This window comes from Pleurodeles waltl, chromosome 5 (assembly GCF_031143425.1).
Source record: "Pleurodeles waltl isolate 20211129_DDA chromosome 5, aPleWal1.hap1.20221129, whole genome shotgun sequence".
Classification (NCBI taxonomy): Eukaryota; Metazoa; Chordata; class Amphibia; order Caudata; family Salamandridae; genus Pleurodeles; species Pleurodeles waltl.
In genome coordinates this window covers 1,339,634,332-1,339,706,420 of record NC_090444.1, presented here as the reverse complement: position 1 = coordinate 1,339,706,420, position 72,089 = coordinate 1,339,634,332, and the positions used below count along the sequence as shown (strand labels likewise).

Here is a 72,089-nt window from a genome sequence, read left to right as displayed (position 1 = left end):
CATCCTACGACAGACCCAGGACCTGCTGGCCTTCAGAAGACTCCTCAAGACCTGGCTCTTCGACCAGTAGCACCCCCCCTCCCCAGCGCCTTGAGACCCTCGCGGGAATGTAGCGCGCTTTACAAATGCAGTGATTGATTGATCTTGTGTTGAGGGTGATGTGGCATAGACCCAGAGAGAAAACGTAATGTTTGCCCACCGAGTTGCACTAGTTTTTCTGTACCACCAAGACAAGATTCTGACCCCCTGGGCAGTAGTGCGAAAACTCCCAGGAGTGAGTACAATGGCCTAAATGGGAAGGAGGTCACACCTCCCTTGCCCACAGTAAGGCTATTGAAGTGGCATATCAAGGCGGTGAGCTCCAAAGGGCGCATTGCCTCTGATATGCAAACAAGCTGTCCCCCAGTGGAGGACAGAGCATCCTTCCTGCAACCAGGCACATTTGCACCCAGGTAGGCTGGAAAATGAGTTAGTCAAGAAGCATACACTCCAGAAGGCTAGTCACACCTCTTAGGTGGGCAGCCTGATCTGTACAGCCGAGAAAGGTTTCTGCCATCTTGAAAAGTGGCAAAATATACGGTTCTGTTTAGAAAAGGTGGCACAAACCAATGGATGTGGTCATTTCAGAGGTAGATTAGCCTCAGGCTAGTATCCCATTGGCTACTTGCATCCACACCCTTAACGCCCCTAAAACTAGGATATAAGGGGCTCCTCTAGCACCAGAACCTTAGATCCGTAGCAACTTGTAAAGAAAGGACAATAGAAGGCCCACACTGATGGCAACCAGAATCTGTACTAGCAAAAGGTGTGATACCTTGAACCTGCAGCAACTTTGCTGGAACTGCTCGGCTGCTGCTTGTCCTGGGCCAAAGACTGCTTCCCTCAGCAAGAGGAAACCCCTTTGAGAGTAAAAGGCAAAGCCACAGTCCCTTGGAATAGTAGCACTAGTCCCCTGCCCACCGCAGGTAGAAAGCACCTACTGAAACTGAAGAAGCGCTGCCATTTGGCCCTTCGAGGGATCGCCCAAAAACAGGTGGCCCACTGCATTGCATGAAGTGTAGTCTAGCTCTCCTCCAAGTTTCAGCTGGCTAGCATCTTCCACTGGACCCCAGGAAGGGGACATAGCTTCTCCGTCACCTTACCACTGCCTAGGCTTCCACCTTTATTCAATGCTGAAACTCGAGGACACACTGCAACACCTTCCTCCAACGTCACCTGTGGCTCTGTTGTCAAGTTTTTGCAACTGCTTCATCACCTACACTGTCTTAGTGTTAAAACCAGCAACCTCAGCTCCCATTCAGCACCAAGGATAGCCAAGCACACCTCTGCACCTGAGACGCCCAAGCTAGGTGAAGTTGTTCTGCCTGATGAATCCTGGTCCAGGGGCCCACACAAGCTTAACACCCAGTGGCATCCCACAAACTCGACCTGCAAGGGACAGTGTCACAGGTATAATTTTTCAGCAGCGTCAGCTCTCACGTTCAGCACCTAGAACAGCCAGGACAGCTATGCACCAGGACCGCACAAGCCAGCTAAAATTGATCTGTCTGTCTCAGCTTGGTCCTGGTACCTGCATAACTTTAACTACCAGTGGGATCTTCTGATCTCACCCCGCAAGTGACCGACTGTAACTAGTGATTTTTCCCATTAACCGCAGTGGTAAAGTTTTACCGCTTGTAAATGTACGTATTTTATTTTCACTCTGAAATCAATAATTCCAGTTTTACATAGCTGACTTACTTTGTTTTGGTGTTTAAAGTTCTATAAAAATCTACTTTATTTTTATAAACTGGTGTCGGATTTTTTTCAAGTTGTGTCAATTACTTATCGTTATGTTGATACTCTGAAATGCTTAACAGATGTTCCTCTAGTAAAGCTTGATTGCTCTTTGCCACACTACCACGACTGAGCTAAGGATTTATTATTGTGAATCCAAAGGACCATCTTTGGGGTATTGTGAGAGTACTACAAAGTGAAGCCTAACTAGCATCACCTCATAATACTCCTCTTTCCAACAGAAGTTATTTTGTACCATAGATACAGCCAGGAACATTTTCTTTTCTTCTTTAATCTTTAAAGTCTCTAGTTATAGTCAATGTGTAACATACAGTCAATGTATCAATTTCTTTGCCAGGTGCTTGTTATAACTTATTGAATATTATTAAGCTCTGGACACAATATCTCAGGATGCTTGGTCTTTGATTGCCCAAAGAAGGGGTAACAGCTTCTGGTAGCCACCATGTCCTTGCATAGAAGATTTTATGTTAAAAGAACAGTTGTAAGGGCTGCAGAGTGCAGGATTAAAAAGCCTGAAGGCACAAAACCTAAACGTGCACTCCAATTTGTAATCATGTAGATGGTACAAAATCAGCACCCAAAATGAAGAAAAAAAAGGGGTTCAAGAAAGGACAGTTACCAGCGTACCTCAAAGGGACAGGACTGAAGTACCCACACAAACTGGAGCACAAAGGGACAAAACTAAAAGCTTATAGGTGAAGATACCTCTGAGAAAGACTCTGATTACATTGCAAAGCAGTGCAGGAAGGGTAAGGAAGTCTAACTTCTGTCCCACTCTTTTGCAATTTGCAAGACTGTAATAAGGGCCCTCATAAAGAGTTTTATCTTTCCGTTTTACTTTTGGCCAACATGGGTGATCCTTGTGCACCTGATGCTTTTCTTTATGAGCTGTGGTAGTAATTCTCTTCCTTGAAACAGTGATCCATTGTTAGGTAAGAATCCTGAGGAATGGCTTGTCTAATAAACACCTTCTCAAGTTGCAGGAGCTAGTAGTCAGTTGTTGTGAATGATACAATGGTCCCCAATACCTACTGGCCATTCACCACCGAGCAGAAATCAACCTTTGACCTCTTTCCCAGTTACACATTGGATTGAGCTTTTAGTCTACTTGGCCTAAGATGCAGGAGGGCATTCCTTTTGACTGTCCATTGGTGTTCCTTATGTGCTAACTCAATTAGGATCATAAACAGCTTATTCTTTAGTCGTAGAGCATCATCTCATTTGGAGAGTTCAGATAAAGCTTTTGGCAATGTACTAATCGGTTATGACATGGAGAAATCACTGAAATTGCCTTAGATGCCCCTTGTGCCCTCACAAATTGATTGTAGTTTCCACGTCTCAGAGATGAAATTAATGCCTTTTGCTTGGACAGAATGGCCTCTGTAATGGTCAACACCATGGCCTCAAAAGCTGAGGTCTTTCACCTTCTCAGAGCAACATGGCAGTATGCCATGTAGTGGCCTTCCATGCTAACATTGTGTGCCAACATGGTACCTTTGTGATACGCCATTATTATCATTACAGCCTCCATTACCCTAATTTGTGAAGCCTTCCACTCAGTGGTGTGCAACAAATTCAGAGTGCAAGAAAGAAGCAGTTACAGGGCTGCTGCACAGTTAAATGTGCTTGTGGACTGTAATGCAATGTTGCATCACCCAAGGGAACGAGATTTAGAAAAGCTCATGATACGACCTGATTTTAATTACATGTAAATAATTGTATTTTATTTCTCAGGTGTGCAAACTGCCTGTTCTATTGTTTGAGGTAGATGGGTTAGGGGGATGAGTCTAGCCTTTGATTTCTCATGTTGCATGCAGCTGAAAATGTGGAGGTTGCCAGTGGGCTCTGAATGAGTTGCCTTTAAGAATGTAAATGGCTGGGCACTTCAACAGGACTTCACAGAAGAGATCAGGGCCGTAGACTAAACATATAGTTGAGACTTGTTTTTCTAGGAAGAACCGAATCACAGGTCACAAAACAAGATAGGGTAATAGTGTTGCTTTACTAGGGAAGATGTTGAATTAATTTCTGTATGCAGCTGGAGAACCTTGTACTGCATGTCCTACAGCTAAGTGTGCTGTCACTTTGCCAGTTAACATTTATATGCCCTTCTCCAGTGATGGAGCTCTTATTATATCCGTCCTTTTTTCATATGTGCACTTGATTTACAGTTAATCTTTACAATTTTTCCTGTACCCTTAAGGGACAACACAGCACTTTACAGAGAATGTTTTTTTGTTTTATCAGAAGTATTTGGTGCCATGAATAGGTGTGTAGGGTGCAGCTGAAATTAGCTTAGAAAAGCCTATATGCCATTCAGAGGGAAATATAATAAGGGCAGCAGTATGTAGGACGCTGGCTCTCTATATAGTGCACTAAAATGAAGAACACTGTGCAGAGAGTCGAGTGGATTCCCAAAGGTTTGCAGAGGCAGAAATAGATAGGTCTAGTGCTCTTTTTGCTGGAAGTGTAGGCGAGCAGTTAGGCTTATCCAGGAGTCATGTTAAGCATTTGTTGTAACTCACAGAGGCAATGAATGAGACACACACTCAAAGAATAAATCTGAGATCAGTTTTGAAAAATAACAGATGCTTTTATACAAGCTTTGAACCAAAGAACTTCATTATAAGGGTTGCAACTTTCAGATTAAAAGTACTTTGCTTTTTCAAAAATTGCCAGTGCAATTTTTGAAGTCTTTAATGTTAACCTATGGGAGGAAAACAAGAATGCAGTTTCACAGGTAAGTACACAATTTACAATCCCAGTCTTCAGGGTTTTAGACTAGCACCAGGCAAGGTTCAGACTGGTACCAAGAGTGCTCCTACAGTGGCACGGGGTGGCCGGGTGCAGAAGTCAAAGTCTGAGTCGGTTCCTGATGTTAATCTATAGACGTTTGGGGGGAATGAAGACATGCTGCTCCCAGGTAAGTACAAGCAGTGTCAGAGATTGGCCTCCAATGATTGAGGCAAGACCCAGGAGTGCCACAAGGCAGCACCAAACTTACACCCTCAGCGGCACATGGGCGGCCATGTGCAGAGTGCCAACACAGTGTCAGGTGCCCAAACCCATCCAACAGAGACAAAGGGGATCCGCTGAAGCACTGCTTAAAGGTGAGTAAAGTGGGGTCAAGGGTTGATCTCTTGGTGTTGAGGCAAGTACAAGGGGAGCCACAAGGCAGCACCAAACTTCCACCCTCAGAGACATGGGGCGGGCGGGTGCAGAGTGCCAACACAGCTTCGGGCACCGAATGTTATTCAATGGAAGAGATGACTTTCAGAAATGGACTGCAGGCTCTGGCCAGGAGGCTGGGAGAGGTCAACCCACAGCTGCCCAGGTAAGTTGCGATACCAGGGGTCGTATGGTTGTAGGGACACCATCAGGTTCTCCAAGGCCCAGGGGGGTGCAGGGGTGTGTTTTGGCATCAGAAACAGCTTACCAGGCAGGTCGTGGTCAGGGGGAGCCATTGGATTTAAGCTGCAGGCATTGCTGTGAAGTCCGTCAAGGGTCTGCCCATGGTAGACTCTTCATCAGAAGCACTGGGGAACTTTCACTATACTGGAGGGCCACTTGGACTCAGGTTGGGGGTGTTGGGTGCAGAAGTGGTCCCAGGCAGTGGTTTTGCGGTTCCTCAGGTAGACTTCTTCTTTGGAGATGGTTTCTTTTGGACAGTTCCACTGTCCATGTGAGTTCTTGTTCTTTATTGAAGGCAGGCAGTCCTCCAAAGGCTTTGGAAGTCACTGGGCTGCAAGACAAGTCATCTTCTTGTACAGGTTCCTTGAAGGCTGCAGACAGGCCGGTAGTGTTGGGACCAAATCAGTCAATGTCTTCAGCCTTCTCTGCTGGTGCGACTTCTTGCTTTCCGGCTCTTCTTAGGTTGACAGGAATCTTATTCTAGAGTTAAGGGGTGCCACCTAAATAATGACTTTAGGGGCGTTCCAGGGAGTGCCAGGTGGTAGCCAATGGGCTACTCACCTTTAGGGTGATGACACCTTTCCTATGTCCACTTCCTTTGGGAAGTGGGCATAGCCCTTACCCTATTGGCCTAATTCCTTCCATGCAAGATGGAGGAATTTGAAAATTAGTGTCCACTTCAGCTCGTCCACCCTGGGGTGGGACTGGCATGGAGTAGGCACTCCTCCTAATTTACCTAATTCACCCTCAGTCCTGCACCAAAAGTGGGGTCAGGAACTGGGGGTTGGCCTCCTGCACCATTTGGAGAGGCCTGGGTTGCATTTCAATGGTGTCAAGGGCTCCGAAGATCCCGCCCTGGAATGTCCATCCTGCCTGGGGGTGGAGGCCTTTGTTATAAGCCCTCCAGAGCACTGGCTCTCACCTCAGGGGGGCAGAATTCTATCTGAGGTGGCTGTACTAGTTTTGACCAGTCAGGTCCCACACTAGGAGTTGGTAGGTTTTTCAGAGGGCACCTCTAAGGTGCCCTCCGAGTGCATGTATTAATAAATCCATTCCTTGATACAGTGACGGTTTATTAATACAAGATGTTTGATATCAAACATCCCCATTAACAGTGAAGCCATCAAGTAGCTAGGGAACTTGTAATGACCAGTGTCCAGCACATGTACTTAAAATGTCTTCTCTGTTCACTTACTATGTCTGAGAATTGACAAAGACAGAGAAGAGGCATAGCTGCTCATGCAGGTATACCCTCACATGTAATATACTGTAATGCACCCTGCCTTTAGGGCTGGGAGGCCTGTTAGAGGGGTCACTTACATATATGCATGCAGTGCAAAGTGGACAGGGCATACAGGCTGTGTGCTATGTCATGTTTTCATTTTGATTCTGCATCAAGACACGTAGCCTACGAAAGCATCACTGTGTGCACTTAGTGAGGGGGTCCTTAGGGGTGGCACAATTCATGCTGCAGCCCTCAGGGGCCTTACTTTAGTACCCCATGGCCTACATACCAGGGGTAGTGCAGTTTTAGGGAAAGGGGTCTGGCACTGGGGATCTGTTTAGCAGGGACCCAGTGACCTTTCAGTTGCAATTGCACCAGAAACCAGGCAAAAGGTGTGTTTGTGTGTGTGGGGGGGTGTCACCATGTGTCAATAGAGGCACCTCCAACATAGTACAATTTCAAACACAGAGAAATTAATTACTTTGCTACTGATCGATTATTTGATCAAATTGCAAATCAAGAAAAAGCACGAAGGTCTCCACATTACCATGTCAGGAACTTAACCGATGGATAACATCTAATTTATTGCTAAAGTTCAATGATAAAGGATACATTCAATCATTACTATTTACTTGTGATTGGTGTAACCCAAAGCTTAACCACTTAAAACTACAACATAAGGCATTCTTTTTTTATTGATTCAAATCATCTTTTCTTAAATGGATTCCCCTTTCGCCTGTTTTTTACACGTACAACTGTTTCTTGAGTCCAAAGACCGTCCCCACTGAATGAGGGGCTATTTCCCTTACACGTTCTCCTTATTCTACAGTCCAGTACATTTGACATCCCCAAACACTAGTCCATGCACAGATTAGTCAATCTTCATGATACATGGCACTAGTCCATGCACAGATTAGTCAATCTTCATGATACTTGGCAACTATCTTCTCAGGATAAGAAGAAAATAGCCTTGTTACAATTATAGAAGCTGATACCTCCAAACCAAAATGCAGCAATATGAGGCACATGATTTGAGTGCCTTGATTTCAGTACAACCAACAGTGGGCCATGAGTTTGCTGCAACATACTTGAATATGGAGTGACACATGGTTTCATTCTCCACAATTTCTCCTATCGATCCTTTATAAATCATCTTTAAATAATTAGGGGCATATTTGTGAGAGGCTTGCACCACCGTTGTATCACTTTTAGGGCCACATGTACGAATAGTTGGAATTGCGATTTCCTAGTTGCGATTCCATGTGAATCGCAATTAGGGAATCGCAATTCCAAATGTAAGAAACACCATTGAGTTTCTTTTGCGATTCCTGGTGGGTCGCAAATGACCTGCCTCATTAATATTAATGAGGTAGGTAGCAATTTGCGACCCACTGGGAATAGTAAAAATCACAGGGATGGTTGCCTGGTGGTGTCAGCAGGCCACCATGTCTGTGTCTGCGAATCGGCCCATTTGGAACTAGAAAAATGCTTTGTACATGTGGCCCTTAGTAATACAATGGTGGCACAAACTTTTCAAACATATCTATGAGGCCACGCAAAGCCACCTTGCCTGGCTTTGTATGGCCTCATAGATATGGAGTAAGGCAAGGCAGCGCAAGTCACTGTATTGCCTTATTCTGCTTTAGGGAGGTGCTCCATGGGTGTTGCAGTGGGTGTTCACATGCAACACCCATGTATTTTGGTGCATTCTCAGATTTACAAGGCCATGTAAACCCGGAGATGTGTGAAAACCTTACGTCTCTCCAGGGGAGGCACAACAAGGAGAAATATCTTTATTTCTCATTGTTTTCTCCTCTTTCTATGTGTGCTGCACTGTGAAGCACACATAGGAAGAGAAAAGGCCTCCCAGGATTACCTTCCTGCACAAAACAACCTACATGCAAAGCAGGGTGCAAGGGTGCCACTATTGGTGCTAGTCAGCCAAAACGGTGACAGCACAGTGGGAAAGGACAGGCATGTTGTGTACAGCATATATAAAACACATTCCTGCCATTTCTATTTGACACAGGGTAGTGCAGCACAGTGACCTGCTGTGCTACCTTGTGTCAAAAAAACATAAATCTGAGCCTCAATATTTTCCAGTGTCATCTCCAAGATCGCATACAATGTGGTTGTGGAATTTTTCATGATTGCAAGGAGATTACTGAGCTCGGTTTGTGTCAATCAGGGCTGTTGTTCATTGGTGTCATGGGGCTTAACCTTTTCTAATGGACCAAAGACTGAGCACTGAATATACTGTTGTAGATCTTGAACCTAAGAGAAGCAAAGTGAACAGTCTAAGGTTGACTCAGGGAGGTGGAATGAGAACTTGATAGAGCGTTCAGCTTAATAGAATATTCAACAACAATTATTAAATTGATGTGCAGCCAGTACTTTAGAATAAGAAATGAAAAATCAAATACTGTAGATAATCACCAGGGATACTGCAAGTGGTATACTGTTTGCAATTAGTAACAACTGTAATTTCTGGGAACAATCTAAACTGTTTCCTAGTGACATATCTTAATGTGTTAATGCTCATTGGTCCTCAGCCTACTATGGAGGTTGTCTTTGGGGAGTTCCTGCATCTCAGATCACCCTAGTTCCAGGTATTTGTCTTATAGTACTTCAAAATGGTAATTTCTCCCCCACCATTTGGGAGTACAATACCTTTCCGGCCTTCTGTTGTCATTTGGGCAGTACCCACCTGCATATGATTAGCCTTTCAAGCCTAGTCAGTGTGAAAGAGGCTGTGTGGCGGCTGTGCCGCTCACAATCTGGTGAGTCTTGCTTTGTAGGTTCCTACTCAAGCCCAAACAGCAATACACCACCAAAACACATTCTGGAGCCCACTTCAGATGCAGCAAGGAGTCAATCGATAGCTTGGTCTCGGGATCGGGGTCATACCCTCTCCAGGCACATTTTAGTGTGGAGCAAATACTGATCGCAGACTTAGGTAGTTCAGCATTGCACACTTACAGGTACTAGCTCTTGGCAGTGGAATCATCCACCATGCACTCTGTGGTTCTTCAGGAGCTACCCAAGTTCTCAGGCATTTGTGTGACACAGCATACACTGCAGTGATACTTGGGCCACCAGGACCTAACCCATCATTGTGATGGGTGCAGGTCATCACTGAATCACAGTGGCCCTCACAGTTTGTCGACTCCTCAGTCCCTCCATTGCCCTCTTCTAGACAGGTCTTCCTCAAGCAGGGTGAACTCCATGCCTATCTGAAGTAGTAAGCCAACTCTTTCCTTGAAGGCAGTTTCCACTGCAGGCTGTTGAACATTCCCAAGTTCTTGTCCCAAATATGGCTATGAAGTTGGCAGTGGATTCTCCAGACCTAGAGCAAAAAGAATTCCTCAGTTGCCACTGGTGTGGGCCCATGAATTCTGGAAGAGAAATCTAGGCACATTGGCTGAAAGTTTCTTCTCCATGTTTGTATTCAAGTTGAAGGCAGGGTGTGGAGATCTTAGTATTCAATGTAGTATCTCCTTTAAGAACTTTAGAATGCGATGAGGTAGCAAGCTGAGGTCAGGAATGGAATGATGGGGGGAGAAGGATCTTAAGAGGAGAGAGAAAAGGATGTGCCTATGATTGCTGAAGGTGTTATGATCTTTCAACTATAATAAAGAAAAACTGTGAAACGAAGAGGAGTTCTGTGGAGTGAACTTTACACAGGGTTATGCATTCCAGCCTATAGCTCCGAGAAATTAACAGGGTGGCTTTGCCCTTTTACTATTCCTACTGAGACTGGTCCAGCTAAAGTGTTTGTCATAAGGTGTGAGCAGGATGGTGTAGTGGAGCTCCAGGAAAACCCTACTATAAAGGCACAAAGGCAAGGTGCACTGCCACACTTACCTACCTGTTAATGTGGGGTGGTCATCTTACAGAGAGTAGTGAGCCAGGAAAGGGCAGGGACAATAGCTTTGAAGAGGCCTTCACTATCCTTTCTTAAACACTTCTCAGTCGGAATGGCTACAAAGAATGTCTGGAATGTTCAGAGGGAGCTCTGTAATTCACACTTGTTGTCTGGGCTCTCTTTTCCAGGCCTCCATCCTAGGTGCCACTAGAATGTAGGAAATATAGAAAGACTCCTAGTGTGACTAAGTCCACCTGTGCCACACATGCATCTAACATGCACCCTCTACACCCACAATACCACACCCATATGTGACTTCCATGTCCTATATAGATGGATGAGGTTCCTTCTTGCAAGGCACTAGGCAAACAAATTTAAAAACACAGGAGATGCAGGTAAGCCACTCATAATGTGACTGATAAAATGTATACTCCTCGACTAGAATTGAGTCACTGATTACACTGTCAGTCCTCTACTGTCCAATGAGCTGACAGTAAACATGTGCCTCCAATGGAGGGTTCATCTGCTATCCCGTCCTGAACAGAGGGCACAGTTCTGGGTCTAAAAGTCTGTAAAGGTTCCTTCAACCCATGCACAGGAGTTTTGTGTGCTGAAGCAGCAGTAAAAAAACAGCAGCTTGTTACAGTGAATTAGAGGCAGGGGTGCGTGCACTTAAGAGCCAAGCAGGGGGCCTTTCTTTAGACAAACAGTGACTTTTGAAGGCTCATGTTTTGCCAATTAGATTGACTCAGTGAACTTTAAAATGCACCATTTGAAGGGGGTAATCTTGACCTGGACCCAAAATTACTGCAGGTCTTTGGAGCCCATGCTTTGCCTGCTGTACAACCCAAGATGCTATGGTACCTCCACCTTTGATGTGGAATGAGAGTGAGGCAAGCTCTTTCACTGGCACTGAAAGTGGAGAAGTGGCTCTACTTAGACCTGCTGTGTTGGTCTGATTCCTGCCAAGTTTGTTAGAGGCACTATGGTCACCACAATATCTAGTTAGCCTGATCGCGGCTATGTCTTGAGCTGTATCGCTGAGTGGAACTTAAGGATGACTGAAAAGGCACCAACATTATTGGAACTGGACATGCATGGAGTCGCAGGTGACTTTAAATGCTGCAGTGACTCAGAGCAATGGCTTACCGAGGCATTGAGAGGGACAGCCTGGAGTGGCAAGTCAGAGAAGTGAATTTTTTTCACTAAGTCTGGAGAGCCACCACCAACATCGACAGGCACCTCTTAAGGGTCGGAATACCTCTTCCGCTAGATTCTTGGAAATACATTTTGGTTGCTCTAAGGGGTGTCTGTAGCACCGTGACCTTCATAACTTTTGTGCTGAGTTGATTGCTGGTTTCCGTACCTTGCCATTGTTGGGAGGAGGAAAGGAAAGGATAACTTTTTTCTTCTTGGTGTTTGGTGATGAAGGGTGGTAGGAAGCAGATTAATAAGGAAAATGTGGAGGCTGTACAATTAGCAGTAGGAGAGCATACTGTTCTCTATTCCATTTTCATGCTGCTAACTGATCTGAGTGACAAAATTACAGAGGTGGCACCCATCACTAGAACGTTGGAAGGAAAGCTAGAAAAGTACCTTGGGTCATGTTAGAAATGGGGTCTTTGGTTGGCAGTCAGGTTACCCCCTGTCCAAGCAAGGACCCTCACTCTAGTCAGGGTAAGTCACACATAATCCAAATTATCCTGTGCCCACCCTCTAGTAGCTTGGCACTGAGCAGTCAGGGTTAACTTAGAAGGCAATGTGTAAAGTATTTGTGCAATAAATCATACAATAACACAGTACAGCACCACAAAAATACACCACACAGTGTTTAGAAAAATATATAATATTTATCTGCATATTTGCAGGTCAAAACGATCAAAGATGCAATAAGTAAACGTAGAGATATCACTGAAAAGTGATATAAAGTGGCTTAAGTCCTTTAAAAACAAACAAAGTCTCTTTTTAGCACAAAGTACCTGGTTTGCGTGAAAAATCTCTGCAACGGGTCGTTCCGGTTCGGCGGAGGCTGGCTGTGCGTAGTTTTTAGCAAGCTGTGTGTCAAATTTTCGCCGCACAAGGAGTCCAGTTGCAAGAGAGAAGTCTTTTTGCTCCTGAGACTTCAGGGAACAGCCCTTGGAGAGCACTTCTTCACCACAGCCAGGGAGCAGCAAGGCAGCAGGGCAACAGCAAGGCAGCAGTCCTTCACAGAAAGCAGTCAGGTGAGTCCTTTGGGCAGCCGGGCAGTTCTTCCTGGCAGGATGCAGGTTCTTGTTACAAGTTTCTTCTCCAGGAAGTGTCTGAGGTGGTAGGGCAGAGGCCCTGTTTTTATACCCAAAATGTGCCTTTGAAGTGGGGGAGACTTTCAAAGAGTGGCTTAGAAGTGCACCAGGTCCCCTTTCAGTTCAATCCTGTCTGCCAGGGTCCCAGTAGGGGGTGTGGCAGTCCTTTGTGTGAGAGCAGGCCCTCACCCCTCCCAGTCCACGAACACCCATTCAAAATGCAGATGTATGCAAGTGAGGCTGAGTATCCTGTGTTTGGGGTGTGTCTGAGTGAATGCACAAGGAGCTGTCAACTAAACCCAGCCAGACGTGGATTGTAAGGCACAGAAAGATTAAGTGCAGAGAAATGCTCACTTTCTAAAAGTGGCATTTCTAAAATAGTAATATTAAATCCAGGTTCACCAGTCAGCAGGATTTTGTATTACCACTCTGGCCATACTAAATATGACCTTCCTACTCCTTTCATATCAGCAGCTACCACTCCAACAATGTATGAGGGCAGCCCCAATGTTAGCCTATGAAGGGAGCAGGCCTCACAGTACTGTAAAAACGAATTTAGGAGTTTTACACAACCAGGAAATGTAAACTACACAGGTACATGTTCTGCCTTTTACACACACAGCTCCCTGCCCTAGGGTTTACTTAGGGCACACCTTAGGGGTGACATATGTAGAAAAAGGGGAGTTTTAGGCTTGGCTAGTACTTTTAAATGCCATGTCGAATTGGCAATGAAACTGCACACACAGGCCTTGCAATGGCAGGCCTGAGACAAGGCTAAAGGGCTACTTAAGTGGGTGGCACAATCAGTGCTGCAGGCCCACTAGTAGCATTTAATCTACAAGCCCTGGGCACATATAGCGGGTCATTCCGACCCTGGCGGTCGGTGGCCGCCAGGGCCACCGACCACGGGAGCACCGCCAACAGGCTGGCGGTGCTCCTACGAGCATTCTGACCGCGGCGGTTTAGCCGCGGTCAGACGCGGAAAGCCAGCGGTCTCCCGCTGACTTTCCGCCGCTCGTAGGAATCCTCCATGGCTGCGGAGCGCGCTCCGCAGCCATGGAGGATTCCGACTCCCCCTCCCGCCATCCAGTTCCTGGCGGTCCTCCCGCCGGGAACCGGATGGCGGGAGGGGGAGTCACGGGGCCCCTGGGGGCCCCTGCCGTGCCCATGCCTATGGCATGGGCACGGCAGGGGCCCCCGTAAGAGGGCCCCTAAAAGTATTTCAGTGTCTGCAAAGCAGACACTGAAATACGCGACGGGTGCAACTGCACCCGTCGCACCTTCCCACTCCGCCGGCTCTATTACGAGCCGGCGTCATCGTGGGAAGGGAGTTTTCCCCTGGGCTGGCGGGCGGTCTTGCGAAGACCGCCCGCCAGCCCAGGGGAAAACTCGGAATACCCTCCGCGGTCTTTCGACCGCGGAGCGGTATTTCGGAGGGGGGAAGTCTGGCGGGCGGCCTCCGCCGCCCGTCAGACTCAGAATTAGGCCCATAGTGCCTTCTACAAGGGACTTATAAGCAAATTAAATAGTCCAATTGGGTATGATCCAATGTTACCATGTTTAAAGGGAGAGAGCATATGCACTTTAGCACTGGTTAGCAGTGGTAAAGTGTGCAGAGTCTAAAAACCAGCAAAAACAGTGTCCAAAAAGTGGAGGGAGGCAGGCAAAATGTTAGGGGTGACCACCCTAAGGCTGTCAGGTCTAACATGTGTCCCCCCCAGCTGAAAGTGGGGAGAGCTACCCAACCTCCTGGGAGCTCTCATCGCTAAGGCAGAAGTATCTGGAGAGACCATCAGCGTTGGCGTGGTGAATCCCCGGGAGATGCTCCACCGTAAAGTCCATCCCCTGTAGGGAAATGGACCACCTTAAGAGTTTTGGATTCTCACCCCTCATCTGATGAGTCATCTGAGGGGCCTGTGGTCTGTCTGAATCTGGAAGTGAGTCCCAAACAGGAAGGGTCTTAACTTCTTCAATGCCCAGACCACAGCAAATGCTTCTCTCTCAATAGTACCCCACTTCTGTTCCTGTGGTAATAGCCTTCTGCTAATAAAGGCTACTGGTTTGTCTGAGTCCTCCTCATTTAGCTGTGCTAGAACAGCCCCTATGCCATGCTCTGAAGCGTCTGTCTGCACAATAAATTCCTGGGAGTAGTCAGGGGCCTTGAGCACGGGGGCCGTGCACATGGCTTCCTTCAGAGAATCAAAGGCTTTCTGATAAGCCTCTGTCCATTTCACCAACCTAGGCTGTTTCTTGGAAGTGAGTTCTGTCAAGGGTGACACAATGGTACCATAGCCCTTGACGAATCTGCGGTAGTATCCAGTGAGGCCTAAGAAGGCTCTCACTTCAGTTTGTGTTCTAGGTGGTTGCCAGGCCTTGATAGTTTCAATCTGGGCCTGGAGTGGTGGCACCTTGCCACCACCTACTAGGTGTCCCAAGTATACCACAGAACCCTGCCCAATCTGTCACTTACTAGCCTTGATGGTGAGGCCTGCCTGCTGCAGAGCCTGAAGCACCTCCTTGAGGTGGAGCAGGTGTTCCTCCCAGCTGGAACTGTAAACAGCTATGTCGTTGAGGTAGGCTGCACAGTAGGCATCCTTGCCAACTAGGACCCCGTTAACCAACCGTTGGAAGGTAGCGGGGGCATTTTTCAACCCAAATGGCATCACTCAGAACTGGTAATGGCCATCAGGTGTGGAAAATGCTGATCTCTCTTTAGCCCCCTCAGTCAGGGCGATCTGCCAGTACCCTGAAGTAAGATCAAACATACTCAGGAACTTGGCAGCGCCTAGTCTGTCAACGAGCTCATCAGCTCGGGGGATGGGGTGAGCATCAGTCCATGTGACTGAGTTGAGACCCCGGTAGTCCACTCAGAACCTGAGTTCTGGCTTCGCACTGGGGGCAGCAGCCTTAGGGACCAGCACCACAGGGCTGGCCCAGGGACTACTGGATTTCTCAATAACCCCTAAAGTCAAAATCTTGGAGACCTCCTCCTTGATGCTGGCCTTCACCTTATCCGATAACCTGTAAATGTTGTTCTTTACAGGGGGACTGTCACCTGTGTCAATGTCATGAACACATAAGTGGGTCAGTCCAGGAGTAAGGGAGAACAGGGAAGAGAACTGCTCCAACAGCTCATAGCAGTATCCTCTCTGATTCAGAGTCAGGGAGTCAAAGAGAATGACACCATCCACTGACCCATCACCTTCTTTGGCAGAGAGGAGGTCAGGGAGAGGTTCACTCTCCTCTTCCATGCCCTCATCTGTGACCAGGAGCATACTGATCTCAGACCTCTCAAAGTGAGGTTTGAGCCGATTGTGATGGAGGACCCTTAGGGGGTGCCTAGGGTTCTTAAGGTCCACTAGGTAAGTGGCCTCCCCTTTACGCTCCTTGATCTCAAAGGGGCCAGTCCAACGGTCCTGTAGAGCCCTGGGCTCTTCTGGCTCTATGACCCAAACCTTGTCTCCAGGTGAGAACTCAACCAGAGTGGTCTTCCGGTCATATCACTCCTTCATCACCTCTTGACTGGCCTCGAGGTTACTCTTGGCCTGCTTCCAGAAGCGTTGGGTTTGGTTGCGGAGGGCCAGCATGTAGCTGACCACATTCTGGGGAGGTGTCTTGGGAGCTTTCTCCCAGCCCTCTTTAACAATGCTTAGAGGTCCCTTGACAGGGTGACCATAGAGAAGTTCAAAGGGGCTGAACCCCACTGCTTTCTAGGGCACCTCCCTGTAAGCAAACAACAGGCATGGTAAGAGGACGTCCCACTTACGCCTCATGGCTTCAGTCAGGCCATTAATCATGCCCTTCCGGGTCTTGTTGAATCTCTCAACAAGCCCATTGGATTGAGGATGATAAGGGGTGGTAAACCGGTAGGTCACCCCACACTCATCCCACATGGACTTCATGTATGCAGACATGAAGTGTGTGCCCCTGTCAGACACAACTTCCTTAGGGAATCCCACACGGGTAAATATTCTCAACAGGGCTCTGGTCACCACCGGTGCAGTCACTGTTCTCAGAGGGATTGCCTCTGGATATCGGGAGGCATGGTCCACCAAAACCAGGATAAACTGGTTGCCTAAGGCAGTTTTGGGGTCCAAGGGACAAACAATGTCAATGCCCACCCATTCAAAGGGGGTGCCAACGACGGGGAGTGGGAGCAGGGGAGCCTTAAGCTTTTTCCCTGTCTTCCCACTAGCCTGGCAGGTGGGGCAAGCTCTGCAGAAATTATCTGAGGCTAACCTCATTCTGGGCCAATGAAAGTGGGTGACAAGCCTGTTAAAGATCTTGTCCTGGCCCAGATGTCCTGCCAGGGGAATGTCGTGAGCCAGACCCAGTAGGAAGGCCCGGTAACACTGGGGGACCACCAGCACACGTGCTGCCCCAGGACCTGGAACCTTAGGCTCACTGTAAAGGAGATCATTCTCCCAGTAAATATGGTGAGTGCCAGAGGTGTCACCTGCTGCTTGGGCTGTGGCCTGTCGCCTCAGACCCTCAAGAGTTGGGCATTCCTTCTGCGCCTTGCAGAATTCTGCCCTGGTTGCCCCACCCTCTACTTGCCAGCCAGCAAGTTCAAGTAGGTTACCCAGGTCAGCTATGTCCTCCCCAGTTGGCTCAGGGGCCTCCTCCTCCTCAGGGGCCCCGTCCACCACCGTGGGAACATTTGAGGCGGGTTTCCTGCAACTCTTGCCCTTCCTCTTTGCAGCTGTCTGGGCCATTGTTCCAGGCTCCAGACACCCTTGACTCCCTTCCCGGGCAGCTATGGACTGTGTGGTCATGCAGACCCACTCAGGCAAACCTAACATCTCCATGTGGGATCTGAGCTCTACTTCTTTCCAGGCAGTATGCTCAAGATCATTGCCTAACAGACAATCTACAGGCATGGCAGGACTCACAGCTACTTTCAGAGTACCAGAGACCCCCCCCAACACAAAGGGAACCAGAGACACCGGTAGGTGACTCTCGTGATTGTCAGCGACTATGACCTGGTGGAATGTATTGGGGACTATATGCTCTGATGACACCAGCTGACTCTTGACAGTAGTCATACTGGCTCCTGTGTCACGCAGAGCCTCCACCCTTGCCCATCAACGGCGACCCACTGCCTATACTTTGAAGTATTTTCTGGCATGTAGGCTTTAGGCACCATCTCTCTTTCTTCCCGGGACACTAGGGAAACCTCTGCCTGCTCCCCAAAGCTAACTGGGATTGTCTCCCCGCCGAGCACTACACTAGCCAACCCAGGTGTCTGTCCAGTGGTGGACTGTGCCCTCTTGGGGCACTGGGAGTCGCCCTTAGAATGTCCATGCTGGTAGCACTCTAAGCATTTGGAGATGAATTTCCCTAATGTTTTATCAAAATACCCTGGCTTCTTCCCAAATCTAGAAGAGGAATGGTGACCACCCCACCCATGGGAATTCTTTTGGGGGCCTTTTGAGAACACCTTGGGCCATATTTATACTTTTCGACGCACAACTGCGCCAACGCAGTTGTGCGTCAAAAAATCTAACGCCATTCTGAAGCGCCATGCGGGCGCCGTATTTATTCAATGACGTTAGCCGATGTTAGCCGGCAGAGCTGCCTGGTGTGCGTAAAAAAAAAATGACGTACACCAGGCAGCGCCGGCGTATGGGACTATGGAGCTTGGGCGCCAAAAAATGGGGCAAGTCAGGCTGAGGCAAAATTTTCGCCTCAACCCGATTTGCGCCATTTTTTTTTACTCCCAACCCCCATTTAAATGACTCCTGTCTTAGCAAAGACAGGAGTCATGCCCCCTTGCCCAATGGCCATGCCCAGGGGACTTCTGTCCCCTGGGCATGGTCATTGGGCATAGTGGCATGTAGGGGGGCACAAATCAGGCCCCCCTATGCCACAAAAAAAAAAAAAATTACTTACCTGAACTTACCTTATGTTCCCTGGGATGGGTCCCTCCATCCTTAGGCGTCCTCCTGGGGTGGGCAAGGGTGACAGGGGGGGTCCCTGGGGGCATGGGAGGGCACCTCTGGGCTCCTTCCGAGCCCACAGGTCCCTTAACGCCTGCCCTGACCAGGCGCTAAAAAATGACGCAAAAGCGGCTGGATGTCATTTTTTTTGACCCGCCCACTCCCGGGCGTCATTTTTGCCCGGGAGTGTAAATACGGCGCACATGCCTCGGAGTCACTTTTTTAGACGGGAACGCCTACCTTGCATATCATTAACGCAAAGTAGGTGTCCACGCTAAAAAATGACGCAAACTCCATGGACTTTGGCGCTAGACGCGTCTAACGCCAGAGTATAAATATGGAGTTCGTTTTGCGTCGAATTTGCGTAAAAAAAAAACGACGCAAATCCGGCGCAAACGGAGTATAAATATGGCCCCTTATCTTTAAGTTTTTCTCCCCCCCTTTCTTCTGTTGGGAACCCTGACCACCTTTGTGGGAATCCCCCCAGGTGCCTTTTTGGACACTCTGGTGCTCACCCAGAGGTCCGCTTCCTCATCAAGCTTCCTTGGGTCAGTCAGCTTACTATCTACCAAGTGCTGGGGCAACTCTGTAAAAGTACTGAGTATATGCTCTCTCAGAATCAAGTCATATAACCCTTTATAATCATCTATTTGCTGCCCGCACCCATCTATTCAGTGCCTTTCTCAAAAGTCAAAGAAATCTACCCATGTTTGTGTGGACTGTTTGGTGCTGTCCCTAAACCTCTGACGGTATTTCTCAGGGGTCAGCCCAAACTTGGCAAGTAAAATGGCTTTCTGAAGTGTGTATGTGTTTTGATCCTTTGAATCCAGTGTGAGAAGTGTGTCCCTCCCCAGTGCTGGCACATAACTCTACATAGCTGTACCCCATTGCCCTTCAGGAACCTCATGAGCCCTTAGTGCAACTTCATAAGCAGCTAGCCATTTATCTATGTCCTCTCCCACCACAAAACTGGGCACCACATGTTTGGGTATACAAACCTTCTTTTCTCCAGCAGGTCCTGCCTGTATGCTGCCACCGTTACTGCTGGACTCAGACTGTCTCGCCTTGATGTCCAGCTCCTTGAGACTCAGTTCATGAGCCAACAATAGTTTCTTCTCAGCCAAGGCTCTATCTGCTGCAGCTTCAGCTCTTTCAGCTTCAATCTGTTTGGCTGCTCTTTCAGCCTCAGCTTGCTTGGCTTCTCTCTCTGCCCTCCTTTCCTCCTGTTGAGCTTCAATTTTTAGCCTTGCATTTGCAACTGAAACTCTCACTCCTCTCTCCTTTCCTCTGCGGTCAGGCTTTGATCAGAGACACTGCTCCCTGGATTTGCAGGGGGCACAGTTGCAGTGGTAACATCCACTGGTGGCAAAAAATCCTATGGGGAGCCATCTTCTGGCTCCTCCTCCTCCTCAGCACCCTCTTCTGAATGGGCTTCTGCCCAGGCCCTCAGCGCCTTTTGAAATTCCTCATTCCTGGAGGCACCTTGGGTGGGTACTCCCATATCCCTGCAGAATCCTTTCAGCTGTTTGACAGTGTATGTCTCCAGCAGGGCTAGGTCAAAATCTCCTGCTTGAGACCCAGCCTGAGACATGTTGAGTGAGGATTTTGGTCAACAGATTGACAGGAAAAACGAAATTGCAGAAAAAATATAAAAATCAAGTTGACCTTCCACTGTGGGCAGGTAGTGAAATACTTAGCTACTGTTTGTCACTGCACAAATACAAGTCCTATCCTCACCGCTGATCACCAATGTTAGAAATGGGGTCTTTGGTTGGCAGTCAGGTTATCCCCTGTCTAAGCAAGGACCCTCACTCTAGTCAGGGTAAGTCACACACAATCCAAATTATCCTGTGCCCACCCTCTGGTAGCTTGGCACTGAGCAGTCAGGCTTAACTTAGAAGGCAATGTGTAAAGTATTTGTGCAATAAATCATACAATAACACAATATAGCACCACAAAAATACACCACACAGTGTTTAGAAAAATATATAATATTTATCTGGATATTTGCAGGTCACAACGATCAAAGATGCAATAAGTAAATTTAGAGATATCACTGAAAAGTGATATAAAGGGGCATATTTATACTCCGTTTGCGCCGAATTTGCGTCGTTTTTTTCGACGCAAATTTGACGCAAAACTAACTCCATATTTATACTTTGGCGTTAGACGCGTCTAGCGCCAAAGTTCATGGAGTTAGCGTCATTTTTTGGCGTGAACACCTCCCTTGCGTTAATGATATGCAAGGGAGGCGTTCCCGTCTTAAAAAATTACTCGAGGCATGTGCGTGGTATTTATACTCCCGGACAAAAATGACGCCCGGGAGTGGGCGGGGCAAAAAACCCAGCATTTGCGCCTCTTTTTAACGCCTGGGTCAGGGCAGGCGTTAAGGGACCTGTGGGCTCAGAATGAGCCCAGAGGTGCCCTCCCCTGCCCCCAGGGACACCCCCTGCCACCCTTGCCCACCCCAGGAGGACACCCAAGGATGGAGGGACCCATCCCAGGGAAGAAAAGGTAAGTTGGGGTAAGTATTTTTTTTAATTTTCTTTTTTGGCATAGGGGGGCCTGATTTGTGCCCCCCTACATGCCACTATGCCCAATGACCATGCCCAGGGGACATAAGTCCCCTGGGCATGGCCATTGGGCAAGGGGGCATGACTCCTGTCTTTGCTAAGACAGGAGTCATGTTGATGGGGGACGGACCAAAGTGTCTTAGGGCCCGTATTTATACTTTTTGACGCTAATCTGCGCTAACGCAGTTTAGCGTCAAAAAAATTAGCGCCGGCTAACGCCATTCTGAAGCGCCATGCGGGCGCCGTATTTATAGAATGGCGTTAGCCGGCGTTAGCCAACCGGCGCTGCCTGGTGTGCGTGAAAAAACCCCACGTACACCAGGCAGCGCCGGCGTAGGGGAAAATGGCGTATGGGCGTCTAAAAAATGGGGCAAGTCAGGTCGAGGCAAAAAAATCATCTTAACCCGATTTGCACCATTTTTTTTCGACGCCCATCCCCCATCAACATGACTCCTGTCTTAGCAAAGACAGGAGTCATGCCCCCTTGCCCAATGGCCATGCCCAGGGGACTTATGTCCCCTTGGCATGGTCATTGGGCATCGTGGCATGTAGGGGGGCACAAATCAGGCCCCCCTATGCCAAAAAAGAAAATTAAAAAAAATACTTACCCCAACTTACCTTTTCTTCCCTGGGATGGGTCCCTCCATCCTTGGGTGTCCTCCTGGGGTGGGCAAGGGTGGCAGGGGGTGTCCCTGGGGGCAGGGGAGGGCACCTCTGGGCTCATTCTGAGCCCACAGGTCCTTTAACGCCTGCCCTGACCCAGGCGTTAAAAAGAGGCGCAAATGCGGGGTTTTTTGCCCCGCCCACTCCCGGGCGTCATTTTTGCCTGGGAGTATAAATACCACGTACATGCCTCGGAGTAATTTTTTAAGACGGGAACGCCTCCCTTGCATATCATTAACGCAAGGGAGGTGTTCACGCCAAAAAATGACGCTAACTCCATGAACTTTGGCGCTAGACGCGTCTAACGCCAAAGTATAAATATGGAGTTAGTTTTGCGTCAAATTTGCGTCGAAAAAAACGACGCAAATTTGGCGCAAACGGAGAATAAATATGCCCCTAAGTCTTTTAAAAGCAAACAAAGTCTCTTTTTAGCACAAAGTACCTGGTTCGCGTGAAAAATCTCCGCAATGGGCCGCAGAGGAGGAGAAGCGTGGAAACAAAAGGGGGGTGTGCATCGATTTCTCGGGCCGCACACGGTGATGCGTCATTTAGTTTCCACGCAGGGACGGCTGTGCGCTGATTTCTGGCGCTCGGTTGTGGATCCTCTTCGGGTTGCGGGGTTTTCAGACGCCCCGGGGTCTGTGCTTGGAATCCTGGGCTTGTGGAGCGGAGTCACAAGAGCTGCGTCGTTCCGGTGGGCGTTGCGTGGAAATTTCTTCTGCACGGCAGGTGCTGTGTCGATTTCCCCTCTGGAAGTCGGGCCGCGTCATCCCAGGTCGGCTGTGTGTCGATCCAGTGGGCCGTGCGTCGAAGTTCCGGTCGTAATGCAGACGCTGCATCGATCTTCTCCTTGCGAAGTCGGACTGCGTCGTTCCGGTTTGGCGTGCGGTGAATTTCTCACCGCGGGGCAGGCTGTGCATCGTTTTTAGCAAGATGTGCGTCGAATTTTCACCGCACAAGGAGTCCAGTTGCAAGAGAGAAGTCTTTTTGGTCCTGAGACTTCAGGGAACAGGAGGCAAGCTCTATCCAAGCCCTTCTTCACCACAGCCAGGGAACAGCAAGGCAGCAGGGCAACAGCAAGGCAGCAGTCCTTCACAGAAAGCAGTCAGGTGAGTCCTTTGGGCAGCCGTGCAGTTCTTCCTGGCAGGATGCAGGTTCTGGTTACAAGTTTCTTCTCCAGGAAGTGTCTGAGGTGGTAGGGCAGAGGCCCTGTTTTTATACCCAAAATGTGCATTGAAGTGGGGGAGACTTTCAAAGAGTCGCTTAGAAGTGCACCAGGTCCCCTTTCAGTTCAATCCTGTCTTCCAGGGTCCCAGTAAGGGGTGTGGCAGTCCTTTGTGTGAGGGCAGGCCCTCCACCCTCCCAGCGCAGGAAGACCCATTCAAAATGCAGATGTATGCAAGTGAGGCTGAGTATCCTGTTTTTGGGGTGTGTCTGAGTGAATGCACAAGGAGCTGTCAACTAAACCCAGCCAGACATGGATTGTAAGGCACAGAAAGATTTAAGTGCAGAGAAATGCTCACTTTCTAAAAGTGGCATTTCTAAAATAGTAATATTAAATCCACCTTCACCAGTCAGCAGGATGTCGTATTACCACTCTGGCCATACTAAATATGACCTTCCTACTCCTTTCATATCAGCAGCTACCATTCCAACAATGTATGAGGGCAGCTCCAATGTTAGTCTATGAAGGGAGCAGGCCTCACAGTAGTGTAAAAACGAATTTAGGAGTTTTACACTACCAGGACATGTAAACTACACAGGTACATGTTCTGCCTTTTACCCACACAGCACCCTGCCCTAGGGGTTACCTAGGGCACACATTAGGGTGACTTATATGTAGAAAAGGGGGAGTTTTAGGCTTGGCAAGTACATTTAAATGCCATGTCGAATTGGCAGTGAAACTGCACACACAGGCCTTGCAATGGCAGGCCTGAGACAAGGTTAAGGGGCTACTTAAGTGGGTGGCACAATCAGTGCTGCAGGCCCACTAGTAGCATTTAATCTACAAGCCCTGGGCACATATAGTGCCTTCTACTAGGGACTTATAAGTAAATTAAATTGTCAAATTGGGTACGATCCAGTGTTACCATGTTTAAAGGGAGAGAGCATATGCACTTTAGCACTGGTTAGCAGTGGTAAAGTGCGCAGAGTCTAAAAACCAGCAAAACAGTGTCCAAAAAGTGGAGGGAGGCAGGCAAAAAGTTAGGGGTGACCATCCTAAGGCTGTCAGGTCTAACAGGTTATATTTATGGCCAAGACATGCAGAGCAGCGCAGCACAGCAAGTCACCTTGCTGTGCTGCACTGCGTGACATGAAATGGCAGGAATGTGCCATATTTAGAAGTGCCTTTGTTTCTGCACTGGTGCCATTTTTCCTGCCAAGCGCCAACACAGGCACACTTGCACCATGGTGCAAGGGTGCCTGCATTGTAAGGACATTTGTATTTGTGCCGGACAGGGCACCTTCCTGCACAAGAAACAATCCCCTAATGCATTTATCTCTTTCTATGTGTGCTGCAGAATGCAGTACACATAGAGGAAAAAACAAGGAGAAATAAAGATATTTCTCATTGTTATGCCTCACCCGGAAAGGCATAGGGCCATATTTATACTTTTTGACGCAAAACTGCGCTAACGCAGTTTTGCGTCAAAAAAATTAGCCATTCTGAAGCGCCATGCGGGCGCCGTATTTATTCAATGACGTTAGCCGGCGTTAGCCGCCGGCGCTGCCTGGTGTGCATGGAAAATAATGACGTACACCAGGCAGCGCCGGCGTAGGGGAATATGGAGCTTGGGCGCCAAAAAATGGGGCAAGTCAGGCTGAGGCAAAATTATCGCCTCAACCCGATTTGCGCCATTTATTTCGACTCCCAACCCCCATTAAAATGACTCCTGTCTTAGCAAAGACAGGAGTCATGTCCCCTTGCCCAATGGCCATGCCCAGGGGACTTCTGTCCCCTGGGCATGGCCATTGGGCATAGTGGCATGTAGGGGGGCACAAATCAGGCCCCCTATGCCACAAAACAATAAAAAAAAAATACTTACCTGAACTTACCTTAATGTCCCTGTGATGGGTCCCTCCATCCTTGGGTGTCCTCCTGGGGAGGGCAAGGGTGACAGGGGGGTCCCTGGGGGCATGGAAGGGCACCTCTGGGCTCCTTCCGAGCCCACAGGTCCCTTAACGCCTGCCTTGTCCAGGCGCTAAAAAACGGTGCAAAAGCGGCTGGACGTCATTTTTTTTGACCCGCCCACTCCCGAGCGTGAATTTTGCCCGGGAGTGTAAATACGGCGCACATGCCTCAGAGTCACTTTTTTAGACGGGAACGCCTACCTTGCATATCATTAACGCAAAGTAGGTGTCCACGCTAAAAAATGACGCAAACTCCATGGACATTGCAGGGGCATCTGATGACAAAACTACAGGCACCTCAGGGGGAAGGGAAGGGGGGGCACCACAGCCACATGAGTCCACGACGCCAGATCCACGAAGGGGCCACCATGCCCACTGTGCCATCCTGGGGAGTGCAAAGCCACAGTCTCTCAAGTCTCTACAGTGGATGGCTTGCCCACTGTGCCATCCTGGGGAGTGCAAAGCCACAGTCTCTCAAGTCTCTACAGTGGGTGGCTTGCCCACTGTGCCATCCTGGGGAGTGCAAAGCCACAGTTTCTCAAGTCTCTACAGTGGGTGGCTTGCCCACTGTGCCATCCTGGGGAGTGCAAAGCCACAGTCTCTCAAGTCTCTACAGTGAGTGGCTTGCCCACTGGACCATCCTGGGGAGTGCAAAGCCACAGTCCATCAGGTGGATAACAGTCTCCACTGGTCAAGGAGGAGGCATGGTGGGCACAGTGAACTGCGAACAGTAGCTCAACACAGATCCGGCACTGTCATTGTGCCAGTGGTGCTTGAGACGGCGGGGCCCAGCGGAGCGGTGCTTGAGACGGCGGGGCCCAGCGGAGCGGTGCTTGACAGGAAGGGCCCTGCGGAGCAGTGCTTGAGACGGCGGGGCCCAGCGGAGCGGTGCTTGAGACAGTGGGGCCCAGCGGAGCGGTGCTTGAGACGGCGGGGCCCAGCGGAGCGGTGCTTGACAGGAAGGGCCCAGCGGAGTGGTGCTTGAGACGGCGGGGCCCAGCGGAGCGGTGCTTGACAGGAATGGCCCAGCGGAGCGGTGCTTGACATGAAGGGCCCAGCGGAGCGGTGCTTGAGACGGCGGTGCCCAGCGGAGCGGTGCTTGAGACGGCGGGGCCCAGCGGAGCGGTGCTTGACAGGAAGGGCCCAGCGGAGCGGTGCTTGAGACGGCGGGGCCCAGCGGAGCGGTGCTTGACAGGAAGGGCCCAGCGGAGCGGTGCTTGAGACGGCGGGGCCCAGCGGAGCGGTGCTTGAGACGGCAGGGCCCAGCGGAGCGGTGCTTGAGACGGCGGGCCCTCTTCAGCAGTGCTCTTCTGCACGGCGGGGCCCTGTTCAGCGGTGCTCTTCTGCACGGCGGGGCCCTGTTCAGCGGTGCTCTTCTGCACGGCGGGGCCCTGTTCAGCGGTGCTCTTCTGCACGGCGGGGCCCTGTTCAGCGGTGCTCTTCTGCACGGCGGGCCCTGTTCAGCGGTGCTCTTCTGCACGGCGGGGCCCTGTTCAGCGGTGCTCTTCTGCACGGCGAGGCCCTGTTCAGCGGTGCTCTTCTGCACTGCGGGCCCTGTTCAGCGGTGCTCTTCTGCACGCCGGGCCCTGTTCAGCGGTGCTCTTCTGCACGGCGGGTCCCTGTTCAGCGGTGCTCTTCTGCACGGCGGGGCCCTGTTCAGCGGTGCTCTTCTGCACGCCGGGCCTTGTTCAGCGGTGCTCTTCTGCACGGCGGGGCCCTGTTCAGCGGTGCTCTTCTGCACGGCGGGCCCTGTTCAGCGGTGCTCTTCTGCACGGAGGGGCCCTGTTCAGCGGTCCTCTTCTGCACGGCGGGGCCCTGTTCAGCGGTGCTCTTCTGCACGGCGGGCCCTGTTCAGCGGTGCTCTTCTGCACGGCGGGCCCTGTTCAGCGGTGCTCTTCTGCACGGCGGGGCCCTGTTCAGCGGTGCTCTTCTGCACGGCGGGGCCCTGTTCAGCGGTGCTCTTCTGCACGGCGGGGCCCTGTTCAGCGGTGCTCTTCTGCACGGCGGGGCCCTGTTCAGCGGTGCTCTTCTGCACGGCGGGCCCTGTTCAGCGGTGCTCTTCTGCACGGCGGGGCCCTGTTCAGCGGTGCTCTTCTGCACGGCGGGGCCCTGTTCAGCGGTGCTCTTCTGCACGGCGGGGCCCTGTTCAGCGGTGCTCTTCTGCACGGCGGGCCCTGTTCAGCGATGCTCTTCTGCACGGCGGGGCCCTGTTCAGCGGTGCTTGTCCAGTAATTCAAATGAGCCAGACCTGGCCTGGACTCCCTGCTCAGTCGCCCTCCGACCGTGCAGTTGCAGGACCCTTCGGTGACGGAGTCCTGGGCCCTTTGGTGTCCTCCCTTACAGCCGGGATGGGGCTTGTGGGGCCCTCCTACTCCGCGCTCCTGCTGGCTGACTTCTCCGCCCTGCTGCCCTTTCGCTCCTTAGAAGAGGCTCTCTGGCCCTTGCCTCCCCTGGATGTTGTGGCAGGTGAAGTGGCCGAACTTTGGTCCTTGGGGGCAGCCGTGTCAGTCCTCTCACGGCGGCCCTTGAGTTTCCGGGTCCTCTTGCCTGGGGGAGGCTGGCTGTCCCCTTGCTGCTGATAGAAGTGTCACTGCTGCCAAAGGGTGGACTCCAGAACCCATGCACCACAGTGACACTCGAAGCTGGGCTAGTGGTGGCTGAGGTGCTCTTGGGACTCTTAGCAGATGGAGGGGGTGGGTCAGGGGAGGGAAAGAGGTCAAGATTGGAGAGGTAAACTTTTTTAGGACCAAGGTAAAGGGTGGGAGTAGTGGTGATGGAGTGGAGGAAGAAGATGTGGTTGGAGGAGAGTCAGGTGTGCTGTCTTTGGGTGCAGGTGATTGTGACGTAGGCTGTTGTGAGGTGGATGGCTGTTGGGTGGGTGGCTGCCTGCGTTTGTGTGTCTTGGAAGAGGGGGTGACAGACACAGTGGGAGAGGACACAGGGGACGTGTAAATGGCAGTGGGGGTGGTGACTGCACGTGTGCGGACTGTACTGGAGGGTGTGCTGGTGATGGAAGCACTGGCTGATGGTGGTGTGCATGCAGGTGTGAGTGTAGACGTCACAGGGAGGGAGGAGGGAGACGAGGAGGAGGGGGACACAGAGGTGGTAGTGACTGTTGGCATGTCTGCATCTGGGTGTTGCTTGGGTGAGTGTTTGTGGGATCTGTGGTGCTTGTGTCTGGATGAGCTGACCTTGGGTGTTGAGGTGTGTGCAGGCTGGTCTGATGGTGTGGATGGGATAGGCAGAGGAACAGGAGACAGAGACAGGGTGGAGGCAGTTAGAAGAGGGAGGCTGGAAACAGGGACAATGGCTGCCGTCAGTGCTGAGGCCAGAGCATTGAACGATCGTTGATGGGCAGCCTGACCCGAATGAATGCCCTCCAGGTAGGCATTGCTCCGATGCACCTCCCTTTCTACCCCCTGGATGGCATTCAAAAGGGTAGTCTGCCCAACAATGATGGTCTGAAGGAGGTCAATGACCTCCTCACTGAGGGCAGCAGGGGTGACAGGGGCAGGGCCTGAGGTGCCTAGGGCGAAGGAGATGCCCGCCTTCTTGGGCGAGTGGGCACGGAGCGTAGGCTGAGGGGCTGCTGGGAGGGCGGGGCTGGTGCTCTGGGTGGCGGCTGTACCTGTAGAGGCGGGGGGCCCGGATGTTGCCACCACCGCTAGGGAGCTCCCATCCGAGGACGTGTCGGTGTCGCTGGTGTCACCACCGGTCCCCGTTGTGGTGCTCCCCTCGCCCTCCGGATCACTGGTGCCCTCGGTGTCTGTACCACGGCCCACCGGGGCCTTGTGACTTGCAGCTCCCTCGTGCTCCGATGCCAAATCTCCTCTGCCTGATGATGCTAATACACTCATGCACAAGAAGATAAAGAAAAAGGGTGGGGGGAGAAATAAAAACAGGTTGAGTGCATGCATTGTCAACACCGTTGGCGGAGAGGACAGACACAGGAGCCTCATGCACTAAGCTGCGCAATCGGGGTACACTACTCAGTACTTCTGACTAGGCCAACAGGTCTAGGGACAACAAACGCGCACATGGATGATGCAGGACCATGGATAGCTGTACTTGGCACCCTACAGAGGTGGGGGGCGGGGGCACAGGGCCATGCCTAAAGGAGAGGACTACACTACAGAAAGCGCCCTGGCCTAATGTCACCCACAACCCTCCTCCCCCACCCAGACGCCTCCACTGAGCATAAAGATAGCAGAATGTGCTGATACTCACCCCCTTGTGTCTGCTGTGATGTCCTCAAGCGCCCATCCAAATCAGGGTAGGCCACCGCCAGGATCCGGGACATCAGGGGGGTCAGGGTACGACTGGCACCCCTCCTAGGTTGGGAGGCCATCCCCAGCAGTGACTCGGCGGTCTTCCTGGTTCGGCGGCGGATGTCCTCCCACCTCTTGCGGCAGTGGGTGCCCCGTCTGATGTGGACCCCCAGGGCCCGGACTTCCTTGGCGATGGCACGCCAAATGTCGACTTTCTGATGGGCGCTGACCTAGTTGACATGTACAGGGTGGGAAAGGAAATTCCATCATTTTTCTGCATGTTAGATGTGAATGCCCCCCCCTCCCCAACTTTGCCATGTGGCACATGCTCTCATCTGTCGTGCGTTGCACTCCTCATTCGCTCCCCACCCCACCAACTTACATCCACCCCACTCCACACAGGCATAGCCCATTCAATGTGCACCCAGTGTACTTACCTGTTGGTCTGGAGGACCGTAGAGTAACGCATACTGGGGGAGGACCCCATCCACAAGTTTCTCCAACTCTTCAGACGTGAAGGCAGGGGCCCTTTCCCCAGTCGCAGCAGCCATTGTCACTTCCAGACCGAGGTCACAGCAGCACTTGCAGTATAGGTCCTCTCCTGTGGAAGATCAGGTCTCGAGTGATTAATCATGTAGAAAATGGCGGTCACGCCCGCGGCGGTGCGTACCGCTGCGGTGCGTACCGCGACCGCCGGCGCACACCCTCATTGGCTCCTGAAACCCATAGGGTTCAATGTTAACCAATGCGGCTTCGTACAGCGGTCTTCGACCGCCTACCGCCACGGTGTGCCACGCCAGCGCATTGACATCACATCCCATTGTCCCACTTCACAGGTCAGGCAGCCGGCATTTCAAGGGCCCACATGGCTTAATTTCAACTGCGTCACACAGGCCTAGGCCTTGCATTGCCACACATACACGCCTTTCAATACATAGATAACCGTGTGCTATGCAAGCTGTGGTGAACGTACCTGTGATTTGCTTGACTCCATACTCCATGTTGTCCTTCCTAGGCACCGTCCGCTGGGACTTGCGAGGAGAAGGATGAATCCCCGCGTGTACCGACCGCTGGTGGACCTGTCGACAATGGAAGAACGCCATATTATACTACGACACCGACTTGACCGAGCCACTATACATGAACTGTGTGCCCAGCTGGAGCCAGCCCTGATGTCCCCCATCCGCCAACCCACAGGGATTCCCCCTTTGGTGCAGGTTCTGTCAGTACTCCATTTCCTTGCAAGTGGATCATTCCAAACAACAGTGGCCATGTCATCTGGGATGTCTCAGCCTATGTTTTCTAAGGTTTTGTCAAGAGTGTTGTCTGCCCTGCTGAAACACATGCGGAGCTACATTGTATTCCATGAGGAGGAGGATTTGGCCACTGTGAAGGGTGATTTCTATGCCCTTGGACATATCCCCAACATCATTGGTGCCATTGATGGGACCCATGTGGCTTTAGTCCCCCCAAAAGACTATGAGCAGGTGTACAGAAACAGGAAAAGTTACCATTCTATGAATGTGCAGGTGGTCTGTTTGGCAGACCAGTACATCTCCCATGTAAATGCCAAGTTCCCTGGGTCAGTGCATGACGCGTATGTTATGCGTAATAGCAGCATCCCTTATGTGATGGAACAGCTACAGAGACAACGTGTGTGGCTAATAGGTGACTCTGGTTACCCCAACCTGCCTTGGCTATTGACCCCAGTGAGGAATCCCCGGACCAGGGCAGAGGAACGGTACAATGAGGCCCATGGGCGAACTAGGAGGATCATAGAAAGAACCTTTGGGCTCCTGAAGGCCAGGTTTAGGTGCCTGCATATGACAGGTGGATCCCTGATGTACTCACCAAAGAAGGTGTGCCAGATCATCGTGGCCTGCTGTATGCTTCACAATCTGGCATTGCGACGTCAGGTGCCTTTCCTGCAGGAGGATGGTCCAGATGGTGGTGTTGTAGCAGTTGTGGAGCCTGTGGAGAGTGAAGAGGAGGAAGACGACGGGGACGACACAGACAACAGGGACACAGTTATCCAACAGTATTTTCAGTAGCACACAGGTAAGAATCACCCACGCCATTTAACATTTCCTGAAAGCCTCCTGCATCTTTACTTTGTGTATTTCCCCCCAGTTCTTTTAAACTGATGTTTGATTTTCCCTTCCCTTTTCAGTGCTGTATGACCCACTGCGTGACTTCTGCTTGGTTAGCCCATGGACTAATGCTTATTGACATCGGTATGTTGTCATCACAAAATTAACTGAACATTATTGATCAGTAATGTGTTATACATTTGTAAATAATACAGGCTGACTCCTGAATGATTTCAGTGCAAGGAGTGATTTATTTTTAGTGCTAGATATTGGTACATGATATTAAAACAGTGATGGGTGAGGGTGGAGTTATGTCCATGGCAGAGTCCAGTTCTCAGTTTCACAGGTGCATTGTCCATATGCCTGTGGAAGGATGGAGCAGGGGCAGTTCAAGGTTGGACAGGGTGACAATGTGGGACAGTGGGATGACATCAGGGGGTATCTTATGCTGGCGGGGGTCTTGGCATCCTGAGATCTCAGGTTCCTCTTGCGGGGTGGTTGTTCTTCAGCAGGAGGTGGGGTTCTGGTGGCCTGTCGTTGTGGTGGGGCCTCCTGTCCACTAGCGCCGGCGGAGGTGGTAGGCTGTTCCTGGTCCTGGCTAGTGACAGGGGCCCTTTGTGGTGCCACATGGTCCCGCAATGTGGTTTCTATCCGGTTGAGGGCCTGGACTATGGTCCCCATAGCGGTACCGATGTTCCTGAGTTCATTGCTGAACCCCATGTAGCGTTCCTCCTGCTGTGCCTGGATCTCGGTGAACCTGGCCAGTACCGTCGCCATCGTCTCCTGGGAGTGATGGTATGCTCCCATGATGGTGGTGAGGGCCTCTTGGAGAGTGGGTTCCCTGGGCCTGTCCTCCCCCCCCCCCTGTCGCACAGCAGCCCTCCCAGTTGCCCTGTTTCCCCGGGCCTCTGTCCCCTGGACGGTGTGCCCACTACCACTGCCCCCAGGTCCCTGTTGTTGTTGGGGTGTTGGGTCAGCCTGGGTGCCCTGTAGTGGCGGACACACCGCTGATTGACGCATCCTGGAGACAGAGGCATGGGCCCGCTGGGTGGGAGCTGTGCTGGTGTTCCCAGAGGGGGTTGGGTCTGCTGTGGCCTGTGTCTGTGTGTGGGGAACCGACTGTCCAGAGGTCCCCGATGGTCCGGGCTGGTCATCAGGTTCAAGGTCGACAGAGCTGCTGTCCTCACTGGGGGCCTGTTCTGGGGGTGGGATGGACAAATCTGGAACCTCTGTGGCGGTGTGTTGGCGTTCGGGCCCTGCAGGGGTAAAATAGTGTGGTTATTGTTTTTGTGTGTGCCATGGCGTGCATTTTGAGTGCCCTTGTCCCCCAGTGCTGGCATTCCCTTGTGGGAGGTGTTGTGAGGGTGGTTGGGGGGGGTGTATGGGTATGTGCAATGGTCATGCTTTGGTGATGGCTGTCTATGGTTTGTGTTGGCATTCAGGGGTTGGTGTTGTTTAGGGTGGGTTGTGCTGGTGAGACATTGGCAGGGAGGATGTGTGCTGGGGGGTTGAGATTGGGGGTGAGGGTGGGGGTGTGGGTTGGCATGCTGATGGTTGGGGGGGGGGGAGTAGTTGAGATTCGACTTACCAGAGTCCATTCCTCCGTGTACTCCAGCGAGGCCATCAGGATGCAGGATGTTTACTACCTCTTGCTCCCATGCTGTGAATTGGGGTGGAGTGGGTGGGCGTCCGCCGCCAGTCTTCTGCACAGCGATGTTGTGTCGCGACACCATCGAGCGCACCTTCCCCCGTAGGTCGTTCCATCACTTTCGGATGTCTTCCTGATTTCTGGGATGCTGTCCCACAGCGTTGACCCTGTCTACGATCCTTTGCCATAGCTCAGCCTTCCTTGCTATAGTGGTGTGCTGCACCTGTGCACCTGTGTGCCGAAGAGCTGGGGCTCTACCCTTATAATTTCCTCCACCATGACCCTGAGTTCTTGGTCCGGAACCTGGGGTGTCTTTGGGGTGCCATGGGGTGGTGTGGATGAGGTGTGGGGTGGTGTTTGTGGTGATGTGCGTGGTGATGTGTGGTGATGTGTGCGTAGATGTGGTGTGGGTGATGATGTTGTGTTCCTGTGTGTGTTGTGCTTTGCGTTCCCTGTGCTCTCTCTCAGTGTATTGTGCCTTCTCTCAGATATTTGTGGTTGTAGGGGTTTGTGGGTGAAGTGGGTGTGTGTTTTATAGTTAATTGGGTGTGTGGGAGTGGTGTGTGTATGTGTATCAGGTGTGTGTATTTCAAGTGGATTCGTGGGTCAGAATGGCATGGGCGTGTTTGTGTTGGCGTGGCGGTGGAGGTTTGGTCATCTCCAGTTTATCGCTGCCCGCTGATGAGGCGGCCTTCCGTGGATGTCGGGTTTTTGGCGGTTTCACAGTTGGTGGTCAGAATGACCGTGGCGGATTACCGCGGCCGCGGCGGTAGAATGGCGGACTTCTGACCGGCGGTAAGGGCCTTTTACCGCTGAGGTCAGAATCACCCCCTTAGTATTCCAGGGACCTCTTCCGACAGGTGGGTTGTGACCAGGTGCATGGGTGTGTCAGGAGTTAGGAAATGGGCTGACATGTACATTGAATGTCATGTGCGCAATGCTGCTCATATGTGTGGCACTTGTGCTGTCAATGTTCTGCTTCTATGGAACTCTAGTCACAGATATTCCTTGCAAATATTGGATGCAGTTGGACTAACTGCTGTCAAGGGTCTGGTCAGACATTCCTGTTAGTGATGCCAAAGCACATTGACTGCCTCATGTATGAGGCTTGTTTTCCCCTTATTGAGTGATGGTGTCATAGTTGTGTGCCATATGCTGCATTAGACCTTGCTTTCAACATGTATGTGTGAAATAGTTGTGGTCCTCTGCTATTGGCCTTCAAAGGAGATATGTACATGATATATGTCATTAAGAGTGTGTGTGTACGTGACCATTGTATGTTAGGCATCACATTAGCTCTGGGATGTTCAGTGTCCTACTCAGTATCTCAGCAATGCTCCATGAGGCAACACTCTTATTCCAATAAGTAGAGATGAAGGTGTGCAAAAAGGATTAGCCAGACCATGATATGGTGATTAGAATAGGTGTTTATTTAAATTAGTTAACTAAAGTGGTGAAGGTGATCATATTCAGAAGAAATTATTTACAATCTGTTGCCGCCAGCGTATACCAGCAGCTGTGTTCTGTAGTTCCCCCTCCTGTTGCAGGCCAGCATCCTCCTCTTCCTCCTCTTCAGGCATGTGTGGCTCTGGTTCCAGGAGGGGAATGTTTCTTTTGATACAAATGTTGTGCAATATTGCACATGTGAGGATGATCCTATAGACCATCTCCGGGGAATATAGGAGGCTACAAACCAGTGATGTCGAGGCAGCGGAACCTTGACTTGAGGATGCCGAAGGTCCGCTCGACAATGCTGCGTGTCCTCCTATGGGCCTCGTTGTATGCACGCTCTGCAGCTGTACTTGGGTTGCCAAATGGTGTCATAATCCATGGCTGGATGCCATACCCCTGATCAGCTGCAAGAGAAAATGAATGGGATCATGTTGATGTAGCTGGCACTATTGAAAAGACATTTCATGGCAGTAGTTGTCTTGTGATGTCTGTGACTCTTTTGTGTACTAATGTGACATCCTATGCTTGTAGGCTGTACCATCTGCATTGTGTTGTTTCCTTGGCTGAATGAGTGTTTGTCTGCTAACCATTTGTCAGCAGTATGTTTTGGGATTTGCAGTACAGTGTGCCATCCCTAGCATTGTGACTTGTGATACAGGTGTCCGTGTGTCTTCACTGGGGGTGAGATGATAGTTCAATGCACAGTTAAAATTGAAGGTGTTGTTAACACGTTCATATCAAAGTACCCTGGACATCCCATACCTTGAAACTTATGCAATGTATTAATGTAAAGGTCATTGGGACACTTACAATTTGCAAGGTGACATTTAGGCAACCACACTCATTGACGTCTTCACATTAGGCTGTACAGTAATTTCCAATGTGTGACAGGTTCAATGGTGACTTAAACATGGCTAGTGATGTCACGACCTCAGTGTGTTCCTGTTGACATGTTGCTGTTGTGGTGTATGTGTTGTGTGTCCTAGAGGGTTGCTGTGCAGTGAGTATATAAGTAGGTTTTTGTACTTACCAACAAGTAGTCCATTGCCATACCGTCCATCCTGGAAGTGTTCATTGATGGTGCAGTGACGGAAGACGTATGAGTCATGTACACTCCCAGGATAGTTAGCCACGATGTTGGTGATCAGTCCCTGGTGATCGACTATTGCCTGCACGTTGATGGAATGTGTGTGCTTCCTGTTGCGGTAGAGGTGTTCAGTTGCAGCAGGTGGCACAAGGTGTACATGTGTGCAGTCGATTGCACCAAGGACGTGTGGGAAGCCACTGATTGCGTAGAACCCCTGTTTTGTTTCCTGCTGCTTCTGCAGTGTGTTAGGGAAGCAGATGTGGCGGGTGTCAGTTGAATGATGGCATCCACTACTTTGGGCAAAAAGGCGGAGAATGATGGTTGTGATATTCCACCAACCAGGGCACCAGTTGTTTGGAAAGAGCCACTTGCCAGCATGTGAAGTACGGCAAGCAGCTTTGTTTCTGTTGGGATGGTGCGGGGTGTCACCAAAGTGGGGGCCAACTGCTGTTCAATGTTGCGCAGCAGCTGCTGAATGGCCTGTCAGTTCAACCGGTACCTCTGTATGATGTCGTGTTCCCTGAGGCCCTGAAGGGTTGTTCTTGGGTGGAATATCCTCCCCTACCTTCTGCGCTGCCTTTGGGGTCCCTGCTGGTGTTGTTGTAGCTGCTGTTGTTGCTGCTGGGCTCTGCGTCTGCGTGCACGCTGGATTAGAATCACCTCCATGGCTCCCTGCTGCTGCTCTGCTGCTCTGCTGTTTGTTCTGTGTGTTCTGATTAAATACAGGTGTGTTTTCCCCATTTTAACGCCTGCCCTGACCTAGGCGTTAATTTTTGACGCAAATAGGCCATGCGTCATTTTCTGGCTCCGCCTCCCGGCCGTGCGTCATTTTTGCCCGAAAGCATAAATACGACGCACGGCCCTTTAAGCCATTTTTTGGACGGGAACGCCTACCTTGCATATAATTAACGCAAGGCGGGTTGCCGCATCCAAAAAATGACGCACACGGTGGAATTTTGACGTCTGCGGGCTCGAGCATCAAAGTTTAAATACGGGGCAACGTTTGCGCTGATTGTGCGTCAAAATTTTTGATGCACAATCGGCACAGACGGAGTATAAATATGCCCCTTAATCTCACACATTTTGCAGATGAGGGTTACCCTTAGAGCTGTTGATGCTCTTTTTGCTGCTGCACTCTTCGAGATGGTCAGATCAGAGTATATCATTCACCGAAAAATGTTCAGATTCCGAGGATGAGCACAGAGCTTTTGTAGACTACGTTGAGCAAGCATGGAGAGGGAGAGTGAAAATATAGCTCTCGGTTTGAAGCCTGTCGGATGAACACAGAAAGGCTTTGACCAACCTTGTTACATTCAAAGAGGTTCATGTGATGGTTATGCAGAGAACAAAATACTCCTAAAAATGTATTGGTGGTCGCCACTTCACAGTAGACCACATCCTACTATACCAATGTAACAGGCATAACATGATGATTGCAATAGTATGCATAAGTCTAACTGGTATGGACGTGTAAATAAAAGAAAGGATTGTGCAAGCTATATTGAACAATAATAGAATGTGCTTCCAACTACGTAGAACCACTTTTAACTGGGAATTCGTAATTATAAATGATCATATGATGACTATGAAAATATCTTGGTACTTTATCTCTTAAAAAAATGTAAAATGTGCCATGGTCTTCAAAACGGACACTAGACATTTACTTGAATATTAATTTAACCTAAACCAGGAGACAGTGGGGCTTAAAAAGTAGAGGGCTTCCTGAGAAGGTCTAAACACCACCCTTCAATCACTGTGCCATTGCTAATTTTCTTGTTGCTTTTCCCCTACTTGTCTAACAGACTGTTCCTTTCTGCACCATCCCCTCGTCATGATTGGATCTGTTCTAGGGTTTGAAAGTATCTATACTTGAATTCCGTGATACAGCTGCATTAATCAGGCAAGAGACACTTGCTATAAGCATTGAAAGCTCTGTTGAGTCATTGAAAGGTTTTTAGACAATATTCTGAAAGTTGATTAGGTACCTCATAGTAATTTGTGTTATAGGTGTGGGTCTAACAATAATCTGTAAATTGCCCTGCTAATGGAAAAAAAATAAGAAATGTAAAAAAATAGGTAATTTCCTGCAAGTTTGTGGGAGTGGTGAAAGTTTAATGGGGGAGAGTGCTGTCAAGGTGAAGTGTGTGACGGATGTTGAAGAGCAAAAGTTCAGCAGTGCAATGTCAACTACCATTTTAACAGAGGGCATTGAAGGGGCCCAGGAATGCTTGCTAGTAAAAAAAGGACTATTTTGTATGGTGAAAATTGGGCTGACTGATTTGCACAGCGTGGCTAATTCTGGATCTCCTAGTACTATGCTTTCTAAATTTACTTTCAAATCTTTATGGACAAATACTTTGCTTAAAAAAGCTGACATCAAACTGGTAGCTTATGGTGACACTGAAATGGAGACCTCGGATTTTTTGAAGATACTTTCTCTTGATTTGGAATAATATTTTTTACTAGGGCGTGTGTGGCAGTGAATGGAAGAGATTTTATGGGCTGGATTGACCAATGTAAACTTAGAATTGTGTTGAAACCAGATGTTGATATTCCTGTAATGCTTGTGGAGAAGAATTGTGACACTGTGAATGGTATTGTGGATAATTATCCAAGTGTATTTTTGGATAGGACTGGCACCGTTTAGTGATTTGAACATGAAATTAAATTATCTTGAAACAAAAGTATGTGACTATAGCTCATAAGGTGTTTGATGTGCCTTTGTATATTAGATAGCTGAAGAAACATTTGGATGATTTATGTTTGGACAAAATTATTGAACCCGTTACTGCTGCAGAATAGGTCAGTGCAGTTGTTATTGTTAAAAAACTAAAATGGCCAGATGAGGTTGTATGTGCACATACATTCTCTTAATAAGAACATCGTGGTTGATTGCTATTTGTTACCTGATTCATGAATTTCTTAACAACTTTGGGTGGCGCCACGTTTTTTTAGTAATACTGACCTGAAAGCTGCCCATTACCAAATACCATTAGCTAAAAAATTGCATATTCTCACCACATTCATAACTCTCTTTGGGGCTTTCCAGTACTTAAAATTACCTTTTGGGTTAGAGTCTCCTGCTAACGTCTCTCAAAAATTGAAGTATTGTCTTTTCAAATATATCCATGGTATGCAAACCTATCAAAATGGCATTCTTCTTTTTGCTAATTTTGTCAGTGAACACAATTGTATCTTAGGAAAAGTATTGCACATTCTGAGTGAGCATAATATGACTGTGTCTAGAGACAAATATACATTTTTGACTAATGATGTAGAATATCTCGACATAGCATTACATCTGAATATATTTAACCTAAATTTGATCTCATCAAGGCTTGGAGTGATGCTCCATGTCCAAAAAACATGGATGAACTAAAGTTGTTTATTAGCCTCCGTGATTATTATTCAAAAGTTGTGGATGGGTATGTGACCATTGTAGAACCTTTGAAGAAATGATTCAGAAATAATGAGACATTTTTGTTGGGTACAAATGAGCAGAAAGTGTTTTCTGACACAAGGAGTATTCATACCAATGTGCCATCATACTTTCATTAGTGGTCATGAATGCTTAATAACAGCTGATGCAAGTGCAGTGGGCCTTGGTGCTGTATTGTGTCAGATGGTTGGAAATGTTGTGCATACCACTGCTTTTGCTTTCACAATGCCTTCTGATGTAGAAAGAAAATATCACACTATTGAGATAGAGGCATTTCTGCGTGCTTGGTCTATTGAAAAATTCAAAACTTGTGTGTGGGGTACTCATTTTATTTTGTGTACAGGTCATAATCCTTTAGTGGCAGATTTATGGAAAGTGGCGCTGCACTGAGTGCAGTGCCACTTTCCCTGCACCCCTTAGCAACCCCCATACTGCCACCATGTGTGTGCTGTATTTACAATACAGCGCACTACGGCGCAGGGTAGGGGGCAATAGTGTCATTTCTCATGACACTATTGATGTACTCTGCAAAAGTAGCACCAAAATATTGGCGCTACTCCTGCAGAGTAAATAGGGCCCCATTCTAAAGAATGGGAGCCCCCTTTTAACACCTGCTCTTGAGCAGGTGTTAAAAGTGCCGTAAAAAATGGTGCAAGGAAATCTCATAGATTTCCTCATGCTATTTTTCTGGCCCCCCTAATGTGGGAATGCCCGCTTTGCATAGATTATGCCTGGTGCAGTCATAATGTAGCGCAAAGGGTTATAGAGTGGCACAATGCATGCATTGCGCCACTCTGTAAATACGGCACAGGGATTTCGGCCTTGTTGGGCCACATTAACTTCAAAAATAATGACGTTAATGTGGCACAAGGTGGTGCTAGGGCATTATAAATATGCCCCTTAGTGTATTCATTGGGTGACAAAGGTACATCAACAGTATCATCAAGGCTGATACGCATTTTGTCTAGGTTAAAAGAGTTAAACTTTGAGGTTAGGTATATTCCTGGTGGATCTAACGTCTGTGTGGATTGTTTATCCAGACTTCCAGTTAGTGAAGACAATGCGTTATCTGATGATGACATTCTTGGAGCTGAATGCGTTGTAGCTAGAGTTCATATGGTTAGTCTGTGTCATGGTTATGTAAGTAAATAAGAACTGGATAATTCTTGTACTAAAGACGCTGTTATGTTGAAAGTCATTGAGCATATTTAGAATTGTTGGCCTTTATCTAAACATCTTAAGGGGGAATTGTATTCTTTTTATCAGATTTCATCACACCTTATGATTCATTCTGGAATGTTTGTGTGTTCTGGAAAACGTGTGGTACCTAGTGATCTAAGATCTAAGATTATTGATCTGGCACACAGGGGCCATTTAGGAGCCACTGCCACTAAGAAAATATTGAGGTGCTCTTTTTGGTGGCCTTATGTGGAAAAAGACGTCAATAGTTTTGAAAATAAGTGTAAGGAATGTTTGTTGTTCAACAAACGTTGGAAAGGCAGTGTTATATATTTGATACCTACTACATTTCCAGACTGTGCATAGAGGAAAATTGCTTTAGATTTTGTAGGGCCTAATTGAGCTTTACTTGAATGATCTACGTATTTAATTGCTGTTACTGATTACTTTTCTAAGTGGATTTATTAGGATTTATTAGGATTTTGTCAGTGAAATTAATCGTCAAAAACATATGATACACTGTTCTGTTGGAACAGTGTATCATATGTTTTTGACGTATTCCTTGGGAGGATATACACTGGACCACAATACCTCCCCATCCCTCCTATATTTTTTGTCAGTGAAATGAATACAGAAACTGCTATTTTTTAACAAATGTTTGCATTGGAAGGTTACCCGCTTGAACTCATTATGGATAGTGGCGTTCAGTTTACTTCTAAAGTGATGAGAGTTTTTTGGAAGAAAAAGAATCAAACACAACACTGTGACCTTATATAATCCCCAATGGTATGGTGCTGAGGAAAGAGCGAGTAGGATACCTAAACAGGGTATTCAAACAGATCAATGTTTGAGAGACAAAGTTTGGGTTATCATAATACTTGTCACAGTGTTACTGGGTTGTTGGCTTTTGCTTTGTTGAGGAGAAGGAAATCTGGCACTGGTTTAGTTCTCAAATAGTTGGCTGACGAATCTTCTTTTAAAGAGCATGATGTTGATTATGATACACTTAAGCATAAAATGGAATTGACTCAATGCAAAATGAAAATGTTACCATGATAAAGATTATCTTGACAATGTTGGCAAAATGTGTGTGGGATCTCAGGTTAAGTTAAAATACAAGAAATTAATGAAGTTGATAGTGGATTTTAATTTTAATGGCACTTTTCAAATTAACAAAATTGCTGGCTCCTCTGGCAAGTTAGCTGATGGTCATTGGTGGACAGTAAGCAATATCATCGCCTTGGATGAGTTTCAACAATCTATTATGTTCAAGAGATTATCTGAAAAGGAGAATCCTTATAGTTTTCATCTGATGTTTTTCTGAAAGAGACAAAAACAAGTAATGCAGCATCAGTTTTGGATTCTTCTGCTTCTGATGTTGTGACTTGTTTGGACTCAAATGTGTCAACATCAACATCAATGTTCAACTAGTGTTGGAACTGATGAATATGTCACTACTCAATGTGGTCATCTTTCAAGCAAACCAGGTTATCTGCAAGAATATTGTACGTAATTTATATAACATCAATTTATGTTCTTGTTTAATTTGTTTATTGGGAGGGGGATGTATTCTACATTCACTTACCTGTTTTTAGAATGTTGTAAAAGGTAAGGTTCCAGCCCTGTCTTGGCATTCACTGGGCTTCATTTACAAGAAACTGGTGCATTGTGATTGACGCACCAGTTTTCTTATGCTGTCCTGGGCTCCCCTAACAAACCCATGGGAGCGCTGAATTTACCATACAGTGGTCCATGGCACACAGAAATTCTGATGCATTTGTGGCGATAAACCTTACCATTGCCTGACTTGCGTGAAAAATGTTTGCACTAGTCCAGCAATGCTAAGGAGGCCCCATTGAAAACAGCACAGCTTCACTTTAATCCTGCCCTGTGCAGGCATTAAAAACATGACACGGTGGTGGCACAAAATGGCACAGTGAAATCCACTGCACCATTACTGTGGAGCTTTTTGCACGGAAATGCCTACCTTGCATACATAATACCTGGCATAGGTATAATGTGATGCAGCATTGCGCCAGTTTGTAAATGAGGTGCTGTGTGAGGGACTGTTTGCCCCTTTGTAACGTAAAAAAAAGTATGCTACGGCAGCGCAAAATCCTTGTCAATGAGACCCTCCATTCTGCTTTCAGAAGGTTATCTACAGGATGGCAGTGGGCAGTTGGAAGCAGAGCAGAGGAAGTGTAGGCTGGTGGACTCGCTTCTTATTCTTTAAGAATTACAGAAAACAATTGATTCTTATATCAATGGTAGTGGATTGTCTTTATTGGTAGTATCATTGAACTCTACACCTACGTTTTGAAAGAAGTGAGAGGGAGAAAAGAAGATGACCGGTAAGTGAATACATTTCAGCAAGGTTTGCTGTGTTTAAGCTGACGAGGCATCTGTGTTTGTTTCCCAGCTCACACCTGCTGAATGTGACTATTTTTCTGGGTTCTTGTATTATAGGACTCAAAAGCGAATGGCAAAATGCAAAATGGAAAGGTATTATTTTTTATAACCTGTGACAGCTCTCAACAGGGTCCGGCTATATATAATGTTTTTAGTTAGGACATTTTTGGGCCGGGTCCTGACGGTGTTCAGCAGCAGCAGTTCTAAGAAGCAGATGCCGAGACGGGCTCCTATCGGGCTCTCCGTTTTTCCCCTCACTCTCGGGGTGGAAAACAAAGACACTCGTTATAGTTATTTCACAATTTCATCATTTAAAAATAGAAGCATTTTCAAAATGTAATGATTTTAAACAAGGAAGCCTGTGGCGTATTTAACTAACGACCATTGACAAAGGCAATAGTCTTAGCTGTAGGAGTAATGTTACTTGCTGGATGATACGTCTGGAAGTAATACTAGAAGGAAGCATAAACATACCAATTGGGAGACACACTATGCTAAACACAGATTTATATCTTACAAGTTTTGAAGCCATGCCTTAATTACATCAGCCGCGCCCCATAAGAGATCCCCCCCCGTTTTTTCATCCAACTTAAAGTCCTGGTTTTTGGTTTTGAGAGAGTTGCTGCTCTTGAGATGCTGCTTTGAACATTGTTGCGGCTTCTGGTTCCCAGTCCGGCCCTGGCTATCAAACCGCGCCACGGAGATGCCCGAGTTTTTGCAGAAGCTAAACCTGCAGCCCATTTACTGCACTGAACCATGCCCCCGCCATTTGAAAAACTCCCAGGGGGTGGGGGCGCCATGTGTCTGCGTAGGTGTGATTGACACCCTCTGCCACGCGCTCAGCTCCAGTGTTGACAATGACGCCTGTGGGCCTGTGACCCGCTCTTTTTGTTTATCTGAGGGGTAGCGGGGTCAGTGACCGGGATATAAAGGGACAGGGAGGGTTTGAGAGGGGCAGTTTTGAGGGACGAGAGGAGCCGCAACTCTGGGGACATTTAAGGCCGCAGCTGCAGCAGCTCAAGAAGGAATATCCACAACACATAAACCACAGCAGCACAAGAAGCAATCGCATCGGACACGACAGCTTTACTGTGAAGTGCACAGTAGCATCGAGAACTCCAACACAAACCATACCCTAGCTTACGGCAGAGCAGCATGAAGAAATTGTGGTCAGCACAGGGCCGGAGAAGCCACCGCTGCCAGCAGCCTGTGGGACCCGCAACAGCAGCTGACAGACCACGGTGAGTCAAAGGGGTGAAAGGTGTAGGGACAGCTGGCGGGGTGGAGGGTAGGGTACCCGCGGAGATCGGTAGCCCGACAGACTGCAGCAGTGTGCAGCACAGACCTTAACATTCTGCTCCTTGTGTGCCCATGAACCCCCACAGAGAGGCTTGCATACAGAGGTCTAGCGCAGTGTAAATAGCAGAATGTGGCCAGGCCTCCCCAAGTCTCCCTTAGATGGTCACCGATATTCTTGGAGACTTTGCTGAATGGGCCCCCCTTGGTGGGTGCCGCCTCCTCCCTGCGCCGCTGCAGGGGCCTGTGAGACGGTCCTGTTTCCCTGTGTGTCTAATAGACCACCCAAAAGGGACTGACTGCCCTGCGTGTGCGTAAATCCCTACAGTCAACCTGTACACAGAACTCCACGGACAGGCTGCATGACATTCCTGTATCGCACAGAGCGCCAAGGCATAAGGGTCCTTTATTTTTAATGTGTCAGTTGCCCAATCACAGAGTGAACCACCGGGCATATGCCCTAACATTTAACGCCATGACACTGAGAGCTACAACTCTGTAATGGAGCGTAACTAGTACTTCACTTTGTGAATATGTAATATTTATCTATGTAACCTAAATCGCCTTAACTTTTCCAAATATGCAACCTGTAATTAAGAGGTAATTTGTACATACGCAACTCTCACTGTAAGTAACCACAGTAGCTTAAAGTATTGTCTCCTACTACCCTCTTATTTTTGATTTCTCATGTAACTTTCTTCGCTCTATTTTAAAGCACTCTGATACTTCCGGGTTTTAAGAAATAAAATGAAAAACAATGTCCAGGAGTAACTGTCTGTGCCAGACATAGGATTAAAAGACCCTGAAAAGTGTTGTAATCCCCCAGGCGATTTATCTTTAAAGGAGGCAGAGCAAAACTGAGCCTGAGTTTGTGGGATCTTCTTAGGGGCAGGAACCCCGAGCAGGAGGAGTTCTCCCCTCATTGGACTTTGCACTCAATAAATTTGGACAGTTTTCACCAGTAAACTTCTGCCTTCTTAAACCCTCAAACTAGAGAGATTTCTGGATCAGCTCTGGATGGATAACTGCTTTATCTAGTTAAACAATCAAAATAAATAAATTATATTCTTCGGCGCACGCTGCGGCTGTCGCGTGCGTTTGTGACCCAGCCCACACAAAAGACTTGGTTGTAGCTTTGAGTTCTCAGAGGAGGCCTCGTTCAACTTAAGATACGGAAGAAAAGAGACGCAGAAGAAAGATGGCTGTCAGTGATATACAGGCCCATATTTATACTTTTTGACGCTAAACTGCGCTAACGCAGTTTAGCGTCAAAAAATTTTGCGCCGTCTAACGCCATTCTGAAGCGCCATGCGGGCGCCGTATTTATGGAATGGCGTTAGCCGGCGCAAGCAGACCGGCGCTGCCTGGTGTGCGTGGAAAAAAACCACGTAGACCAGGCAGCGCCGGCGTTGGGCAAAAATGACGTTAGGGCGTCTTAAAATGGGGCAAGTCAGGTTGAGGCAAAAAAATCGTCTTAACCCGACTTGCGCCATTTTTTAACGACGCCCATCCCCCATCAACATGACTCCTATCATTGTAAAGATAGGAGTCATGCCCCCTTGTCCAATGGCCCTGGGCATGGTCATTGGGCATAGTGGCATGTAGGGGGGCACAAATCAGGCCCCCCTATGCCAAAAAAAATTATTAAAAAAAAATAAAAAAATACTTACCTGAACTTACCTGAATGTCCCTGGGGTGGGTCACTCCAGCCTTGGGTGTCCTCCTGGGGTGGGCAAGGGTGGCAGGGGGGGTCCCTGGGGGCAGGGGAGGGCACTCTGGGCTCATTTTGAGCCCACTTGTCCCTTAACGCCATGCCTGACCCAGGCGTTAAAAAGCGGCGCAAATGCGCCGTTTTTAGCCACGCCCACTCCCGGGCGTCTCTTTTGCCCGGGAGTATAAATACCACGTAAAGGCCTGGGAGTCATTTTTTAGACGGGAACGCCTCCCTTGCATATCATTAACGCAAGGAAGGGGTTCACGCTAAAAAATGACGCACATTCCGGGAACTTTGGCGCTATACGCCTCTAACGCCATAGTATAAATATGGCGTTAGTTGGCGTTAGTTTAGCGTCGAATTTGCGTCGAAAAAAACGACGCAAATTCGGCGCAAACGGAGTATAAATACGGCCCACAGAATGACAGGCAGGCAGGCAAAGATTGGATGGACGGACGCATATGGGGAAAGGCACAGATAGAAAGTGACGAAGAGGGAGGTAAAACATCAAAAAGAGCCAGAGAAAGAGATCGAGGACAGAGAACGAAGGGAGATACAAAGAGAAACAGAGACTGACAGAGACAGAAAGGGTGAGCTCGAGGGTGACTTGCAAATGATAGAGAATGGTACAGCTGGTCTGAAGTGAAGGGCCAGCGTCGCCCATAAGGCTTGTCTATGCAGGAAAAAAATACATCTTGGCAACTGACCACGTTTTTCCTGAACAGTGGCTCTTCTCGGGTTACACGCCTTGTTTCAGGTAGGTCGTAGGCCTCGTGTGCATGGCCTCTGTTGTTTTATACGTTTCACTTTTTCCATAGGCTGTCCATGACGGATACTGCATCTGTACTCGTTCGGCGCTGTGCGTGGACTGTAGATTGTTTAACCCTTTCATTATTGCATGGGCAAGGGGGTGAGTTTGAAATGCCACAGTGCTAATGGTGGGACCTACGTCTTCTCAGGGCCTCAGATTCTAAAATGCGCAACGTGCACTCACCCTTTTTCACTTAGAGGGTACACAGAACGGGCACTGCTACTGCCGACTTAATTAATGGCGTTCTTTCAACAGGGAGCCTGTAACAATGTTCGTGTCACATGACCATCTCGCTTTTAATTCGCGTTGTGTGCATGCAGCTTTGCTGGCTCGTGTACAGGGCTGAGTAAACCTGCCTCTCGCTCGCTGCACAAACAGTAATCGTTTCTGTTGTTTCAGATCTCAAGGCTTCTGGAGACCTTGGTCGCCAGATAGGAAGGGCTCGGAGCGAGAACAGTCCAGGAAAATACAGAAGCGACTGGTGAGTGGTTGAAAATATCAAGTAGACGTTGGTTGTCAAAGAAAATTAAATCGATTCACCTCAGCCATTTTATTTGAGGATGGAGGTGCTGATGCAAGTGAAGGGGAGTGACCCCACCTTAATAATCTTCAATTTTTTTCTGTACTTAATGTATTTCAGAAGCGGGTGAGGCGTGTGCCTTTTTTTTCAACAGGGAACACAATGATGTGCGCGAGAAGTTGTAGTGGATGTATTTGAAATATTTCACATTTTGAATTCACTTTTGATAAGTGTTACAATATTGTTTTAAAACACCACTGTATTAAAAAGTTTCACTAAATGTACTTTTTAATCATTTGTTAGCACCGAATATAATTATAAATCACACATTGAGTTTGAAGTTTAATTTTCTCTGATGAAATCAAATACACATTTCAATTACACTTCTCCTTAAAAATGGTTCCACTACTTGTTTTATATAATTTTACTATCGAAAAAGAACACATCATTCAAATATTGCTCTCTGTTTTCACCCAAACAACGGCATTTTCTAGTATTGAATATTATATTTTTTAGACCACTTGAAGACAGTCTATGCCCCCAACAGTTCCTTAAAATCTTCCTGTCATTTAAGGCATTAAAACCAGGGCCAGTCCTCCATATATATTGTTTATACAGTCTAATACACAGCCGGTGAGAGTGGGGAGGGAGAGTGCATTCCAACTTTTGTATTACTGAGGTTCCTAAGTGAGTCAAGGTGAAAGTGAGTAGAACCATTCTTGTTTTTCTGTGTGTTTATTGATTCTTTCCAAGAAAAAAGGTGGGGGAAGGGGAGGGATTAGTCGGTCCAGTGTACACCTTCTCAAAACCGTAACTACAAAGTTAAATAAAGTACACTGTTCTGAAAAAAGTTGGTTCCACTCAACCAAAGGTGTGGAGACACAGGTCAACACATATCAATTTGCTTAGAACAATTGCCCTCACTCACCCATGGGTGGCATGCTTCATCATTGGGCATTGCTCCTCGTCAGGCCGGCACCGCAATGCCTGATGGTCCCCACAATGGTCTCTTTGCCGGAGATCTTTTGAACATTATTGCCAAAGGGGGTGGACTGAAAAGAGTGGACTGGGTGGTGTTTGATTAAAATTGGCTATAGATACCAAACAGGAGAATCTTTCCTTGTATCAGTAGGAACCTATGGCAAGATTAATAACCAGATGGGGGGACATATCAGGTATGATGGCCTAATTCCCCTGAAGTGCAAAGGTATCAACTCCTTTCCATACAGAGATGGAGGGGAAAATACTAGTGTTTGGTGTGACTACTTGTCTACAATCCAAATATTGTGGTCATTTCACTTTATAAATTCTATCCGCCTGCTTATCATTTGTTTTTCCTTCCTACAGCCCTATAGGCCAGTCACTGGAAAACATGGATGTTACAAGCACCCAGTCAAGTGAGTTGTGAGATATGTGTTGCATACAATTTTACATACAGTTATCATTATTTGCCTATTCAATAACACAATGGCGTTTGTTCCAGAGAGAGGATTAGATTTGTAAATGTTTAGTGTGCAATGATTTATGTGAAGGGAAAGCTTAGGTTTCCAGTGACTCATCTTTCAGAAATGTCTGTGATAATAGATGAGACAAGTTGAGTGGTTTTATAACAATCTCCTGTAATAACCAGCCAGTGATAACTCGCACCTGACCATTAGGGCCCAGTCCATATTTATCAAATTCTGCAAGTGCATAATAGCCAGTGAATAATTTGTAAAGAAGAGCCAGGATTCAAGCTGTTCGTCAGGAGACTGCCCAGCTCGCACCACCCACACAGCCCCCCCCCAGCTCAGCCAAATGCCAGTTCCAGTGTTACCTGCTAACCATCACACTCATACAAGTGTGACATTTTTAAATATTCCAGGCCACCTCAAGTTTTAATGATGGAGCAGATGCACTAGTTTAATTCTGCTTTTAGAGTGTATGGAATTGCAAAATATACTGCTTATTTTAAAATCAGACAACAGCGCCGCTATGCGGTAAATTGTCATTAAATGCCGGTGTTTAAACAAAATAATAGTGGAGCACCGGCAAACGCCAGCATAAATAAAACATTGCATCTAACAATTTATGTGTTTATTTTGTTTAATTTGCAGTGATATTTTTCACAGTGTACTTTCAATGAGTAATTTTCAATCACTGATGTTAAGCATACATTGTGCGCGTAAATGAAAAGTATAGACTAGCACTCAACAGTGATTTTTTTTTTTCCCAGACACTAATCTGTGACAAGGTATTTGTTCATGTGGTAATCTGGGCATTAAGTTAGTTAGGGGTAAAAGTGTTCAGAATAGAAATTGGCCAGATCATTATCAGAAAATGCGGATGTTACAGCCCTTTATTTCTTTTGTTTCAGTGAGTTGGCCTTCACGTTCAGGTCACATTTCACTATAAGAATTTCTCATTATCTATCTTAGGTCACAGGTTCGTCTAATTGGGAACATTACCTGATGATTGTTCTGTTAAATGTACTTGTTATAGCTCACGAATCACCCCGAGGGGGGTATCTCAGCACTAGTAGAAGGATCAGGAAGCCTTAAAACAGTGTGGTCTTAAGCATCTTTCTAAAGGAGCGATGGTCAGAACAAGTAAGGATTTCGTATGGCAGTTTGACATTACTTTGAAATCTCCACAATTTCTTTTATCTTAGGCTCCTTAGTAACATACAGATCTTAAAATATGTATGGTTCCCATATGATAGCTGGATATGTTTTCAAATAATATTGATTTCAATATGAAAAAATCAGCAGTTGTAGATTTTGCAAGCGCTGAACACATTGCTCTCATGATTTTGTAGGCAGACGTCCATCGTGGTCAAGGGAAGAACACAATATTTTCAATTGTTTCTGAATTATTCTAAAACTTGAACTAAGTTAAAGTTTTCTTGTTTCAGGTTATTTTGGCCAAAATCCAAGTGCTTTGATCACTTGTATGAAACAGCAGAAGCTCTCCTGGTAAACTTCCCCGTTCAGGCCACCATCTCCTTCTACGAAGAGTCTGATTCAGAGAGTGAAGCTGACAGCAGCGACGAGAACCATGATTCTGGTATCGACTCAGAATGATCCAGAGTGAAATGTGACACTGCGGCGCTTTATATTGCGAGTAAATCAGCGAATGGCTCTAATCATCGAGGGAGTCAAATCGTCAGGAAATTCATATTCTCTAATATGAATGCTCTTCATTTAGTCTGCACACTACACTAGTGTGTGACCTTCTTCACCGGTGGTAACTGAGTCTGAGACTGGTTTAGTCTCGATACTTCAACCTTTTCAATACAATCACAAAAGTTCCTTTCTGGATTCAGACCCTCTGTGGCTACCCTAGAAGACTGCACTTCAAACCCAACCTTTCAAACCTGCGACTCTATCTCACACTACATCCCAGAAGGTTATTGTACAAAACTGGAACCCAATTCGTCAATTAAATATCAGACATTATGAAACAATGACGCCCAAAGGATCATGGCGGAAACATCGTTCTGGCGGCTGATTCTTGAGTCAGGATTATTATTCACCTTCAGCCTTTTGATGTTGAATTGTGTGCAGAAAAGCAGCATTTAATTATTGTTTTTCTCCTTTATTTTAATATGTATATATTGTAAGATAAGAGTTTATTTTAAGTTATTTCAGAGATCATTTTTATATTTGTTCGATTTTGTAGGTAAAGCATATTTTAATAATAATCTTTACATATCTAACACCAAGGATTTGTAAATACCAAACTACTTTCGCTAAATAAATGTCAGTGGACTGATTATTGAGTAGATCGCGCATTTGTGGTTTGGTGTTGCCTTTTATTGTTAAGTAACAACATATTTTCCCAGGGAACATTGAGCATAAACTAATTGACAGTGTGTAAGGAAAGTGTTTTTTTAGTGAAACGACCAATGCGCTGATCTAAACCATGGGCACTTGCAAATATTTCCTCGGTGGCCAAAAGTACAAGTTTAGTTGTGACTGGGGCCACATCACTGTTTGGTATACAGATGGGAGCGAGAGGAGAAGGTGGGTAGACTCGAGAGGGGAAGAAGCCATGCATGGGATTCCGACACTACCTCTTTCAAAATATCACCAGAAAATTCTGTATTTTGAAAAGTAATATGTGGACAGGCCGGATGGACCCTCGCACTAGTTACAGAAGACTTGCTGCAAACATAGCAGCCAGATGGTGCAGCATGGCCCCAGCAGGCTGCAGCACTTAACTAGATTGCAGCCGTTAATAAAGTAAAGCTTGCGTGCATCTTGGTGAGGTATTTGTGCACATACGGTGGCTCAGATTTAGAAGTCACATGTGGCCTTCTTTCAGCTTATTATCCCGCTCAGATTTTACTTTGAACTTTCAGAATGTCAGTATGGAAAGTGCACTCCAAGACTGCATAATTACTTGAAAAGGGGCACCGTCAAAGTCTTTCTTTGCCCCCTCTCCCTCTACTTTTCCTTCTGGTGTCTCACTTAGCAGCAGACAGTAGAGCTTGGGTACCAGTCTGCTGGAAATGGACAGCTCAGATCCAAGCTATTTCCAGTAGGCTAGTAAGAAAATGTCATTATCTCCAATTAAAGTGAGATTGGTGCAGATGGCAGGGATTTTGGGAGATACTTGAAGGAGAGGTTTGAGATGAGGGAGTGAGATGTGTGGAAGAGCTGTGGGTGGAGAAGAAGACACGATTGCTAGCTGCCTAGACATGCCACTTGGCCAGTATTATACATACATATCCGGTATAAAAACTCAGAAATGCAACTATACAACTGCAAGTGCAATAAGCTTCGCGTTATGTGGACATCTCCACAGAAAAGACTAAACTTATACTTTGCAACTCATTTTAACTCACCTTCACTAGAAGGTGTCACTCACTCTTCAAAAAAATCATTTGATATACTACAATGGATCCATGCATGCTGAAAACTTTACAGTATCTAAAATAAGCCACTCTCTGTTGATTTAAATAGGATCACCCTTCAAAACCACTCAATATCGCCCTTCTAGAGGACACCCATGGTTGGAAGCTATACTAAAATAAAGTTAATTACATAAAAGAAAGCACAAGGTATCTTGTAAATTGTACAGAATTAAAAGCGGCATTCATAAAATTTCACTCTTAGAAGCCCCTAGCACCACCTTAGTGCCGCAGTAATGTAATTCTTTTGACACTAAGGTGGCTTTTTCCACGTGCCATATTTACAAAGTGGTGCAATGCATGCATTGTGCCACTTTGTAAACCCTTGTGCCACATTATGCCTGTGCCAGACATAGGGGGTCATTCCGACCCCGGCGGGTGGCGGGTGCCGCCCGCTGGGCGGAGACCGCCAGAAGACCGCACCGCGGTCAAATGACCGCGGCGGTCATTCTGACTTTCCCGCTGGGCCGGCGGGCGACCGCCAAAAGGCCGCCCGCCGGCCCAGCGGGAAAGACCCAGCAACGATGAGTTGCTGGGGTGCGACGGGTGCAGTGGCACCCGTCGCGATTTTCAGTGTCTGCCAAGCAGACACTGAAAATCTTGCTGGAGCCCTGTTAGGGGGCCCCTGCACTGCCCATGCCAGTGGCATGGGCAGTGCAGGGGCCCCCAGGGGCCCCACGACACTCGTTCCCGCCAGCCTCTTCCTGGCGGTGTAAACCGCCAGGAACAGGCTGGCGGGAAGGGGGTCGGAATCCCCATGGCGGCGCTGCTTGCAGCGCCGCCATGGAGGATTCCTTTGGCCAGGGGAAAACCGGCGGGAAACCGCCGGTTTCCCTTTTCTGACCGCAGCTTTACCGCCGCGGTCAGAATTGGCCAGGAAGCACTGCCAACCTGTTGGCGGTGCTTCCGTGGTTGTTGGCCCTGGCGGTCAATGACCGCCAGGGTCAGAATGACCCCCATAATGTATGCAAGAGGAGCATCCTGGCACTCAGAGCAGGTGTTCAAATTACACTCTCGTAGAAACGCATGGGCCTCCTTTCTTTTTGCTACACTAGCTTCAACATTTTTGATTCTAATGTAGCAAAGCACCACAATAGCATCAAAATGTTTGACGCTATTGTGCTAGCGGCTGCCATGGTGCACTGTATTATAAATATGGCACAACCATGGTGTCGTTAGGTGCGGTTGGGGTGGGGGGAGCAAAAAAAGTGGCTCATCAGCTCTGATGTGCCACTTTTTCTGAAATATGTTCCTTAGTGTTGTCCCAGTTTGACTCTCACTGACACCCATTCGCTTTTCACTCATTACTAGACCCTCCAGGAATGCCCAATTCCCATCCCTTGTAAGCTTGCCAACTGGCAAATATTTTACGAGTGTAGTTGTTATATTTAAGTCAAGGTTGGTAAAAGAAATATGGAGAGTCAGCTAACTTCAGTAGTATTTTCCCTTTCAAAAGTAAATGCAAACTTGGAGATACATGAAGAAATCAGTTTAAAGGGGTTTTCAGAGAAGTCTGTTTTACTCTTAAATGATTATTACGGAGAACAAAGGTACAATCGCCAGTATACTGAAGAGTTTGCACAAAATATTGTAGAAACCAACTATCGGTCCATTTAGAAGCTAAAAAGTGAAGATGGCCTGTAGAATTCTCTGAGAAATTTGGCAACACCAATTCCACAGGATGCATACAAAGTAGTGTTTTCATGGAAGACATGCAGTAGATGGAAATGCAATCTGTCAGTAGGTAGCACTCTATCCAGGCTAGAAGAATTTAGCAAATGCGTTTCTGAAATACAATGCACTCCTTAGTGCAGCCTCTTCTGGCACTATTGTTTTTATCTGTTGTCCTCATTGCCCTGCACCTGTATCATTAATAGTAACACCCAGCAAGGACTAAGTTAATGACAAGCAGAAAATACCAGTCAGAAAATGCCCTGTGCTCTTTCCCTTATCCACCCAAGCAACACAAATGAGGTGGGCAAAAGAGGCAGATAGAACTCTGCACCAATAAGCAACAATGCCCACCGACTCTGTGAGAGTTGTTCTGTGTCATTGATCACTTAAAAGGAATGATTTACTGTTTATTTGCCTGCCCTTTTCCCACCTATGTATTTAGGTACCATCATTTTTCTAGCAAAGGGATTTTTTTAACAGTCAGTTCAGCGCCCTAGAGCAGGATACAGGCTACACAGGCTAGACTACATCTTTAACACCTTGTTGTTCTTCCAATGGGTATTTATTTCCTATGGGAAGTTCAGGTTGTTCTGTGAAAACGCTGCCCTGCTCACAGAACAGGCTGTGCTGTCTTTGGAAAAAAAGGCCTTTGTCGATAAAACAAAGCCAATAGTTCTCGCCTGTGAGAGCTATTGGCTTCGGTAATGTTTTATAGCCACGTTGAACAGGAGTGCAGGTGCTTTTCTGTGTCGCAGAAACTAATTTAGGACATACTATCATGCTGTCAGGGCTAGCACACTTTAAAAAAAGTATATTAGCACTGGATGCATCATAGTCTTTTTTTTAATCATTATTTTTAGGCATGCTGCTCTGTAGCCACACTGCTATACAACATGGCTACAAATCATTGCACAAGTCAGCAATGCACAGGCCTTATAGCATGAACAAAAGTCAATGGTATAGCCAATAGTCTCAAAGGCAAGGCCATTTGGCTATGCAAATGCTTATTATATCTCAGCACAACACATCTGTGGTTCTGAAAAAAACAGTTAATCTCCCGATGCACCAAAAAATAACACTTAGCAAAAAATCATATCACAAAAAAAAGCCACCCAGTTCCATTTCTTAGTGAAAAAACAGTTGGAAGCAGATAACATCTGTTGTCACAAAAAAAGCAGATATCATCTGTTGTCACAATAAACATCCATTTCATAGGAGAAAAGGGCTTCTATAAAGTGCATGTAGCACAGTAAGACATAGTGACAAATTGCAAGAGGTTTAACAAGCATGACAGGGAAAACAAAAATTAATGCAGTATCTCAATCACAACGCAATCAGCGGAAGCACAGCAATCAAGCTGAAGCAACTAGTTCTTGGTCAATGCTCCAGCCAAAAGCAGCTAAAGTGAAGCCAGCTTGCACTGACAATTAGAAGGCAGCAAATAAGAGTGACAATGAAGCCAACAAATACTAAGCAATGAGCAGGCTGCAAGCCCCTTGTTGTATACAATATCTCTCGCAAGCGAGAGCGCATGCAGCATATGCTGTCGCAGGTGAGACATCAAAAACGATGGTGTTTGAAATCAGTATAGAAAAATGGATAGCTAAATGAGGATTAAAGTGTAACATTTCAGTATCAGATACCCTTTGTTATCAAGGATAACCTCTGATTCATACAAACTCACATACACTGCTTAGATATATGCAGTGGATCCTGGCTGAGGCACACGCCAAGAATAACCTTCATTATGCCAGCATCAGCATGTTGCCATTGGTGCCCCCTTTTGCGAAAAATTGCATATAAAATGCCAGACCTGGAATTTTTCTATTAATTGTATTCATGTTTCTTAGGTGACCCTTATGTCAAAATCTTCCTCTAGTATGATAGGGCCAGCATTTTGCCACATTTGTCTCCCTCTTATATGCCACAACAATAATCCTTTATGCCAAGAATCGACTCCAGTGTACTAGCACAAGCATTTTGACATGGGTGCCTGTAGGAAGTTGGCTCTGTATGTACTATTTCAAAGTAAGAAATAGCATGTACAGAGTCCAAGGGTTCCCCTTAGAGGTAAGATAGTGGCAAAAAGAGATTATTCTAATGCTTTATTTTGTGGTAGTGTGGTCGAGCAGTAGGCTTATCAGAGGGTAGTGTTAAGCATTTGTTGTACACACACAGGCAATAAACGAAGAACACACACTCAAAGGCAATTCCTGGCCAATAGGTTTTTATATAGAAAAATATATTTTCTTAGTTTATTTTAAGAACCACAGGTTCAAGATTTACAATCAATACTTCAAATGAAAGGTACTTCACTTAGGTATCATAGGAACTTTGAATAAGCAAAATAGCATGTACAGTTTTGGCAAAAATGGCAATAAGCTATTCTAAAACTAGACACAGTGCAAATTTCAACAGTTCCTGGGGGAGGTAAGTAGTTGTTAGTTTTGCAGGTAAGTAAACCACTTACAGGGTTCAAAGTTGGGTCCAACGTAGCCCACTGTTGGGGGTTCAGGGGAACCCCAAAGTTACCACACCAGCAGCTCAGGGCCGGTCAGGTGCAGAGGTCATAGTGGTGCCCAAAACGCATAGGCTTCAATGGAGAAGGGGGTGCCCCGGTTACAGTCTGCCAGCAGGTAGGTACCCGTGTCTTCGGAGGGCAAACCAGGGGTGTTTTGTAGGGCACCGGGGGACACACAAGTCAGCACAAAAAGTACACCCTCAGCGGCAAGGGGGCGGACGGGTGCAGAGTGCAAACAGGCGTCGGGTTTGCAATGGAGTTCAATGGGAGACCCAGGGGTCTCTTCAGCGAAGCAGGGAGGCAAGGGGGGGCTCCTCGGGGTAGCCACCACCTGGGCAAGGGAGAGGCCACCTGGGGATCGCTCCTCCACTGGAGGTTGGATCCTTCAGGTCTTGGGGGCTGCGGGTGCAGTGTCTTTACCAGGCGTCGGGTTCTTAGAAGCAGGCAGTCGCGGTCAGGGGGAGCCTCTGGATTCCCTCTGCAGGCGTTACTGGGGGGGCTCAGGAGGGCCAACTCTGGCTACTCACAGGGTCGCAGCCGCCTTTTAGATGCAGGGTAGTCCTCTAAGGCTTCAGAGGTCGCTGAACCCTGCGGGACGCATCGCTGGTGCAGTTTTACTTGAAGTGGGGAGACAGGCAGGTAGGTCTGAGGCCAAAGCAGTTGGTGTCTCCGTCTTCTCTGCAGGGCTTTCAGGTCAGCAGTCCTTCTTCGTCTTCAGGTTGCAGGAATCTGTTTTCATATGTTCTGGGGGCCCCTAAATACTCAATTTAGGGGTGTGTTTAGGTCTGGGGGGTTAGTAGCCAATGGCTACTAGCCCTGAGGGTGGCTACACCCTCTTTGTGCCTCCTCCCTGAGGGGAGGGGGGCACATCCCTAATCCTATTGGGGGAATCTTCCATCTGCAAGATGGAGGATTTCTAAAAGTCAGAGTCACCTCAGCTCAGGACACCTTAGGGGTTGTCCTGACTGGCCAGTGACTCCTCCTTGTTTTTCTCATTATCTCCTCTAGCCTTGCCGCCAAAAGTGGGGCCGTGGCCGCAGGGGGCGGGCATCTCCACTAGCTGGAGTGCCCTGTGGCGCTGTAACAAAGGAGGTGAGCCTTTGAGGCTCACCGCCAGGTGTTACAGTTCCTGCAGGGGGAGGTGAGAAGCACCTCCACCCAGTACAGGCTTTGTTACTAGCCATAGAGTGATAAAGGCACTCTCCCCATGTGCCCAGCAACATGTCTGGTGTGTGGCAGGCTGGCAAAACTAGTCAGCCCACACTGGAAGTCGGGTATGTTTTCAGGGGCATCTCTAAGATGCCCTCTGGGGTGTATTTCACAATCAAATGTACACTGGCATCAGTGTGCATTTATTTTGCTGAGAAGTTTGATACCAAACTTCCCAGTTTTCAGTGTAGCCATTATGGTGCTGTGGAGTTCGTGTATGACAGACTCCCAGACCATATACTCTTATGGATACCCTGCACTTACAATGTCTAAGGTTTTGCTTAGACACTGTAGGGGCATAGTGCTCATGCACCTATGCCCTCACCTATGGTATAGTGCACCCTGCCTTAGGGCTGTAAGGCCTGCTAGAGGGGTGACTTATCTATGCCATAGGCAGTGTGAGGTTGGCATGGCACCCTGAGGGGAGTGCCATGTCGACTTAGTCATTTTCTCCCCACCAGCACACACAAGCTGGCAAGCAGTGTGTCTGGGCTGAGTGAGAGGTCCCCAGGGTGGCATAAGACATACTGCAGCCCTTAGAGACCTTCCCTGGCATCAGGGCCCTTGGTACCAGGGGTACCAGTTACAAGGGATTTACCTGGATGCCAGGGTGTGCCAATTGTGGAAACAAAGGTACAGTTTTAGGGAAAGAACACTGGTGCTGGGGCCTGATTAGCAGGCCTCAACACACTTTTAAATCATAACTTGGCATCAGCAAAGGCTAAAAGTCAGGGGGTAATCATGCCAAGAAGGCATTTCCTTACAGTGCCCCATACTAAGAATGATCTCCATCAGCATTTTGACATGGATTTCCCATATATCAAGTATTTCCCTAGCATATCAATCACCCTGTCCCTTAATTATTGTCCCCAGTATGCCAACACCAGTATTTTGCAAGGGCCAAAAGCAGACTCGCAAGCATACCACATTCTCACTAATGCTAATTTATATTCTGTAACTCACACTAATTCTCATCTACTCACTCTTACTCAATTATTGTCACCCACATGCAGTCATTTATTGTCCCTCCTACACTCAGTCTTACATTCAGTCACACATTGTCTTTCATTCTTACACTGATCAGCTCACAGCTACTCACTCACAATGACTTGCACACACTCTTACCCTCAATTCAACATTCTCACTCACCCTGACTCACTCATACTCACTCATATTTAGGGGCACATTTATCAACAAATGAAGTAGCACAGTGCAACAAGTCACCTTGCTCTACTGCATGACAGAGAAAGGACAGGAATGCGATGCATATTCAAATCAGAAATACCGTAGAAGCACTCTTGGTGACAGCCCAAAAACACTATGAGCAAAAACAGGGTATTAACCTCCCCATAAGTTCTACTTCACAGTTACACATCATCTCATTTAATTGCATGTAGATGTCGAGAAACAAGTATGCTTGAAATATTCGATCTTTATTTCTTGCTGGAAAATGACAAGGACATGGACACAGACAATGCGTTTCATCCAATGGCAACAGGACTTCTTCAAGGCAGTTAAAAGACATACATGACAAACCTTAAGTCACATATAAAACATTGATCAGTGCAAATTATAAACATCAAGCGAACAAAAAGCAACGTACAAAGTAACCAATTAAAAAACATGTAACAATATTGACACAAAAACATAATTAAAAACTGCTTAGTCAGTCATTTGGAAAGACCCAAACCTAAACCTGTAAGCAAACATACAGCAAATCATTTTTGAAAACCTTTAAATTATTTTTTTAATATACTTTTCAGTTGCATGTTCCAGTCCCTTTAACTGACCATCATTTATCAACACATTCCTGTTAATGCACATTCATAGATATGATTTAATCAGAGACAATATCAAATGTCGTAATGCCGGTCCACCCTGTATTCCAGAAAAAAGATTTTAACAAAGCAACAGGTTGCCCCATTGTTGGACACTACCAAATCGACAGAAAGGGATTTCATTAAAACATATGAAGGCAAAGGATTCAATTACATACAAAGGTGTAATAGTCAACAGTATCAGGAAAAAAAGAAGAAAAAGGAAAGGGGTTAGAAATCATTTAAATCCACATACATTATATATCAATGCGGCGTTCACAGAGATATAAATTCTTTACAATTTGAACATTTTTTGCTTGCCATAAATTGTTTCAATTTTATAACTAATTAATTGGAAATGTTGTTACTCTAATTCCAGCATCACCAACAATTTGAAAAAACAAATTCCTTCAAAAAGAAATAAGGTCAACATTAGCATAGCTACCAAGCTCAGTTTCTCAAATAAACAAAATATATCAGACTGGAGAAGTCCAATCCTAGTACACTCAACGGTGTTAGACTGAAAAATAAGAATTCAAATAAACAGACACATCACCAAAGCTCTAGATTTCCCTCTAATCAAAGTCCCATGTGAATAACATGTGAAGTACTAACCATCAAATGGCTACTCCATTGCAAAACAGCATCCAAAGTGTATTCTATATAAACCAAGCAAATTGTGCTGTGTTGCATTACTCTAGGTTTATAAAGTCACTCAGGGCTACACAAGGTAGCCTTTGCGTGGCTTGATAAATCACATTCTAAGGGTTGAGTCGCTTTTGAACCCCATTGCGTGGTGCAAAAGTGACACAGCACTTTGATAATTCTCCCCCTTAATCTCATGTGTTACTACTCCTACCACTGACTGCCACTTTTACTCACATACACACACACTTGCACATAAGCACTCCCTCTCTCACACACACTCTCACATCCACAAGCCATGTACATAACATACATTCAAAATCAAAGTATACTTACCTGATGCTGCAGTTTTTATTACACTAACATTGAAAATATACAATCATTCAGTGTTAGTGTAACTAAAAATGAGCTATAACGAAGAAGGGCAAAACTGTCCCTATCATCTTGGCACTGATCTTGCCACCTTTGAGGCCAAGGTTCGCGAAGGCTGTTGCTGGGGTCTCAGTGAGAAAGCCAATGACCACAACTCTGAACACTGGCTACTCCTAAATGACGCCTATGACTTCTCTAATCTCTCTTACACTGCATGAGGAAAACACAATCTGTGAAAAGCCTACAGTTTCCCTGCATTGTTCATTTTTTCCTAAACTGTTTTATGTGATTTTCAGCTTTTCTCGCAAAAGCTAAGATCTTTACATAACCGGCCTAATAACAATAATACCAAAGCACCACATAAACCCTAGGATACCTCTGGGCACAGTTACAACGATAAATCTAATCCGGGACAACCAACCCTTGCATCATTGACTGCGTGATGTCTTCCTGATTGGTGACAGAAATTAATAGTTCTTGGGATGCCATATTGTACACAGTAGCCCAGAGTGATGCTACTGGCTACAATAGTATACTCAGCAGCCTGCGTCTTCAAACCAAGTTTTAATATATTTTTGTAATTGTTAAACTTCTCAGTGTTTAAAATTATGAGCCTGACACATCCTTTAAGGCGTATGTGCTGTTTCTGGCATCAAAACTTGTTTGCAACTTAAGATTCAGGCCTATGAGGCAGCCCATTGGAACTTTGGGGGTGGTGGCGCCAGACAATCAGTGTTCTCCAGCTCAGTGTGGCCTTTGCTCAGCAGGTGGTCCAATTCAGCTCTGTCACTACAACTGGCTCACTATTCACCAACTCCTCGGCAGCATCTTAATTTAAGATGCATTTGATCATGAGTGTTGGAAAGGATTCAGTGTGAGGATGCAAGGCTACAATTGTACCTTTGGTTTAAGATGAAACTCCAGGTCTTTACACACATACCGGAGTCTGGAGTATAATGTGTAATTTATTGTCATTGTTCTCAGCATAGCCCTGACAATAACTTAAAAACTGCAACTTGGCCAAGTGTTCAACAACGCTTGGCATACATTAATTAATTCACAGCAGTAAAAAAACAAATGAGATTTCAATAAAAGCAATATAGCAACTAACATTAAAGTATTCACAAACATGCCTAGATCAATGCTCCAACCATTGTGTAGTAACACTTTAAAAATTAAAGAACATTTTCATAATAAACGCAAATCCTTACATTACTGCAATCCCTGAGGTGAGGATATGCACAAACATTAGAATATCATTTATAGATTCCACTCCATAACCAGCTACCAGCTCAGCCATATATATGAAGCCATATCATAAATTACAACATGATCTCTCCTATAACAAACTACACGTGCATCGCTAATTTGCTCTGTACATGGTGCTTAAATATTGTGACTAGCCATTTGCTATGCAGTGCGGTTAACTTAGTGTAAAGGAAAGTGAAATGTAGAATGGATTTTATGTCCCTGACACCGCCGTCACAGTGGTCTCCAGGGTATTTTTGCTGGTCCAGTTGGCACTATTGCTCTCATAGAGAGAATTCCAAGTTTTGGGACATATTTATCAAACTTTCGCGCAGCAGAGCAAGCCAGCTTGCTGCGCTGTGTGAAAGGGAAAGGGCAGGAATGCGCCATATTTAACATAATATGCCTCATTTCTGCCCTTTCCTTGTGCTGGTGCACAATGTACTGCCTAGCGCCAACGCAGGCACCCTTACGCCATAGTGCAAGGGTGCTTGCGTTGCAAACAGATTGTTTTTGTGCAGGCAAGGGCAACGCAACTCCTTGATAAATATGTCTCTTAATTTTAACATTCAGCATGCTGCATGCTTCAGATTGCATCAAATCCAAATAGGATTAAAAGCCAGAGTCGCGCTTATTAAACCAGCGCCTTATTTATGACTCCTGATGTAACACTGCATTGCCACATCGTTGCATCAGAAAAACTTGATCTGTGTTGCAGCATTTCCTTGCCCCATGGATTCACCGTATTTATGGTTTGGCGGATTATGGGGCAAGGACTAAAGATGCCTCATGAATTCTGACGCAACGCTGTCAGGAATGGCACAAGGTGCCGCAATGCAAGTATTCTCTACATCACACAAACCTGATTTGTGTGTGTAAAGCACCTATACATGCCACAAATATGTATTACATCACACATGAGTGCTTTGCATCACAGGAGTATTTAAAAAATGAAGCAAACAACACATTAATACTCCAAAACTACTGAGAAGTATGGACGGAGCCTCAGGAAGCCAGGAGGGTAACTACCCCAACACAGAACACTTGCCACCATCCCAGGGGAAGAGGAAGTCCAACTTCAATGAGGAGAAGAACAAGATTTTAATGAGTGAGGTAACAAAAAATGAACATCCCATATTTGTCACCTCGAAATTGCCATTAGCAAGGAAGGATGCCATTTGGCAATCCATGGAGGATAAAATCAACTGTGCAACATAAAGAGGACCATCCTGGAGTGCACAGAGAGGTAGCACAATTACAAGTGCAGAACAAAAGAAAAACTGGCCAAGAACCTTAAGGCAGCCATGAGGCCCGGAGGAGGACCTGACATCCAGGAGGACTTGAATCCATTGGAGGAGCAGGTGGCATCCCTCATTCCAACAGAGTTGGTAGCTGGAGTGGAAGGGCAGTAGAGTGCCAAAGTGGAGGACCAGGAAAAACTACAGGGTGAGTCAAAGCAAGTGGCTATATATTAGCAAACTGTCATGCTGGGCAAAGCAGCAACACTTTGTGTCACTTACTCAACTGGTTCCGACCGCAGAGGTGATGCTGGACCTCTTATTCCTCTAGAGGGCAGCCCACGATCAGAGAACCCTAAATCCTTGAATCATACACTACCCTCAATGGGAAAGGGGGTTGGAACTAAATAATAAAGGATGGTTCTGCTTTGCTGCCTTGCAACACTGCTTAAGAGATTCTGATGTAATGCACTGGAAATAACAAGAAGAATAGTTTACCAACATTTCTCAACATTCAAAGCTTGTGCAGTTATTCACAATATTGTACACTTACAGGCTTCACCACAAGTACTGCATGAGAGCAGCTACAAATCGAGATTTAAGGCTGGCATTTCTGGCACTTCAAAGAATCATTTTACATTCAGTTCTCTGTACAATTTTTGTATACATATATAATGCACTCTAAGAAGTACTCTATAATTCTCTTTACAATAATTTGTCAAGAATTACTGGCGGGTGGATTTCAGTTCTGATATAGTTCAACCACTGTGTAAAGGAGTTCAGAGTGCTAAAGCTGTTGAACTAAAGGTAGTTTCCAATTTTCGGAAAGCAAGCTTTCTCTATTCAGAACTCAGGCCCTGATTTATACTTTTTGACACAAACCTGCGTATGCGCAGGCTTGCATCAAAAAGTTTACTGCCGGCTAGCGCCATTCCTGGACACCAGCGGGCCTCATTCAAGGAATGACGCTAGCAGGTGTTAAGGCCCGATTAGCGTCAAAATAAATTACGCTAACCTGGTGGGGAAGGCGTAGGGGAAACAGGAGGTTGTGTGTCAAAAAATGGCACTAGTCAGGTTAGAGTCAGAAAAAAGGCTCTAACCTGACTAGCGTCATTTTGTGACACACAACCCCCATTGACATGACTCTTGTCTTAGTAAAGATAGGAGCCATGCCTCCTTGCCCAATGGCCATGTCCAGGGGACTTATGTCCCCTGGGCATGGCCATTGGGTACAGAGCCATGTAGGGGGCCCAAGTTAGGCCCCCATGGCACTTTTAGAAAAAAAAAAAACTTACCTGGACATACCTGGGATGGGCCCCCCCCATCCTTAGGTGTTCTCCAGGTGTGGGTGGGGGTGTCCCTGGGTGCAGGGAAGGGCACGTGTGGGCTGTTTCCATGGCCTCTGACCATGGAAAATGGCCCACAGAACCCCTAACCCCTGCCCTTACCCAGGCGTTAAATAATGGTGCTAAACAGGCTTAGTGCCATTATTTAAGGCCCTCTTACTCCCGTGCGTGATTTTTGCATGTAAGGATAAATAAGGCGCAAAGTCCTTTTTTGCCTGGGAACGCCTACCTTGCATCTCATTGACGCAAGGTAGTTTTCCGCAGGCAAAAAATGATGTTAACTCCAATATTTTGACGCTAGACTGGTCTAGCTTCAAAGTACAAATATGTAGTTAAGTTTGCACCAGATTTGTGGAAAAAAATGGCGCCAGTCCAGCGCAAAAAGTGTATAAATATGCCCCTCAGTCTTATAGATAGACTTAGGCTTAATCTAAGGATTAGTGTGCACTAACCTGTTATCAAGTACTTAGCTTTGTCTCTCCTACTTAAAACTGTAACCTGGAGTAAGTCTTTGTAGCTGTAGCACAGGGAGCCAAAGAGGAAGAGGAATCATCACACTGAAATGGAAGACAACAGAAGTGTTGGCGGAGTCAGGATCACAGGAGCTGCAGGGAGGCTTGTGCTGAGGAACATGAGTGCTGGAGGAATCTGTTCGACTCAGGAGTTGAGTACTGGGATCATGCTTGCTTATAACAGGAACAACGCAAAGCACCAACTCCAGTTTTGGTTATGGTTCAAATACTCTATGGGTTTAGCTGACTTCTCAAAGACATGTGGCTCACATGGGGGACAAGGAGGTCGAATGGGCAGTGGGAAAAACACTTGTCAGTCTAATGCTTTTGACCTTTAATGCAAACAGGTGGAATCAGTTAACATTAGCAGGGGGAGTCAATAGATCATGGCAGTTTGAACCAATAAACTGAAGCAGGTGGAATCAATTAACATTAGCACATTTTGCAAATTCCAAATGGTCATCCAGTGTTATAGGTGGTGGAGGTGGAGTGGGACAGGTTTGTGCATCATAGGGTTTCAGGAAGGGTAAATGAAAACTGGGTGAATGGACAGATTTTCTGGCAGCTTTCATTTCTCTGCTACTGGGTTAATAATTCATTCTATTAGAAAGAGACCAACATATCTGGGTAGAAAAGTATGTGGACCCAGTACTAACAGGTTTTTATATGGCCAATCAAGCCTGGTCTCCAATTTTTATAGGCCTGTTGTTGTTGTCGGTGTTTGTTAGCATATTTTTCCATACTTGCTTTAGCTTGATGTAAGTGTGCTAACACCTGTTGATGAGAGTTTGACAGATGTTGTGCAAAGTCTTGTATGGTGGGTACTTCTTCAGAAGGTATGACAAAATTTTCTGATAAGATACGTGGATGTGTGTCTGTTACACAATAAAAGGGGGGATACCCCAGTGACAGAATGATGTAACAGTAACACAGTGAAAACACTGGAAAAGGACTCTACACTCATTAGAAAAATAGCCAATATTTATCTGAATAATACAAGATCAAAACAAAAAAAAAACTAACATGCACATTTTTAAAGGTTACATTTCAATAAAATGCTTAGAAACACAATAGCTCCAAGAGGGGCTATCACAACGTCATTGACGGAGCCGTTCCCAACAGTCAGACGCTACTCACAATGGAGTATGGGCCGGTCATGGAGTCACACGGACCTGAGGCACTGTTCGATTGGTAAACAATGAAAAAACAGATGTTGCACGGAGTCGGTAGGTGAGGTGTTACTGGAGCCAGTTTGGCGCCAGTTCCTTACTGTTACTGGGGAGGTGAGGTATCGGTTCCTTTCAGCCAAGCAGGGGGGGTGAGGCATTTGTTCCTTATGTTTGCAGGAGCGGTGATGCAGCGTCGGTGGCGAGGCACCGGTTCCTTATGATCCGGTGGGTTTGATGAATCCAGCAGTTCAAGATGCGAGGTGTCGACTTCACAGTGTTGCGATCACACCACAGGGCAACAGGTGTTGCCGTGGAGTCGGGTGTTCTGGACATCCAAGATGCGACACTCAGGACTCACGCTGTGGTGGGACTTCGGAGGCACTGCAGTGGGGTTGGTCCTGGTGCATCGATGGCGGTAGTTGCAGTCAGCGGGGACCACAGCTCTTGGTGCAGGCAGTGGAGCAGAGACAGACAGCAAGGGGTGGTTCTAAAGTCGCTCTGTAGTCAATGCACTTGGTTTCTTCTCGGTTACACCAGACCTCACTCCCAAGGGCCCAGGACTTGATTTGGCACCATTTGGTGAGTCAGGATTCTCAGCAAGAAAGCCCAGGTGCTGCCAGATGAAGTATTTGCTATTCCTGAGACTTCTAACACAGGGCAAGCTCAGTTCAAGCCCTTGGAGAAGCTTGGAAAGCAGGATGTAGAAAGCAAAGTCCAGTCCTTTCACTCACAGGACAGAAGCAGCAAGCAGCAGGCCAGCACAGCAAAGCAACAGGTAGCATGGAAATCCCTCCTACAGCATCTAGCTCTTCTTCCTGGCAGAATGTCCCCAGTCCAGAACTGTTCTGAAGTTGTTGTCTCAGAGGCCTAATACGCATACTCATTTTTGTCTTTGAAGTTCAAAGGAAAGTCTTTGTAGTGCACAAGACCCTGTCTTTCCTGCCCTGGACCCAGACAGACTCTAGGGGCTGGAGACTGCTTTGTGTAAGGACAGCACAGTCCTATTCAGGTGCAAGTGTCAGCTCCTCCCCCATTCTAGCCCAGGAAGACCAATCATGATATGCAGGGTGTAAGGAAATGCCTCCTTGGCATGGTTACCCCCTGACTTTTTGCCTTTGCTGATGCCAAGTTATGATTTGAAAGTGTGCTGAGGCCTGCTAACCAGGCCCCAGCACCAGTGTTCTTTCCCTAACCTGTACTTTTGTTTCCACAGTTGGCACACCCTGGCATCCAGGTAAGTCCCTTGTAACTGGTACCCCTGGTACCAAGGGCCCTGATGCCAGGGAAGGTCTCTAAGGGCTGCAGCATGTCTTATGCCACCTTGGAGACCCCTCACTCAGCACAGACACACTGTTTGCCAGCTTGTGTGTGCTGGTGGGGAGAAAATGACTTAGTCGACATGGCACTCCCCTCAGGGTGCCATGCCAACCTCACACTGCCTACAGATATAGATAAGTCACCCCTCTAGCAGGCCTTACAGCCCTAAGGCAGGGTGCACTATACCATAGGTGAGGGCATAAGTGCATGAGCACTATGCCCCTACAGTGTCTAAGCAAAACCTTAGACATTGTAAGTGCAGGGTAGCCATAAGAGTATATGGTCTGGAAGTCTGTCATACACGAACTCCACAGCACCATAATGGCTACACTGAAAACTGTGAAGTTTGGTATCAAACTTCTCAGCACAATAAATGCACACTGATGCCAGTATACATTTTATTGTAACATACACCCCAGAGGTCACCTTAGAGGTGCCCCCTGAAAACTTAACCGACTACCAGTGTAGGCTGACTAGTTTTACCAGCCTGCCACACACCAGACATGTTGCTGGCCACATGGGGAGAGTGCCTTTGTCACTCTGTGGCTAGTAACAAAGCCTGTACTGGGTGGAGGTGCTTCTCCACCTCCCCCTGCAGGTACTGTAACACCTGGCGGTGAGCCTCAAAGGCTCACCCCCTTTGTTACAGCACCCCAGGGCACTCCAGCTAGTGGAGTTGCCCGCCCCCTCTGGCCACGGCCCCACTTTTGGCGGCAAGGCCGGAGGAGATAATGAGAAAAACAAGGAGGAGTCACTGGCCAGTCAGGACAGCCCCTAAGGTGTCCTGAACTGAGGTGACTCTGACTTTTAGAAATCCTCCATCTTGCAGATGGAGGATTCCCCCAATAGGGAGGAGGCACAAAGAGGATGTAGCCACCCTCAGGGCTAGTAGCCATTGGCTACTAAACCCCCAGACCTAAACACACCCCTAAATCGAGTATTTAGGGGCTCCCAGAACACAGCAAGATAGATTCCTGCAACCTAAGACAAAGAAGGACTGCTGAGCTGAAAAACCAGCAGAGAAGACGGAGACACCAACTGCTTTGGCCCCAGCTCTACCGGCCTGTCTCCCCACTTCAAAAGAACTGCTCCAGCGACGCGTTCCACAGGGTCCAGCAACCTCTGAAGCCTCAGAGGACTACCCTGCATCTAAAAGGACCAAGAACTCCTGAGGACCCGAGGACAGCGGCTCTGCTCCAAGAAAGAAGCATCTTTGCAACAAAGAAGCAACTTTGAAAGAACACACGTTTCCCGCCGGAAGCGTGAGACTTTGCACTCTGCACCCGACGACCCCGGCTCGACTTGTGGAGAACAAACACTACAGGGAGGACTCCCCGGCGACTGTGAGCCAGTGAGTAGCCAGAGTTGACCCCCCTGAGTCCCCACAGCGATGCCTGCAGAGGGAATCCCAAGGCTCCCCCTGAACGCGACTGCCTGCTTCAAAGACCCGACGCCTGGTAAGGACACTGCACCCGCAGCCCCCAGGACCTGAAGGATCTGACCTCCAGTGCAGGAGCGACCCCCAGGTGGCCCTCTCCCTTGCCCAGGTGGTGGCTACCCCGAAGAGCGCCCCCCCCCCCGCCTGCCTGCATCGCTGAAGAGACCCCTTGGTCTCCCATTGAAACCTATTGCGAACCCGACCCCTTTTTGCGCACTGCACCTGGCCGCCCCGTGCCGCTGAGGGTGTACTTTTTATGCTGACTTGTGTCCCCCCCCCGGTGCCCTACAAAACCCCCCTGGTCTGCCCTCCGAAGACGCGGGTACTTACCTGCTGGCAGACTAGAACCGGGGCACCCCCTTCTCCTTTGAAGCCTATGCGTTTTGGGCACCACTTTGACCTCTGCACCTGACCGTCCCTGAGCTGCTGGTGTGGTTGCGCTGAACCCCGAACGGTGGGCTACCTTGGACCCAAACTTGAACCCTGTAGGTGGTTTACTTACCTGCAAAACTAACAAACACTTACCTCCCCCAGGAACTGTTGAAAATTGCACTGTGTCTAGTTTTAAAATAGCCTATTGCCATTTGTGTGAAAACTGTATATGCTATTTGCTAATTTAAAGTTCAAACATATTTTTCTATATAAAAACCTATTGGCCTGGAATTGTTTTTTAGTGTGTGTTCCCCATTTATTGCCTGTGTGTGTACAACAAATGCTTAACACTACCCTCTGATAAGCCTACTGCTCGACCACACTACCACAAAATAGAGCATTAGAATTATCTCTTTTTGCCACTATCTTACCTCCAAGGGGAACCCTTGGACTCTGTGCATGCTATTTCTTACTTTGAAATAGTGCATACAGAGCCAACTTCCTACACAGGGCATACCTCAGCTTCCTTTGTGTGACTGTCTAGAGTGAATGCACAAACATTCCAACTGTAATCCTGACCCAGACATGTATTCCAAAGCCAGACAGAGACACAGAATGGTTAAGCAAGAAAATACCCACTTTCTAAAAGTGACATTTTCATGTATTTTTAAATTTTGAATTCAGAGACCCCAAATTCCACATCTCTATCTGCTCCCAATGGGAAATGACCCTTGAAAGATATTTCAAGGCAAATTGCATGTTAACCTATGGGAGCCATAGGCCTTAAAATAGTGAAAACTGAATTTAGCAGTATTCCATTATCAGGAAATGTAAAACACACCAGTACACACCAGTGTTTTACCTTTTAAATACACTGCACCATGCCCATGGGGCTGCCTTGTGCCTACTTTAGGGGTGACTTGCATATAGTAAAAGGGAAAGTTTGGGCCTGGCAAGTGGGTGTACTTGCGAGGTCAATCTGGCAGTTAGAATTGCCCACACAGACACTGCAGTGGCAGGTCTGAGACATGTTTACAGGGTTTCTCAGGTGTGTGGCACAATCAGTGCTGCAGGCCACTAGTAACATTTGAGTTACAGGCCCTGGGCACACACTGTGCACTGTATTAGGGACTTACTAATAAATCAGATATGCCAATCACGGATTAACCAATTACCAATACAATTTAGACAGAGAGCACTTGCACTTTAGCACTGGTCAGCAATGGTAAAGTGCCCAGAGTTCTAAAGCCAACACAAATAGGTCCCAAAAGGTAGGAGGAAGAAGGCAAAATTTTGGGGATGACCCTGCTAAAAGGGCGGCCAGGTCCAACACCAATAATTCTCATTCCTCAACACAGGAGCTGCAGGTAGACTTGGGCTGAGAAATACTACAGTGCTGGTGGAATCTGGTCGACTCAGGAGGTGAGTGCAGGGATGATGCTTGCTCAGGACAGTAATGAGGCCAAGACCTGACTCAAGTTTTGGGTGTGGTTTAAATACTCTTTGGGTGTAGCTGACTCCTGAAAATCACTTGACTCACATGGGAGACAGGAAGGTTAAACGTGTCCTGGGAGAGTACACCTGTCAGCCTAATGGTTTTGACCTTTAATGCAAGCAGGTGCAATCAATTAACATCAGCAGGGGGAGTCAATAGGTTATAGCAGTTGGAACCAATAAAGAGGAAACACATGTCTATTCCTGGCAAGTGTACTAACCGAAAAACAAATTGAACAACGGTACCAGAATGTTCTAATAGTTTTGGAAGGGACCTGCCAATGGGCAAAGGAGAGTTGGACCATGGGTCTGAGGGATGTTTATCTTTGTGTTGCAGGAGGCCATGAAGTACCGTAGATGAAGTACAACATGAACCCATGCGGCAGACCCACTGAATAGAAGGTGCAAGAGGGGGTCATGACACTTTGCTGTGCTGTGCTGCGGTGTGCTGCACTATGCTAGATGAATGGGAAAGAGCAGGAATGCTCCATGTGTCAAATAATCCTTCACATAACTGTAGTACCAATTTTACAAGTCCAGTACAGCCCTGCCAAGTTTCCCAGGTCCATGCATGATGTGCTGCCCAAGTCAAGGTATTACTTCTCAATGCTGGAACCTGTAGTGTCATTTATCCCTTAACAAAACAAGACTACAAGTTACAGAATACAAATTAAAAAACATGCCCTGGAGCAGCACATCATGCATGGACCTAGGAAACTTGGCAGACATGCCATTGCCAATTCAAGCCCACTTGCACCAATATTCAGTTGTTCTGGTGTTGGCGACAGGTAGCCCAAAGTCAATTGTGATGTAAAATTAGTTATTGTCTTTGTAGAAGGTCGGTCTGTCACCTGAGAGGGTCTCAGGTGCTGGGGAAGTACATGCAGTGCAAGTAGTATCACTCAAAGAGCCATTTGTATAGTTTCTAGTACAAATTCATATTTGACGCGGCAGACCTGATTTGTTTGGGGAGGTTGCCCCAGGTATAAGCTGCCATGTATGAGGACACCCTACAGCCTTGCATGATCATATGGATATTGGGGATGTGGGTGAGTGCAAGTGATGAAGAGCAGAGGTCCAGGATTGGTTGGTGGAAGCATAGATGGTGTGTGAACAAGATTGGTCCCTGGTAGTATAGTGCCTTGTGGATGTGGCTGAGCATCTTGTTACTGCCAGTGTATGAATGGTGAGGCAATGTAATTTTCTGAAGTGATGTTTGTGCAGCAAGGTAGGCTGAGTAATAATTTTTAGTGGTATGCTGGATAGTTTGCCTCTTGTGTAGCAGGTATGCAGAGATGAAGTAGTAGAGGTCATTGGTGTACTGCAGCCACATATGATGATGGCCTGGGTGATGGTTGTACAGGTGTCAGGAGGTAGCCCTTACAAAGAAGTGCCAGACCATGCAAATAAATTAAAAGTAGGTGGTGACAGTGGCAATTTGAAGTTATATGGTGAGGTAGGTGTCCAGGATGATGGACAGGTGTCTGTGGTGGTTGGATGGTGAGAGTTTTGGTCCTAGCCATGCTGGCAACCACAATGAGTACATGTTGCAGAATCTCATCAGTTCTATCTTGCCATGTTGATTATGATCAACTAATTTCACATACAGGTAGCTATGTTGGTCAAATGCAGAATGTAACTACTGTTAGTGATGTTTCCTGAGAGATAGTGTGTGATCTGGGTGTCATCAATGTAAGAGATGAAGTACGGTCGCTGGGTCTGAATTATGATTGCCAGAGGAATCATGTATATGTCCAAGTGAGTGGTGCAGAGTAACTTGATTTTCTGGACTCTGGAGACAAGTCCTTTGGGTTCTGAGGGAATGGAGGGGAATGACTGTTGCATACTACCAACTATGAAGGAGGCTATCCACTTTAGGGGCACATTTACAAGAAATGACGCATTGCTGCATTGCGGCAGTGATGCACCAACATTAGTTACGATGTGCAGGAATCCGTTATGATGCCATAGATACGCCATATTTACAATATGGGGCACCATGTGGCAAGGTCCCAAGGTGTAT

General features: G+C 47.3%; 1 protein-coding gene across 1 annotated transcript; it reads left to right on the top strand.

The window, feature by feature from the left end:
- Window positions 1-43,393: 43,393 nt before the first annotated feature.
- On the top strand, window positions 43,394-50,542 carry LOC138297387 (protein ripply2-like). Its single transcript, XM_069236766.1, has 4 exons — window positions 43,394-43,700; window positions 46,680-46,761; window positions 48,148-48,197; window positions 49,694-50,542. Exons 1-4 carry the CDS (start codon window positions 43,615-43,617, stop codon window positions 49,860-49,862), a joined length of 387 nt encoding a protein of 128 aa, XP_069092867.1. The 5' UTR covers window positions 43,394-43,614; the 3' UTR covers window positions 49,863-50,542.
- The last annotated feature ends 21,547 nt before the right edge of the window (window positions 50,543-72,089 follow it).

Coding starts and splice junctions, on each gene's coding strand:
- LOC138297387 (XM_069236766.1), top strand. CDS start 43,615: ATGAAGAAATTGTGGTCAGCACAGGGCCGGAGAAGCCACCGCTGCCAG. Junction 43,701..46,679: donor ACAGCAGCTGACAGACCACG/GTGAGTCAAAGG, acceptor CTGTTGTTTCAG/ATCTCAAGGCTTCTGGAGAC. Junction 48,198..49,693: donor TGTTACAAGCACCCAGTCAA/GTGAGTTGTGAG, acceptor TTCTTGTTTCAG/GTTATTTTGGCCAAAATCCA.